Genomic DNA, 70,781 nt, shown 5'->3' with positions numbered 1-70,781 from the left:
CATAGTCATATATTTGTTTTGTTTGTTGTCCTATGATATATTATTTTCTGTTTGTATAAAACAGGACCTCGAAAAACAACACAACACATCACCTCATTTTTATTTGTTTTATTTTTCTTACCAAAACCTGGGGAGAAGAAACTACATTTTTGCACAATTGCTTGTTACAAAATGCTACAAGTGTTATCAGCTTTTTTGATACTGTAGGATAAAAAACCCAGTAAATGAGCAGCTGACGGCCCCTGTGTGTTAGACAGGTGAATATTCCCCTGGGGGGTTGGAACAGCTGAAAATTCAGAATCAGCAAGCACTGATGTAGGAAAAGCTTCCCTGCAGTCTGACTGTTAAATCACAACTTTGTCGCTAAAATCGTAGATTTTATAATCCAAGTTCTGAACTAATTTGAAACTTATTTTATTAGTCTCCCCCCCTGGAGAGTCATTATTTTGATAATGACTCTTGTAAAATGATCAAACTTTTTATTGATCCTAAATGAATTAGCTGTCAGCACCTTTCTAAGAATTTACATGATCTATTAAAAAAAGACAAGATTCAAATTTGATCTTATTAATGCGCTTAAAAAAGGGTCATTTTTAAGAAAAACCCTCTTGGCTTAAGCCAAATTTGTAGCAATCAAATTGAGCATTTATATTTTTGCAACAAATATGAATTTAGTCCTTAAAAAAAGTTAAAGAAAAGCTTTTGGCATGTATTAAGTTTGTCCTCCCTGGGTTTCTGTGAGCTAATCTGAATTCTAGCACTTTCAACCTTTAAAAAAAGAGTATTTTTTCTTTTAAAATTTCAGCTTATATGTTCATATGTTTTTAATTTTGTATTGATCCTGTATATGTATGTGCCATTAGTTTGATGTGTAGACTTTATCAACCTTTGTGTATTTCTCTTCTCCAAAAGAATAACAGTATTTTTGATAGACTTTTCACTAATATCCCTCTAAATAAGAGCCCCCTGCCCCTTCTCTTTTAAAACTTTTTTGTTTTTGGGTAACCAGCTTTGCCTTCTCTCTCTCATAAATTTATCTAATCAAACTCTGCAGCCAAGTACTTCAAGAGAACAGCAACATCATCTGTTATTCTGAGGCGGTGGGAAATGAGACCGTTGTCAGAAGAGTGTCAAAGCCACAACCTGACCACAACCTGCCATTGAAATGCTGTTGCAACAGAGACCCATCTGCATTCCACTTTTAGACCATGTAACTGGCAAAAAGTGAAGTTGAGAGTGACCCCAAAACTTAGCACTTAAAGAGAACAACATGCAGATAATGACTCATGTATGGATAGTGTCATAAGAATTGGAGTTTCTGTTTTCAAATGTTGCTTTAAATCAATGTTACTAAACATAAAGTCATCAAGTAGAAGGAGTGGAGGAACTAAAAGGAGTGTAACTGTTAGATAGTTTAAGACAGAAGTGAAAAAGTTGTGGTCAGGCCATACTTGTAGCTGTGAAATGCTGACAGCAACAGATCTCACACCTATCGCACCACCTGAGCTTACATTGGTGACTATTTTTAGAGGTGTTTATAGAGTGATTCACCCAAGACTGGGTCCCTCATTCTTCATAATGGGGTCATTCTGGAAAAATGGGCTCTGTCTCTGGACTAATACCCTGATCTGTATGGAAGCCCATTTCATCTAAGAAAGAAAGAAAGAAAAAATAACTAAATGTTAGGCAAGATAAAATAAAAATACTGGCGATGCATGATATTGGATTTTTTGCTGATATCCGATATATATTGATATATAACAACTCATTTGACTGATATCGGTATATCCACTTTTTTCCCCTACTGAATTTTAGTGATCATCAAGTCTCTTCTATAGTGGAATGAACATCATATTATACATACTCTTAATGTGATGGCCCACCAGCAGATGGTGACATGGAATACAGTACTTTTCAGTGTATGTAATATTCATTTATTGTGCAAGATAAGAAAAAGCATGTCGGCCAATTCCGACAGTTCGTTTTAAAGTTGATATAGGCCAGTGCCGATGAATATATCATCAGCACTTTGGCCGATTCCGATATTTATTTTTTCAGCTAATATCAACTGATACCAATGATGTTCCGATATTGTCATTGTCATTGTCATTGTCATACTAAATTAAAATTTGACTTACAATCTAACAATTCTTAGCCCGTACATTTGAATTAGTGTCATAATTTTGACTTAGTATGTAAATGTTTTTACTATCTTCAAGACTTGACTTCTACTTCTTTATAACTTCTAGACTAGGCATACATTCAAAATTGTGAACTATGACTATGAACATTTTCATTTACAATCATCATTTTTATCATGAGTTGGCATCTTATAATTTTAACTCATGATTCGTGTTTTTCCATAAATTTTCATCTTTTTTTTTTTTTTGGCATCAGTGGGCTTCCGTAGTGTGAGTTAATAGTTGAGACAGTTGATATAAAATGGATCCATTCCCGACCTCTGACGGTGATGTTATGTTGTTCCTTGGCTTGGCTGTAGCTCCATTACCTCGACCTGCACCTACTAGGGATGCACTTACCCTCACCTCTTCCTCTTTACTACTAGGTGCAGAACACAAACATTTTAAGGGAATTTGTTCTTCAGTTTAAGAAACTGATTTGATTTTAATAATGCTGTCTTCTTTCTCTCCCTCTCTCTCTCTCTCTTTTTTCGCTTTTAGTAAGAAACTGGGTACTGTCTGAAGCAGGCAACATCCACATGTAGTTTTATATATTTCTAGCTTAATGTAAGTCTTGCATTCCAACCTCTTTGTGTATCTCGTTTAGTGACATAGCCCATTTTATTTTTATCACTTGCTATTACAGCCACCTCTGGAATAAAAAGGGTGAAAAAAGGTGAACGAAAATAGAATATTTGCATTCACTTACACTATTTTATATAGCATGGAGTTTATCAACTACAGGGAGAATTATATAAATGATGTGCTTCGGAGAAAGAAAGAAAGAAAATGAGAAGTTTTGCTTTTTGTTACATATCTCACATGCAATCAGTTGCTGCAATGTAGAAGTGACAGATTTGTATATTGGTTGATCCAAAGAGATGATGAACACAACAACAGAACTATTGACTTATTGTACAGTACAGTGTATCTTTGAGTTGTCATGTGTTATGTTGAAATGATTAAAAGACAAACCAGCGGTTTCATACCCTCTTTGCATTCTATTTCTTATTTTGAAGAGTTTCCTTTCCATTGTCTATTGTAAAATGTGAAAATCTACTACAAAAGCACAGTATAGCAAAAGTCATATGTTAATATTATCTTAAAGGTTAGATGGCCCAAGCCCTTAAAAATGACCAGAAGTACCATACAGGACACTGGTCATGTCTATTATATTGTTTTCTTTAGAAAATATGGCTCAAATTTACTACAGTTAAAAACTTAAAAAAAAAAAAGTTGATTCTAGAATGGTCTCTAATTTTCCATCAATTTCCACTATTATGAGTTATGAAAAAGTTATTTTAGTTGAAGCTAAGTAAGTTGTGTTGAATAAAAAAGTAGCTGTTTAATTTTAGGTGATTTTTTTTCTTGAATTCCTGCCAAATTGAAACAAAATGAATCAACTTGTCATTTCTGTGTGCCAGAGACTTGCAGCACCCATTAACACATCCTTCAAAATGTCTATTTTATTACATTAGGAAAAGTACAATGTGCAGAGCCCACTTGAATCGCTCTTTTAACCTGAGACAGTCTGGATCTGATATGAGTTGAGTCCTGCAGAAATCGGATGTGAAGTCCAGCGGCCATTGACTGCTTGCTCTGCTGCTGTTCAGCAGCTAACAAGTGGAGCTAACTGCTAACAGCCACCACTGTAACAAATGAATTTGACAAATCCATTCAACAGCCCCACCATCCATAGTCAGACACACACGGCTGCCAACTTACTGCTGAATTGCAGCTCATAACTTGCACCAATGGCTGATGATGCTTCAGTCTTTTTGCCGGCCAGCGAAACATTCTGGTGTTGAATATTTACAGGAGTTTACCAGCCTGTCACTCTTGCGGCATTTGAAGATAATTGCAAGCACGGCTGTTCTCGGCTTTCAGTGTTGATTAGTCCACCGATAACATTTTTGTCTCATCAGCGAAAATGAAGCATAGATTTCTTCTTAGTTTTCATTATCAAGATCTATTTTTAGCATTCATTGTCTCATTTTTGTCATGAAAAAAAGGTTGTTGACGAAACATTTTCATCCAAGAAATTAGCACTAGTGGAAACTACATTCAGATGGAAGTAGGCCTATATGTAATTTACCTAACTTCTAGCTACTTTACAATGAAAAGGAGTTAAACTACATCTTAACTACCCTCAAAAAATTTTAGCTTGTCAGAATTAAACTAGTTTCAAAAAGTAGTTCAACAACATATACATAAAAGGAAATAATCACAATCTGAGTCTGGAATTTCGTATTGTTAGACAAGAGTACAAATGAACAGACACTAACTCTGAATGTAGGTGTGTTTGATTTAGGGACTAGAGCAGGCCATCCTCACCAAGGCACCATGAGACTGTGTTTTAAGGAGAGGACATGGAGCAAATTTTTGGGGTGGAATCAGGAAAACCTTAAAAGGAAACACAGACAACTTGGTGGATGAGGGGACTTTACACAAATAGCAGGTGATTGTCATTAAATGACAACCGTGGCCAATGAGCTGTGGCATTGTGTCATGGCAAAAAAATGTCATGAGAATACTATGAATATGTAGCTTGTAATTAATTACATAACCCAAAGTATTTGACTACTGGAAAAGCTACTGAGATTTGTTGGGGAGTGGTATCTGAGCTGGTAGGAACAGTCTGTCATTTCTTTCATCCATCACATTCAGTTTAGGAAATTTCTGTTTTTCTGGGAACTCTGATTGACTGTTTTAAACAGAGCCAGAATGGTTTGACCAGACTCCACAGCTGTAGTAGTATTCATATTCTTTCTCTATAGGCAGTCACCACATGACAGGACACATGATTAGACACATGCTCAGAATAAGACTGAGTAGTAAAATGTGTACTATACTATATGTCGGATACAGAAGGGGTAGCTTACCATGAGTAAATGACAAAAACTTTATGATTCACATAAAGTTTAGATTTGGTTTTAAAGGTCCAGTGTGTAGGATGCAGGGGGATACACTGGCAGAAATAAAATACAATACGTATGTTTTCTTTAGTGTTTGATCACCTAAAAATAAGAGTCATGTTTTCGTTACCTTAGAATAAGCTGTTTATATCTTAGCAGGGAGAGGGTCCTCCTCAACAGTGTCCGTCATGTTGCACAGTCATGTTAAGCCTAGAATGGGCAAACCAAAAACTGGCTTTTGATAGGGCAATTCAGGCTTTGGTGTCAGAAAAACAATGATGCTTTTTAAAGTAAAAGTACTACATTAAGTATTTTTACTGCTTTAAATCGTCGGATCTGTTTGTTTTGGAGACGAAGAAACCTCTGGTATATTGGCTCCTGGTAAAAAATCCCTGAACATCTGGGGCTGGTTGCACAAAATACCTTGAGTTAAGATTTTCCTACAAGTCCTAGTTAAGGTTTCCTCAACAAAAAATTGGCTGCACAAAACACCCGTACATCTTCTCCTTAAGGTTTCCTTAAATTGTTCACTTAGGCATTTATGGTTTCTCCTTGTCTTGGTCTTAAGGAATCCAGACCGTTTCATGGAAGACCTTAGCAACCAAAGCAAGGTTAAAAAAAAAACAACTTAAGGTACCTCTGACTCTTTTTTAACTGCAACATGACCGAGGTTATGGTGATAAATGAAAAAAGCTAACACACGCAGAGAAGAGTGTTCTGCAACCAGGAGAACCCAATAAAACACTTTTGATTTTACACCAAGATTTGACTGAAATAATTTTTGTTGCAATTTCTACCTACAGTCGTTTTCTGTTTTCTGGTATTCGGTGCTTTCTATAATTGCAATCCTCCACAAGTATAATCTTTTCCTCCTCTGACCAATATGTTTTGCTTGTCTTTTTTCTTCTGCCATTTTTCACTATCTAACTATAAGCTAACTTTGTGAGACAACAGGCATCACAAGAGAATCCAAGCAAACAAACTCTCCAAGGAAACCTCTTAAGGGATTCATTGCAACTGTGTAAGTCCCTCAGCTAAGGAGAAATTCTATGGTGTTCAGTGGAACTGGTCCCTGTATCAGAGGGACCAGTTATCAGAGAAAAAATTGAGCACATCTTAGTATATGGTGGGTGAGTTGGCCGTGTTTGACAAGGAAAAACAGCACTGGAGAAACACTGATTTGTTGATTGATTCAGTGTTTTTACTGGTTTTAATCACCTGGAAGAAACCTCTAGGAATAGTTGGGCCTCTGATAAAATCCTCCTAACAATGAATGGGGAAGGAATTCTAACCAGGAGAAGTTTCAGCTGGTTGCACCCTGCAATCCTCACCACTAGATGCCACTAAATCCCCGAAACATTGCTCCTTTAAATGAGGAAATATAAAAAGCAATACATTTTAAAGTGAATCACCATACTGCAAAATAGTAAAAAATACCATCCTAAAATATCTCAGGGCTATATGACTATTGGCTTGTGTCCCACAGTGTGTCTATCTCTCATATTGGACGAGGGTCTGGATTATGTCTCAGAGAGCTGCACCAGTAAGCCTGCATGCATAGCTGAGTGTGAAGACTACCCTAATTATAGTACTACGGAGCTAACCTATACTTACATCAACTGAGCTGACTCTCACACATACACTTACGGGATGCCAACTGTGCCATAATTCAAGAATAGAAACTCTTGGTTTTGTTGAATTTTCTTAGGAGCTTGTAAAAAAGGATTTGAGAGGAGCGAGACACCACAACACAGACTTTGATCATAGCCTCCTAGTCACTGAACATTTTGGAGACACAGAGGGACAAACCGGGAATTAACACCTTGACAGGCACACACACACAACAGACATCTTACTTAAGGGGATACTCGGGTGATTTAATGTTGCACATTCATACATTTTGGAGGCAAGAAATCAATAAAAGAAAGGTCAAAATGCAACTCAACAGCATCTTTCACTAAACTTAAATGGACAACTCACACCCAAAATAAAAATAGGAACTATTTTCTTTTTTAGCAAACTATACCCACCAACCTTATCACAACACAGAAAGAAGCATGCATCTGCCATAATACTTCAATTAATAACCCGGGCTATTATTTGCTTAAATCACTGAACTCAGCAGGCCTGTATTTGGAACAGGCATCTTTATGGGACGGGACAAGCCATTCATTCCCTTTAAACAAAACTGTTTATCAGCACAGATGGGAAACACAATCAAATTGTTAATTTGAATATTATGTGTATAAAAATCAGGCTTCGAATATCACATCAGTTATGAATCATTGATTTGATCTAGCTTTGACATCAGAGAGAGACAGTGTTATGGCACTCTTTTTACAGCACCTGGCAAACCGACACAACACCATGATCCTGTTAAAACAATATGCATAACTTGATACATTTTTATGAAAAACCCTTTTGATTCTTTTGATCTGCGGACCCTTACGGACTAAAGGAATATGAATAACTTACTGGGTAATCAAAGAATGGACGCATACTGACTTGATGACAGCTTCAGAGGTAGGGAGTCACAACTTTTTTGATCATGCTGGTAAATCTGAATGAATTATGGTCTTCTGTGGTGCTCATGGCTTCTGTAAAATGAACTGAATGATTGAATTGTAGAGAATCTAACTAAGCTAACAATATGTGTAGCATCTCCATATTGACCAAAGTTTAAACAAATATTTGTATGTGCGATTTAAACAGCTAACTAACATCAACAACCTGGTTTTATACATCCAAAGAACTTCTATAATAATGAACTGCTTGGTGACCAGACCAGGCATCCAATTGAGACAGGCCTTTATTTGTCAAAATGTAACCACACCAGGCTAGTAGAAGGGACTGGGCTTTTAACTTAAGTATTACGGCACTCATGAACAATAGGCTTATGCTCGTGATAGTGTGACATTAATGGCATCCTCCTTGGCTGAGCTATAACCTTGGCTAGCTTGGTGTTAGAGCTAGCAGTAGATGATCTGTTTTCTTTCTGCTACAGCCCACAACCGTATCACCACACATTCAGTTCAAATAAACACAAGAAGTTTGTGCTCTAGAAAAAGGATCAGCACTCAGTGAATGGGAGCGTACCTATGTTCCCCGGGTTCTATGTTCCCCGGGTCCTATGTTCCCCGCTTTGTATGGGACCCCAAAAGGGTCCTATGTTCCCCGCTTTGTATGGGACTGGGGAACATAGAACCCTTTTTAATAATAAGGGTTCTATGTTCCCCGCATTTCCCCAAAAGGACCCGGGGAACATAAGCCCTTTTTTTTTAAAAAAGGGTCCTAACCCCTAACCCTAACCCTGACCCCTTTTTCTCAAAAGGGTCCTATGTTCCTGGCAACAGCAACAGCAACCTTTTTCTTAAAAAGGGTTCTATGTTCCCCGGTCCCATACAAAGGGGGGAACATATTTCCTTTTGGGGAAAGCGGGGAACATAGGACCCTTTTTTTTTTAAAGGGTCCTATGTTCCCCGATCGGGGAACATAGAACCCGGGGAACATAGAACCCGGGGAACATAGGGATGACCCCCAGTGAATAACCTCCTAAGCTCTATGATAAGCTATTATGGCAAGGCTTAACTATACAGACCAGTGAGCAGTGATAAATAACATGTCTTTGGCGTCATCGGGTGGGAACCTCCTTTCATCAGTGTTTCATCTAGTTGGTCCCACGACACCTCCAGGAGGCTAGACAGTGATCTCTGGCGTCCCAGAGACACTCCCCTAATGCCAGGTCTCACTGCTCCCCGCACTGACCCAACAACCTCCTTTACCTTACTTATGCATGCCTTTCTCAGCCCAAACAGCATTGCCACCTCAACCAAACTCAGGCTCCGTTTATGCAAGCTCCAGGTAGAGACAGTGCTGATACTACCTTTCCTAGCACATTCACCATACTCTGTTTCATACGCTACATAGCGTAACTCCAATATAAGCTAAATTTAAAGGAGACAGAGAAGATACACTCACAGGATCAGCAAACACACTTACCTTGCAGCATGGTCTCAAACAAAATGGATTCAAATAGGCTACTCCCACACTTAAATAACCTTCCTCTTCCTGGATTTTGTCCTGACGCCGGAATTCCACTGGATGCGTGTCCGTTGCGGAACGGCTGCGCTGGTTATCCGCTGTGTGCTCCGCCGTCCATCAACACCCATTGGCTGTGTTTGCTGTGCGGAGCGGTGCAGCTCCGCCGGACAGCGGGAGTCACAAGGACCCACGAGATCTTGCGAATTCACGCTTAATCGCGCGATATAACAAGATGTAAGATGTATAAACAGAACCGAGTAGCAGGAAGACATCTCGGTGAACCTCCATCTCCTCGTCCATGGTGTCAACGGGGTGAAATGATGTCTGAAAACCTCTGACTTGTTGACTTCAGGCCTGCCTCCACCCATTATGACGTTTTCAAGGTGTAGTGCAGGGAAATATGATCCGCCGTGAACATTGTGTATTTTATCCAACTATTAAATGGAGAAACCTCTGTCCCTCCCTCCGTCCGTCCGTCCATCGTCATCCATTTTCCTCCTCACTGCCTTGACCTACTTCTCTGAACTTGCACATAGGCTTTCATCTTGGTCATGTGCAGACAGCCACAATGCCGTTTTTGCATTTTTCCCACATTTCTACTGTTTATATTCGTGTTTTTGTCCACTACCCATTCATATTCATATTGTGAGCACCATTAGCAGCGCGACCTGCGCATGGGCGCTGGGACCACAGTTTGGCTGGGAAGCCTTTATCTCCAACACTTGCGGATCGAAACATGTATGTGTGTACCTGTGTGCCCACGCACGGCCCGCGCACACACGTACCTCCGTGCTGTCAGCCAAAACTATGCTCCACATATTTTGCCATAAAGCATGTTTCTAAATACAGTGTGCATTGTTTGTCATACATTAATATTTATTACACAGTGCATTTACAGCGCTCTGACTTTGCATCTCCTCTAATATACTGTTTTTGATTTCTTATTCCTCTATACATAACACATCCCCGGGTATGGACTAGTTTTGAAAATTAACCAGATGTTTTATTTTGTTTCTGTGCACAACTTCCTGCCCCGCACATCTGTGCTGAATTGCTGCGTAGTGCTCCGGCATCCGGCAAAAACAGAAAACCTGCCTATCTGTTGAGGAGGGCTCCGGAGCGCCGCAGCTGTGACGGAGCCGGAACGCAGCACAGCCGCAGCCGGTGGAAGCACACACATGAACTAGAATTGAAACGTATCAGCTCCGCTGCCGTTCCGGAGCACAGACGCAACCAACACACATCTGGTGGAATTTGGGGGTGATTGGTGGATCTCTCCACCTGATCTCAAGGAGTTATGTACCCTGCCTAGTAGTTCCCCCTGCTGGCCCCCAACTGACATTATTCCTCCTCATCCAAATCCACTGACTAGCTCTAGCTGCTTCATCTGACATTTCCTTCACTGTCTTCCTCAAACTCTGTCCCCGCACTCTGAGTTCCCCCAGGAGCGAGACAGCTGATCTTGCTATGAATCCCCTACACCCCACTTCCACTGGACAAATCCTAGTCTTCCATCCTCGCTGCTCAGCTTCTGCTCCTAAGTCTGCATATCTAAGCTTTTTTCTTTCATAGGCTTCTTCCACTGAGTCTTCCCAAGGAACTGTCAGCTCAATGAAATAAACTATCCGTTGACTCACTGACCACAACACTATGTCAGGCCTCTGATTGGTACAAACTATTTCCTGGGGAACAACAAGCTTTCCCTCTAAATCTACTTGCATTTCCCAATCACAAGCACCTTCTAGGCGGCCACACCCTTGCCTCCTCACTAACTTATCCCTTCTGTATTTCTCCCCCTCACGCACAAACTGAATTGCTAAACTCCTATTCTTAAAACCTTCTGAATTCACCTGGAAAACACCTGGTTATGTCGCCATGTATATCGGCTTTGTGACAAGCTAACTTTACAGCCTGACAAAATGTGCTTTAAGGTTGCGGTACCTGAACACAATGGGCATGATGGGTCCCCATTTACCCACAGTTTTAGGTTCTGGGGGTTTGGTTAAACATCATATTTAGCCCCTACCAGAAATCTGATACGATTCTCCTCCATACTCCACAGGTCCCTCCAACTAAGCTTCCTCTTCTCTACAATTTCCCAATTCAACCACTGTCCCTGCTTAGCCTGGGCCACTACCTTTGCACCCCTTAATATCTCCTCCTGTCTACGTATCTGTTCCACAACCAGCGTTCTTTTATCTTGAGACCTGCTTTATTCCATACCGGTTTGCCTGAGCCAAGCCCCAGCCCTCCCTGGCCAAACTGAACATTACCTACAATCTCTGTATGCCTAAGAGCCGCCTCTGCCTCCTGAACTGCCGATCTTGGGTTCCACTTCCTCCCCTTGGTTGGATTTGGAACCACACTCCTAACTACCACGTCCTTACTCCCAGATAACAAGAGCTCTGTCCTGACCTTGGTACATTTTAATTCCTCTGTTAAACTAGATACTGGCTGCTGAAGTATCCCTTTTCCATACAATGCAACACTACTAAGGCATCTAGGAGCCCCCAACCACTTCCTAATATAAGAGCTAACCGACCTTTCAATTCTCTCCACGATGGATATTGGAATTTCATAAACTGACAATGGCCCCATTAATCTAGGATATAGCCCAAACTGCAAACACCACAACTTCAACTTTCCTGGAAGTTCTGATTTATCTATTCTATCCAATCCTTCAGCCATATCTTTTCTAAATTTCAACACCTGTTCCTCATCATTCAACTCCACACTGGACCACCTACCTAAGCTCTTTACTCTTTACACTGAAGGAAGCATGAATCTACTGCTAGTTCACCTAGCACTTCTAAGCTAACCAACAGCTCAGCTGATGAGGAAGCCATTCATGTGTACATCTTGCTCTATCACAAGCACAGGCCTCTTGTCCATGAGTAGATGCACACTTCTTGTTGCTCTGTGATACTGTGATGATCATCTCTACAGCTGATATCTCCAGCACTCTGCAACTCACATCAAAACAACCTATATTGATAAATAGCACTACAAGTATAAGGAAAAATGTGTATTTTTGATTTGGGGGTGAACTGTCCTTTTATCTTGCCTATTTAATGCCCATGCCTTTTAAGCCTAAAGTTTCCCATTTGTGATGCAACAAGTCTAAAGGTGCTTCAGACAGTGAGCGAACACTGTTGTGTTAAGCCCAAAACTGAACTACATGTGTAAAAACATGTCAAGGACATATTGGAAGCTGATTTTCATATTCAACTTGTCATCACTTTATTGTCTTTGTCATTGTACATTTTGTAATTGGACATTCTGTAAAAGAAACAAAGAGAAAAGTAACAGAAACAAGTTCCTTTGAGTCATCATGAGCGTCATGCTTTTGGCTAAAACGATGACAGGATCATTACAGAGAGCGCCACAAACAGCGAAACGCAACAAATACAAAGCCGTTTTCTTTTATTTACATTGTAAACCCCTCGATCATACATACGCACGCATGACCCGGGCCTTTTAAAAGTCTGTGTAAAAAATCTCCCCCAGCATGTGCACTTAAACAGCAGGAGAGTGTCTGTCTGCCTTTACGTAAGATGGCAGCCAAGTGTCAGAGCTCAGTTACTCCGTGACATAATACAGAGGGCAGAGGGTGGTGCAGTAAATAAGAGATGGTGTCTGATGGAGCGGGGGAAAAAATGAAAGAGTAATGGTCAATACATGTGTTCACTTGTTTGAACTGAGGAAACCTCTGGGGCTTTGCTGAGCACGTCCTGTAGCAGGTGGCAGGGGTAACTTAATATTGGCTCATCTTGCTCTCTCCAAGCAGCTCATTCATAGCTTAACAGTGTTGGGTTGGCTTGATTATAATGAAGGAGGAAGAGGGCACAGGAGGATGAATCACTTGTTCATTCAAATGTTTTGCCATTGGAGAATCAGGGTTGATCTCGACACCTACTTCAATTCTTCACTAAAACCAGTTTGATGGCAAATATTAAGACTGTGGTAGACTACAATAAATATTCACCCTGCATGCTGTATGAGTTTAGTTTCCTTTAATCTTTGAAGATTTACATCTCGTTTCCACACAGTTTTGTTTTGTGTCTATATTCCTGTAAAGCCTAAGGAGTAGGCCTTAGTGTTCAATGAAAAGAAATGCATTTCTTTATGGATAAATAAAAACCCCATTGAAACCCCATTGCAGAAATGGCAGAACTGTGAGTGTTTTTTTGCCGTCCAATCTTGTGGAATATGCATTTGGAGCCATACAGACACAAACGGGACCAGAATTGCATGGCGACAAATAAGTGAGGAGGTTAGTCCGTCAGGTGTGTAGACAGTTTTGTCAAATAGTTTGCTAAAAAACGTAGCAATGATAAATCAGTCTATTCATAACAAACAAACAAACAAACAAACATTTAATTTACAGTATGCAATATTATTGATAAGCGGACTGTTATTCATGAATCCTTGTGCAATCATGTTAGCTAGCTAATGCTTAATCAATGTGCAGCAGTTATCCATAATGGCAAAGTAAACTAGTTAGCCAACACTAGTTAGCTTTAGGCCTATGTATCTTAAAACATATCGGCCACTTGCTGTATTATTATTATTCCAGATATACGGACATTCCTGTGAGCCACCATTAACGTTTTGTAACTTTCTGAGCAGGAGTCTCTGACACACCAACTGCCAGAGGGTGAGGCTAATGCACCTAGCCATGCTACAACTTATGCTGACTTAAGAGCTGCAGGCAAGCACGAGAGAAGACCCAGAAAATATTTAGTTATCTCAGTACAGCTCAATTTTATACATAATATGTAGTTGGGAGTCTCTGTTCAATCTCTCTTTAAACTAAAGTTTCCTTGGCCTCCAAAAACACTGAAGACCCCTGCTATATGTTACACAGCTAGCATGCTACTTAAGCTAAAGCTAGCTTAACATGCTGTCAAACTTTTCAGTTACAAAAAATGTATAAATACAGCTGTACTACACTCAATCTGTTAGCTTTTTCAACTGTATGCTAACTTCATGTGGCACAGGACAAGCCTACCAGCCTTGCAGCCAATTTTTCCCAGTGGCCACTCATGATATTGCAGTGAAAAATACCCCTGCAGTCCGAAAGGCATTTTCCCCATAGTGCAACACAGGACACCTCAAACTGCAAACAAGTTCAATTAAAAATCTTTCTGTTCTTGGTTTTTGAGTCATGGAGGTTGAATATTTGTAAAACTTTCCTCATGCTAGAAAAGGCAATTTAAAAAGCTGTAACACCATCACAATCTAAAGTCCATGGGCCGAGCTGAAACTTGCGGGCACTACCGCACATATTTAGTGGATGGCATACTGCGGAAGCAAACCCAGTGGCTAGAATTTTTTTGGTGTATGTGACTGAAATGAATAGGCACCACCATGGGGTCTGGTATGCTGAATCTATGCACTACATACATTCTGACTGAAATCTGCCGCAATAGTTCAATTTTTTTCAACGCACTAGAGACAAATTCAGGACAAAAAAATTGGAAGGACGAGTTTCTCAAACACATCAGAGATCATGGAGATTCTCTTCAGAATGAATGGACTCCTAAACAAAACTATGTTGAAACGAGGCGTTATTTGTTCAGGAGCCTGTGAGGCCTGATGTAAATGTATCTTCTCTGCTTGTCTTTAGAATATTCTCTTTAGACCAAAATCTGGCTGCTAACATCGACCACTGACTATACTGTAATTACATACCAGTGTTCTTATGGACTCGTGTTAGGGCAGCAGAGAGCAATATCTGTTCTGTGCTTGAGATATATAGTAAAGTTTGAACAATGACGATCCGCCTATGTTATCTCCCAAGGTATACTTTGTCATTTTGGGATATACACTCAGTCTTACGTGTATTTCACAAAATGTCAAGCTGTTCCTTTAATCTCATGATTATGATGTAATGTAATTAATATATATTGTGTAATTTAGCTACAGCAACATACACTGGTTGTCTTTGGGAAGCCCTTAGCTTGAATTGCTTGCCAAACTAAATTTGTAATAAGGTTCCACCGAAGCTCTAAATGCAATTTTAAAGTTTTCTGCTAATGAAACAGAAAAAATATAACCACATTTTTGAAACCCCCAAAAACATCCTTTGAAAAAAAGGGAAAAAACATGAGCTGTAATTTAAGAATACATTATTACTATACAGATCTATTAAGAACACTGGATTACATTTCAATGCTCTGCAACCCATGAGACCCAAGCACTGTCAAAATGATACAGTATCTACCACTATAGGTAGAAACACACAGAGGTGATCCTGCTGGCTTTCAGAGTTTTTTTCATATTATACACAAAAATGTATCATACATTTGATTCAAACTTAAAGAAATGAGGCATCATTTCTCAACAAAAAAAAAAAGGTCCTTTGAAAAAACCATCAGAAACAGCAATTTTGCACTTCTTTCTTTCCATTACTGCATAGTTCAGCAGGCGTCCAGCACTGCTAAGGCTACACTGACGGCACGGTTAATGAGCGTAAACAGTTGTACTTTTTTTTTGTACGTTTCTACTGGAAAAGCTTCAAACACATATTTGTGTTGTAGACTTCCAAATACACAAGGTTGGTCCTTGTCATTTTTGGGTAGACTGTAGCCTTTCCTTTTTCTCCAACTCCAGTAGCTTCACCCCACAGTCCGCTGCTTTAGGGCATCGGGTTCATAGTCCCATTCAGAGCTGTTCTGCATCATTTAGAGTGACTGGACCAATATTTTGACATTTATAAGAGACCCATTGTTTTGGAAGGAGAAGCGAATATCTTGATTACAGTTGTGGTTAACATGGTCACACCAGGACATGGAAACTGGAGTAAAAATAACAGAACATTTAATTTATCCTTTCTTGTGTTACAATGTAGAACTTCCCAGCATAATTTCCATCTATATTAGTTCAACACAACAACACCATAACCACAGTTAGACTCCCCGATCCTTCCCTGTCGTCCAAAGTGGCATTTGAAAACAGAGACGATGTACAGACAGAATTAATGTAAAGAAATCAGATGAGACATGAAGATGATTGGAAGAAATAAGGTCAAAGACAAATCCTGTGACGACAAAAAAAACGGATAAGTTAGACTTATAACACAAATGAATAAACAAAACAAAAATGTGCAGAAACCATCATTTGACAAGCTTTGGCCCACTTTGTTGTGTGCAAGGTGAAACAGCAGGAGACATTAACTGTCCCATCAGAGAATAATTCCCTCGGAGTCTCTGTCCTGGAAAGAGGGGGGGGGGTAGAAGCGAGAGGGAGAGAGACAGGGAGAGAGACAGCCGGTTTAGCTCTGCCACCTTGCTGTTCTTCCCCATGAGGCCAGTGGGTGGGGCTGTTGCGCCATAAAAAGCACCCCTCTCATTCCCTCTACACACAAGTCAGTGCTTGTTGGACATGAAGAATAAAAAATATATACATTAAAAAAACAGAATGCGACCAAAAAACAACAACAAAGAAAATCAAAAAACCAAAAAACGAGAACAGCAGCGACAGTGACGGCTCAGTCGATCTTGACTGCAGCATAGATTTTCCTGATGAACATGTAGGCTGCGTAGAAGCCAATCGTGCCTGTTAGCAGCCAGAACGACAGGACCATCAGGGCTGTATAACCGAAGTACAAGAGGGAGGGGATGAACTCCACAATGTCCAGCTGGGGAAAAATGAAAACAAGAGGAAACTTTTTAAATATGCAGTCCATTTTCAATCTTATTTAATGTTTGCTTTTGATTCTACTAAAGAGGGACTCCCACAATTTAGTATTCTCTTCCATAATGACGACAGAATTGCAAAAAAAAGATAAAAGAAAAACAGTAAATATCAAATCAGCACAAGTTGAGATATTCTGACTTTTAGTTCCCACATGGAGCCCTTTTCAGTCATGGAATACGATATACTGCAGACTTCATCAAACTACCAAACTAATTGTTTTGTGTCTTTCAGACAATGTGGTTTCACTTAAGCCCTGTACATACTTCGCAAGAACAGAGAAATGTGTTCTTTTTCTCGAGGTGGCAAGAACAAGAACAAAGTTCTTTCTGCCCAGGACATTTCATACTTCATGAGAAACTCAAGTGAAGAACTCCTGGGAAGTCCTCATAGGCCCCTCCCACTGCCACATACCTCACACGCACTGTTCTGCATTAATCACACCCACTTCAAACTTCTGACCAATCACACAGTAGTTCTTGGACACCACAGAGAAAAAAGTTCTGCCCAGATGATGTGTCGAGAACAAGCTGCAAGAACTCCCAGACCAGGGCTGCAAGAATAAAATGACATCATTCTTTTCTTGCAGCCCTGCGAGAGAGAACAAATTTCTCTGTTCTTGCGGAGTATGTAAAGGCCTTTACTTGGATACTTGGAGAGGAAAAACAATCTCACACACTTGAAGCCATAGATGTCCTCAAGTCCTCTCCATTTCACTTGGGCAGCTCATAACTCATAAGTTTTCACAGATCTGCGTGATTCACATGGGTCACATTTTCAGGCAGGAAAATTAGGAATTCCGGATTAATCTGGAAAAATCACATCCCTAATTCTAACATGAAAACAGGAGTGTAAGCTGTTCAACGACAGAGAACAACAACAAGCAACACATTTTCTGATGCTGCCATTTCATAGGTTAGATACAGTACTGAAGGACCGTTTCCAGAGTCTGGAGCCGCTTTCCTCCTGGTCAGTTCAGCATCTGCTTGGTTACCACAAGCTAGAATAACAACAACTGATGTCCAACACTGAGCCGTTTACTGGTCCCAACAAACTCTCACTGACACGGAAATGGCTCGTCTCTGTTGTTATAGACAGTCTACTCACTGTGATATACACTATAATACATTGCAAGTGGCTCTACATCGAGATAAGATTTTACCAATTTAAATAGCCCCCAAAAAAGAAAGAAAAAGCTATAAAAGTCATGGGAGGCTGAGTGACGGGAACTCTATAAGTTAAGCAATTACTGACATCCAACAATTACTGACATTCAAATTGAGCACTCCCATCTGTTCTATGTAATGTGTTAACATCTGGACTGCACTTAAACTCAGCCTTGGCCATTTTCACACAGTAGTACTGCTAGCATCAAAGCTTGAGCACGACATTTTACAAGTTGTTTTCTTTATCTACTCTCATTTGCATATGTCACGTAGGGCAGTGTGAGTGTACGAGAATCTCACAGGACCACGTGTTTACAGTTTTACTGTTTCTTTTTACATCCTCGCTTTTGCAATTTGTAAATTGCGTTCTATTATATTTGCAATGTTGGTTCAAATGCAATCGTTCAGCCCTACCTATGGCTCAAGCTTTAAAAATAGTTTCACATTTCCCATAAAGCAACTTGATAGCACCGTGTCTGCCTATTAAATGCCCATATCATTTAAACTGATTGACCCAGTTTATAATGCAGGTTTTCTGTCAAAGATTTGAAGTCTTAGGCCTGATTCAAAATTACCCTGATGACATGGTACTAATTGTGTCATTAAGTCAGGCTCTTCACACTGCTCTTAACCCCAGGCTAAGAAAGCTGTTAGCCTTGGGCTAAGAAAGCGTTAACACTGGAACAATCCTGACACATTCCAAGTGGTTAACTCTGACTTTAGCCTGGGGCTTGCTGGCTCTGCTCTGCAGCAGTTTGCAGGGTTATCCCTTGAAAATGGACTTCACCTGGGGCTAAAAGTAAACAACAGAATTACAGAATGGTAATGTAAGGTACATATTCGAACAGACATTTAACCCAGGGCTAGTAGAAGTGCAGTGTGAATCATACAGCCCCAGGCTGATTGACAGGGGCTAAATTAACCCAGGGCTAAGAGAATGCAGTCTGAAATGCCCATTTGAGCACTATCAAGACTCATAAATGACAACATGTGACATCATTCCAATATCTGCTACCAGTGATTATAGTACATCAAATTAAAAACCTTAATTTCTTCAGCTACAGTAAAATGAAAGAGGTTATCATTATCTGAAATGTCTGAATCAGCCTCGGGGCTTTTACCTTGTTGACAAAGTAGAAAATTGCGTAAATGAGGACGTAGAACGCTGAGCCTCCTGAAACCAGGAAAGTTCTCCACCACCACCGGTAGTCCTGAAAGTGAGGTGACAGAGAGAAAACACAGCACAGGGGTGTGTGAACAGATGATGCAGATAAGGTTCAGACAGAAGCAGTGGGTATGTTAACTCTTGGATAATATGGGCAACACACACTGTTGCATCCACAACCCATCAATTTCAAAGCAAGTTGTACTGCACTTATGTACTGCATGCTTTTATGGGATTTTTTTAAACACATAGTATTAATACAAGAACTTCCATTATTTTAATGGAGTTTGTGACACTTATTGTTTTTCTTTTAACCTCTGTTTAGGATACGCATATCCTCAATTTTGGAATTACTGGTCCTAGAATACATTGGGGAATGCAAGCAAGGAAAATATAAAAGACGGAATGGTCAGGACGACAGTGACAGTGTTGCAGGAGCCAGACTTTGGTGTCAGTTCTATTGGAGTAGATGGGGCGGGCACAGCAAATCACACTATAGCCAATCATATCTTTGCTGTTCAACTTTGACTGAAAAATCCTTCCACCAGATTGAAAAACACACATTACGTGATGCTTACTGACATTTTTTTTTATCTAAATATGCATGTTTGTTTTTCCTTTTTATTGGTCTCTGAAAAAGATCATGGCTGTGTCCATTAGCTGCATCTCAGCCTCTGCTGGACAGAGCCATGATCTGTTGAAAGACCAATACAAAGGAAAACTATCATGCATATTTAGAGAAAAAATTGTCAGTCAACATCATGTAATGTGTGGTTTTTAATCTGGTGGAAAGGTTTTTCAGTCAAAGTTGAAACAACATAGATGTTGGGTTATAGTGTGATTTGCTGTGCCCACCCCATTGACTCCAATAGAACTGACATCAAAGTCTGGCTCCATGAACACTGTCACTGTCTTTGTGAACGTTCCTTCTTTTATATTTTCATTCATGTTGATTTCAACAATTTGTGTATGATGTCTGTGGGTACCAGGATCCCTCCTATGCTCAGTCCAACCACCCATCCTCTGGGGAAGAGTTGCAGAGCATTCACACCAAATTATGATGGCAGTTCTTTAAATCAAACACTTGCCATCCAATTAAAAGAAAAAATCACAGTCTACAGTACTTATGTGAATTCACACCTAGCCTAAATGAACTTACCTCTGCGCAGAGCTGGAAATAAACCATTACAATGCTGATCTGAGAGCAGGAGACCACCAAGATGATGAAGACCAGAAACAGGAAGCCAAAGAGGTAATAGAACTGATTTTCCCAGATGGCCTGTAGGTGGTGACACAAACACATTAGCCCCTTTTCAACAACATTTCCAGGAACTTTTATTACCAGGAATTTATTTACCTGGGTAAAAGAACTCCTGGTAATTTGTGTGGTTGGAATTTCCACAGCACCTCAAAGTTCCGGAAAACTTATTCAAATTAGCGTGATGACTTAGATGATTCAGTGTGTGCCCTATATTTGTCTCCTCCAGCTTGGCTGGTTACATAGTGCTGGTATCGAGAGTTGGGGCTGCTGGTCTCAGTCAGCAGCTAAGTTTAAAAGTATTTTAAGATAAGTGTCAAACTAAGTTAGTCTACATACAGACAGCTGTCATTTGAGCTTATTAGTAACAATTCACTATCAGCTGAACTAGCATGCTGTCCTTGTGTAAGACATAACATTAGTGTCGGTGGATGAGAGGGTGTGGACGGAGCATATTGAATATTGCTGTCTACATGTTTACATGTTCATGCTTGCTGAACACATGTATTGATAAAGTATTGGCTTCTTATTCACTAAGGGTTAATGCCACTCACAGTAACGAGTGTAGCTGCCGTCAACTCGAGTCATTTTCGAGTTATCTTCACTTTGTTTCGACCGCAGCCGCTCGGCTGTTCACCGGTTACCGTGTCGCGTCGGCGCGCGCGTGTGTGTATAAGGAGGAGATCAGCGCCGGCACAGAGCGCAGAGGCGAACCGATACTGTTAGCGCTAATCAATGCTACGGTCTTTGACAATTTAGCCCTGGGGGTAATTTAATACCGGGTTTCGGTACCCATCCTTAATCAAAACACAAACAAAGTGAGGCTTGTAGAAATGAAATAAAGTTTGCAGCAGCAGACACACTGACATGAAGAACGCAGAACGCGGCGTTCTTCAGCACACAGCCCCACCCCTCAAGAATTCCGGGTAATCTGAAGTCCTACCCCCCTACTAGGTACTTTTTTCAGGGAAAGTTTGGGGTTGAGGGAAAGTTTTTTACCCGGGTAATTTCAGTGGAAACGCGCCAAGGTTTTTCAAAATGGGGGTAAACAGGGGTAAATAAGAAAAGTTCTTGGGCTATTGATCTTGATATTACTGTGCGTGCCAGGACTGAGTCACTGACTTTTTCAGGAAATTTCCGTATTAAGTTACAGCTTATGCATAAACACAAACAATTGGACATACAAGACAATATATTTAGAGCAGAGCAGTTGTACTCACGCTGAAAATGAAGAAGAGCTCGATGAACATTGCACCAAATGGCAGGATCCCAGCCATCAGGATTCTGATGGAAAAAAAAATAAAAATGCTTTGATTAAAAAAGAAAGCATGCAACTTATAAAAACACAATAAAAAATCAGCCATTCCAGTAACTGGCTATAGATTAAAAACAGAAAGTCTGATTGGTAAACACTTACCCGACAAACTTGTTCATGTACCAGCGCTGCTCTGGGACCTGCCGAGGGATCTGATTGGTGCGCACTGGGTTATCATATGGCTGTTTGCGGAAGCCAAAGTAGTAGCCCAGGTAGACCAAGGGCATGGAGATGCCAAACCACATACATAGCAGGGCCAGCATTGTAGTGAAGGGAACCTGAAGTGATGAGAGAAAAGACCAGGGATAGAGGAGGAATTATCTAGAGATGACCAATCCATGTGAATGTACTGATAATACTAAATTATACATGAAGCTGCACACCTACAAAACATGTCACGATACCAGAAATCTAGTTGTCAACACCAATATTGGTGAAATTCCACAATTTTACAATTAGTAACAGCACTGAAACACTGTCTGTATAAGTAAGACAGCCGGCAAGACTGGTGTGAGGTTTTGATGACACGTTATGTGTGTGACTTCACGTGGGAGATTTAAAAAGTAGCTGTTAAAGGGCCACTGTGTAAAATGGGTTGAAAACCGTTGAAAACAGTGACATCAGTGGTCAAATTCTAGATTGCAGGGCTCACTCGCTCACCCCTCCCGTCGGGTAAATGACGGTGGCCTCGTAGGGACAAAAAGCCTTGCGCAGACACGAGTTTTTCAGGAGTAGGTCTATCTAGCGACGAGGTGAATATTTATTTAGAAATCTAAACCATGTTACGATATTGTAATGAATCCCTCACAAGCAGAAGACCAGAGTAGCATTCGGGAAAAAGGCCCGTTTATTTGAGCACTCCAGAAACTCCGGTAACACTCCACACCATCCCAAACTCTGACTCTTCTGGCGTAACACACACACTCCATACACACATTCTCGTTTACAATACCAAGCGGGTACCCCCTCCCCTCCCTGCTCCACCAATCTCCAGCCCGCACACTGACTGACAGCGTAGCATGTAAACAGAGCTCAGTTGTTTATTTAGCCTAGCAATATCTCCGGACTATAGTAGCTGCAATGGACGACTGTGAACACGATTTTGAAGAGTTTCTTGTAGCGGACACAGACCCAATGCCATACCTGTTTGAGCCGGAGCACACAGATGAGGAACTTAGATGCTGAGCGGGCGAGACGAGAGGCTGAATCCTCCGCTCCCATTTTGCTGCACAGAATGGGATTCGGTGCTACCATCGTTGGGGAGATACATCATCAGGAGGAAAAGCACCACAGAGAGTGCATCACAAGGACTGAAGTTGCGTCTTCTTTTCCTCGCAGATGACGGTTCAGGTTCATTCTCTCCTGTTGTGTGGTAAGTGTGGTCCATTCCCAAACTTTATAACTAAAAAAACTTTTCACTACTCTCCATCGACGAACTACTAACACTCTCTGCTGTTTCCTCCTCCTTCTTCCTTCCTCCCGCGTTGGTTTATTTATACACGCGAAACGCGCTCTCTGGCTGGCTGGATTGTCCACTAGGGCTGCCTTACATACATGGCGGCGCAAGATGGCAATTTCTCTAAAGCAAGGCCCTTGCTATATATATATATATAAAAGCATAATTATAAGGCTACGAAAACCAAACAAATTTTATTTTATAGCGATTATACACTTATATAAACATATTAATGGGTAGAATATTCAGATTCAGATTCAGATTTGACAATAAACCATGCCAAATATTACACACTGGCCCTTTAACAGCAACTAACTTGAAGAAGAATAGAGGCCAAAAGTGTCCACAAACTGGGAAAACAATGAGGTCCAGGAACTCCTTATCCTCCAAGCAGAGGACGAGTTCAATGCCATATAACAGGGACAGTAAATTATTGTTAGTGCCATGTTATGCTATTGTTATGGTTTATCAAGTGTTGCCATCACATATGTGTCACAGTAAAGGCCGATGCTGTGGTGTGACATGTCACACCCATCATCTCTCTTGCTGTCGACTGGTTCTGTGTAAAAATGCAAAGGCAGCATAAGAAGGGACTTTGAAGCAGCCTCATAGCGCCATCTGTGTAAAAAGGGCTAAAGACAAGCGCAGCGTTTTTCAACTCTTGGCAACCAGAAAAATAAAACAAAAACCAACCTCTGCCGAACTTGCAGCACTCAATGCAGATTAGATGCTCAGTGCCTCGTCATGCTGCTGGCGTTTGCAGCGAAGTGTTAATACGCAGCGCTCCCATTGCAAAGAATTAACAAAATACCCTAGCCTCAGAAAAAAAAAGGCTTTTCTTTTTGACAAGTTGAAGCGGAGCTGTCTCCATGTTTTGTTGTTCTAAGTCATGATACTCACTGCCCCAGAGGAGTGCTCTCCCCAGATGAAACAGTTGAGGATGAAGCAGATTCCAAAAACCACGGCAGGATACAAAGTTGCTGTCTACAGGGGAGACAAAACAAACACAACCTAAGCCTTTCTGTTCACAGCACTCAATTCAATTAACAAGAACATTTCTTTATCATTTACGCATAAAAGGCAGGTAGCCTTGCTTGCAGAACCTGCACTGCCCAGCAGTAAAAAGTTTGTGGTCTGATGTTATAAGCTTCTTAAAATCTATCTTATGTGTAAATATATCAATGTGCCCCATTATGTGTTTACTGGGAAGGAAGGTAACTGGAATAAATTCCCATATGATGCAACGCTTGATTGGACTAGCATATCTTACAGTGAAGAGAATAATACTGATCCACTGGAAAGTGAGGAAACCTAATTGTTTTAGTTTGGATAACTGGCTTTAGGACTATTTAGACTTGGTTACTATTGGAGAATTGTCTACAACCTTACAAAAGCTGGACAGTGGATTTGAAGTTCCTTGGACCTCAATTAGGTCACTTTTGAACACACCACATCCCCTGTAGTTCCACATGTGGAAATTTGCTATTGTCTATACAGATTGCATATTGTTGGTATAACTGTTTTTTTCTCTTCCTTGATAGCTCTATAACACAACAGCGAAATGATACGTTATATATGAACAGAAATTAACTGGTATGTGTGTGGCTGATGCCAGTCATGTAAATTAATATGAGTTATAACTAGGTTGCTCTGCCCTCTCCTCCCATGGTGTTTGTTATTGTTTATTTGTTTGTTTGTTTTACCTTCTCTTTTTGTTGTTGTTGTTTTTGTTTCTGTTTTTGTATGTATCTAAAAATTGTTTGTTTTTTGTACTGTTATGTGTGCGTAAATAAAAGGTTTAAAAAAACAAACAAACAAACAAAAAAAACAACATTTATGATTCAGGTTATTATTGTCTTACGCAAAATGCTCCTTTCCTCCACCGATGGCCCTTCAGTGTACGGTACAGTCTGCCAGCAAAGTAACCACCAAATACACTGGAGGACAAACAGCCACAGGAAAATTTGAAAATAGGGTATCTCTTAATTATATGGGATTTATTTTATAAATGAGGACAGACAGATGATTATGGCTCTTACCCCATGAACATGAAGAGGAAGCAAGCAGTGGTCATCAAGGCCCCTCTACTGGATGGAGACAGCATGCCCAGCATGGCAACAACTATGACAAACACACAGGGGCATGTGGTGATTAGAACATCTTATAGATAACAATGGCAATCCACAACTGTGTAACATAAATTTCAGCAATCTAAATATTTCCAGTTTTCTGCTCTAAGCCTTTTTTTAAAAGATCCCATGTAGAGAAGAAACACTGCTGGAACTGTTTTCTGTCCGGGTCAGTGAATTCTTGGAGTCTCTTCTGGTTGTTCAGGAACCTCACTATGAAGACAAGACTCCAGAAAGTCACTGTGCTGGCCAAGAAATAGTGTATTTAGCTAAATCATCGAAGTTATAAATAAACACCAACAAAGTGATTTTGGCAATCACACATTTTTTCTGAACAGTAACTCATAAAAACTAATTTCAAACAACATGAGGTAACTGGGGTAGTCTGGTTTATGTAAACCATGGAGCGCCTGAATTAAACAATTACCTTCTTTTTGGTATCAATAGCAAGCAAATATATGTGTGTGCTTGCTAAGATCAGGGCCTTTGCACTCCATCAGACAAAGCACATCAAGCTGTTGTCTGTGTGCTGCAGACACATTTCAGTTTGTATCTGTATATTCTGGCTTTGCACACACTTATTGCTCATTGCTGCTTCATATTTGTAACAACATGAATGAGAACCAACCCTAGCACCATGGGAACATTCTTGACTCAATTTTACATAATGTTTTAGCCATGTGAACAAATGACAGGAAAAGAACCTTGTGGTCTAAGGAGAGATATACACTGTCAAGATCTTCAAGGAACTGATAACAGCGAAAACAAACTCACAGATGACAATGAGGATCATGCAAAAGAGCTGAATCCCTGAACCCAGCAGAGAGCTGAGGATCATGGGATACTGAGGCGGCCTGAAGACATCACCATGGACATTCTTCCATCCTGACTCCTCCATGGTGTCCTCCTGGTTAGATAGGATAAAAATGTGGTCAAGTGCCTAGGATTTCCTGATTTAACAACCATCAAGAATCCGAAGATGATGTCAGTAACACTAGAATTAGTTACTCTAAAATCAAATCATTCTGATCTACACAGTTTCTTAGACATATGTCTTCTTCCTCCAAAGACTTGCTAGAACCAGGCAAACTGTCTTTTGTCAGGTGTGTATTTTCTTACTATGTCATCCTCTCTGTTGTAGTTAGCGATGTCCTTCCTCAAGGTCCTGATAATGATCATACTCAGAATACCTGAAAGAGAAAATGCAGGGAATGTGAAGGACAGATATCTTAACACTTTCCATGCTGTCATTAAAGGAATAATTCACCCCACAGGTGACCATTTGAATATCAGTTGCTCACCCCATGTTACATTGAATTCATGAAAAAAAAAAAAAAGTTTTTCTCACATGCCTCTGAGGTAAACAAAGAATCCAAAAATAGAGAAAATTCTTCATGAATTTAAGTCATAGGTGTCCACATCTAACAACAGCAAAACTATATCAAAACATCAGTTTACAAACTCACAGAATTTGTGCAGAGTAATCCAAGTCTCATTTATCCAGTCACGTGCTCAGTACTTCCCAAAAAGACAGACCTTTCGGATGGGGAACTAAACTAAAACTAAACATTTACGAAAAACTCAGAGCGCCGTTTTGTTGTACTGAATTACTTTTTAGTAATTGAATTAGGCCTATTCGAGTTACTCAAGGAATCGTTTCAGCCCTAGAAGGGGGTTTACCATAGTTCATTTACACATACTACCCACGCTGTTTTGATACAAAGCTGGTTGAAAATCGGCAAAGTATCCCTTTAAAAGAGGACCTTTATGACCTCAATTCATCAAAACTTCTGTTTTTGGATCCTTCGTTTGACGGAGAGGTATGTGGAAAAAAACAATGTTTTCTACACAAATTCAGTGTATCACAGGGTGAGTACAAATGGTCAATTGGGGGGACGAAGCATTAATTTAAAATACAGATTCTGTATCTATGACACATCAGTTTAATAGATTTACATCACATTCAAATGCTTTAAATGTTTCTAGAGTCCAGAGAAGAGTAAACAAAGCACAAGGTAAATGATATGTGTTACAATTTCAACTTTATAAGGCAATTTTTGACATTCCATCCAAGATGGCACTGCTCTGCGGCGACACGGAGCTAGGGGTCCAGCTACACTGTTGATTAATATGGCAGAGAAGATAATGGGTGTGTCCACACCCCTGATCACCCCTCAAGCCATTTTTGAACAATCAGTGATAAGACAAGCTCATAAAATCGTATCTGATCATGACCATGTACTGAATCCTGAATATGAGTTACTGCATTTGGGTAGAAGGTACAGAGTACCACGCTGCAGGTATAACAGGTACAAGAACTCGTTTATTCCAGTGTCAATCAAGTTGATTAATGAGGAGTGTGTCTGACGTATATATTATGTATTTAATTTGATGTACCAAGGCTAACTGGGTGACTATGTGTTGTAATGTGTTTATTTTTATTTCGGTAATTATGTGTTGATTGTATGTATGTGTATGCTGACCCCTAGCTCCAAGACAAATTTCTCTAAGGAGACTAATAAATGAACTGAACTGAACTTTATTCCATGTAGTTTCTGCCATGAGCCTAACAACTAATAGTACTTTATTGTGTGGATATAGACATTTAAGAGGTGACAGTTATGCTGGGCAGGATTGGTCAAAAATTAGACATACCAGACAGGAAGAAGACAACCACCACAGAGTTAACGATGGAGAACCAGTGAATTTGGACATCGCTCATGGTCAGGTACGTGTCCCATCGAGACGCCCACTTCACCTCACTCTCCTGCACAGGGGAGGAAGGAGAAAACTGAAACAGCTTGAAAAGAACATCTGAATTTTATCATCTGACCTTGTTGCTTTGCAATTAATTTTGCACTTAATGAGCCAGACAATTTCCCACCACAGTCTGTAAGTATCTGGCCGGTCACACATTTTCTAATATTTTGACTTTGTAGCACTCGAGCATACTGAATTTTTTTATGTACAAGGGGTCGACAGGCAATGAAAGGGGGCCAGCCCTAACATAATCAAGAAGATACAAACTAATCAACACTAATCAACTTCAAACTAATCCTTAAGAGATGTTTGAAGTCACTGAGAATCCATGTAGCAGTCACTGACCTCCCAGTGGACAGAGTAGGTGAAGAGGACCTCATTCTCCTTGGTAGGGTCAATCTCCTGTGGGGCAGAGCCACTGGCCTCAGGCAAGGTGCAAGTTTTGTCATTTTCCACAGGCTTCAGATCTGAAAATAAATGTATACAGAGTGAGTATTACAAGACGTAAGGGATAGTAATTTTTACTTTAGAGGCCACTTTGGATGCTTTGCACACTTGTGTTTCATCCTTCTGATAGAATACTTTTTAATCACCGTAGATTAGATACATTACACATCCTTAGGCTATTCAAAAAGAATGTGTTGACACCTACCATCGACTTTTACACTTTGGGGTACGACCTCAAATCGCACCACTCTGTAGTTGTGAACATCCCCTTGCTCCAGCTTCTCCCTGTGGAAGTACAGGATGAAGGACAGGTGGTTGTGCAGATAAAACTGTGAAGGAGAACAGAAGGGGCAAGAGAGAAATTAGTGTCCTTCAAATGTACAAGCAGATTTGTCATTTTAGTCTATATACAGTACACACACACACACGCACATACATACAATGTATCAGGATAGGGACAGACGTGATTTAATATCTACCTTGTTGTTGTCGACAAAGCCCAGTCTGTAGCCATGTTCAAACTGGATATCTTTCACCACATCCTTCTTCTGCTCCTCCTCCCCTCCTGCCTCTCTGTTGGGGTAAAACTCTAACCTGGTGGCCACTGGCAAATTATCTGCAATACTGAAACCAACAAGAAGATTTCTGATTAGTTTTGGGTTGTATTTTGGACATTTAAACAAATCTTAATACTATAAAACCAGAAAGAAAAAATATCGTCCAACTACATTATGCTACAAAGCACTAAAATGAAGCAGATGATCAGTATAGACATTTAGAATCTGGAGACACTGAACAAAGTTTTTACTTAATTAAAAAAATAAAGTAATGCAAGGTATTCTTCATGGAAATAGGTCAACATTAGCATTCTTGGAGATTTCCCAAGGAACAACAATGAAGAAGGGATGCTCACAGGTGAACATAATACTCCTCCTGGATTCGCTCAGCAACCAGCTTGCTTTCATCTATGCTGAGCTTTTTCTTGTTGCATACCATCTCACATTTCTTATCCCTGTTCATCTCCACATTGTAGAGGGTATTCACAATACGGTCCCCTCGCAATACCTCACCTACAAAAATAATTAGAAAAACAACAAAATTTAAATAAAACACACCAAAAAACACAACTCTCTATAAGAGCAAAATATAGGATAACATTGCTTTTCCTGAACAGGATGAAGTCAAATTAAAGGGATAGTTTGGATTTTCAGAAGAAGGGTTGTATGAGGTAGTTAAGCCCCGTTTCCATCAAACACTTTCGGTATTGTACCTTTGGAACCAAATGTAACCAACGTAACCAAACATAACCCTTCAGACATGGTACCTAGACCCTTGGTCTGTTTAACGTTTCCATCGCAAACAGTACTCTTAAATGTGGGCGGGTTTGTTGTCACTCACTGCTCTGTCCAGCATTCGCTGTATTTCCTCACTACTGATTACACAGATGGAAAACTGTACCTTGTTAACTGTCCACAGAACGACGCTGCACGCTGACATTTTCAGAACAAAATACAACAGACTGGAGTGAGAGTCTGTCTCCATGGGATATTTAAAAAAAAGCAGGTTTGTGCATTTAGTCCTTCTCAGGCAAGCGTAGGGGTTTAGTGTTGCCGGAAACCACAAGAATGACGCTCCTTGACGCTTTTTTCCCCTCCAAGTGAGGATTAGAATATATGCAGTTCACATACAGGGCTTGACGCTAACTTTTTTCCCAAGGAGCACATGTGCTCCTAAGTTGAAAAAGTAAGGAGCACACAAAGAACTTTAGGGGCAGAATGTAAATTGATCAAATAATGTGTTTTCCGTAATAAACGTGATGCAAATAGACATTTACAAGCAAAATTATTTAATGAATTTGTATACAAAATGTACAGAAAGGTAAAATCATCAAGTTTTGAAAAAGTATTGCACTTTAATTGTGTCTTTAATGTTATTATCTTATATATATTATCTTTGCAATATGATTATCTTATATAATGTTATTACTATCCTAAAACATTCTCCAGGTCCTCCGAGACCCTGTAGGACTTAAGCCTCTTTCACACAGAGCTTTCGCGGCACCCACCGCGGGGTAGGGCGCAGAGGACAGGATTTGGGGGAGTACAGGCTCGTTCAGGAGCTACAGCTCCGGGTCTACTTCAGGCTCTTCTCTGCTATTGGACGCGTGGCTCCGAGGTGTCGTCACAGTGCGTTGCGGTGAAATGAAAAAAATTTCAATTCCAGCGCAGGCTGGCGGCGCGCGCCGCTCAGCTCGGCGGCAGAGCAGTGCGCTCTTGCGCGGCGGTAGCACATACACAATGAATGGGTTCGTCGGCGGAGGTCTGCACTTTGTGCGCTCTGTGCGAAAAGGGCTTTATGGCCGAGATCCACCGGGCACGTCAGCAGCGCGTCACGTCTGCAGCGCGAGTCCCGTAGCAGCTCGCCCCCCTGTTAATCAATTACAGCGGCTCCACCGGCAACGGGAGCGGCACGACAACCCCCGTCTGCCGCGTGACAACTCTCTATTTTAGGATGGTCTTCTATTTTTGTCGCGCTACGCTCCCCTACGCGACCCTCCAGCAGATAAAAACTACATGAAATAGTGTGCTAAATGAGCACAATGTGTTTTTAAATGAATAAACCATTATCAGAGGTGATATGTGATGATTTTTTTTTCATGCATTTACCCATGTTTATCCGTGACATTGTGTAAATGTCCATGGCGGACATTTGAAAGCGAGTAGATGACAAACAGTACAGTAAACTTGTAGATAACTCAAATATATGTAATAACTTAGGTGGAAAATGCTTTAACATTTCATGCAGCCTCTCAGCTCGGCTTCTCTACGTGTCGCTTACGTACGCAGTCAGTGGAGCCCATATGAATACGCTGCAACGCTACGCTGACATGACGCTTACGTTTGCAGCCGGTGGACCCCGGCCGTTATTTCCACCCTGCCCAGCAGCGGTACCGTGGCGAACGGTCCCTAAAGGCCTCTACACATGATCAGCTGTAAAACCGCTTTGCGCTGGCTGTCCCATTGTTTGTCTATGGAGAGGGCAACAACGACTGACAAAGCGGCACCAACGCCTGACAAAGCGGCACCGCTACCCTTGGCGTCCCGCACAATATTGTGCCAACAGTGGCTTGGAAAACCGCCCATAACCGTGTCACACGGGGAAGAGGGAAGAGGGAAGGCGGCTGGAGTTACTCCAACATTTGCAGTTAGATTATCATATTTTGACTGCCATCTACTGTAGGTAATACACTGACTATGGATAAGTGACTCAAACAGCCCAACTTCAATAAAGCCAAACTACACCTTTAAGGAAGACATTTAAAAGAAATTTCCAGACCACAATTGCACATGTCAGCAGCTGTCCACTTACCCAGGTTCTCTCCCTTGTAGACAACAGAGTCTGGCTTACAGAAAGGCAGGGAGTAGTATTCATAAGGAAGCTGGGTGCGGGAGCTGGTCAGCTTTACTGCCTGAAAAACAAATGATCTGACTGACTGAATGGGTCACAGATATAGTGATATGCAGAACTTTAAGCACAACAACATGGTCTTGGCCTGTTACTCATCTTAAACAAACTAAGTAACTTCACATTTAGTGCTGACTGTTGGGCACCTGGAATGGGAATTAACTGTCTTCATGTGTGAACGTCCTTATGCAAATTTATATATTTTTTAAACTGTGCAAACAAGTGAAGAAAAAAAAAGGGTGACCAATCCATCCCAAAGTATTAAGTCCAAGGCTTGACCCATGGCTGGCATTAATTAGAAGCAGTATAAAGCCATTTTTTGGCAAATACTCAAAAGTAATAGCAAGGTGAAAGTCTCTAGAGTGCTGTCTCACCTTACCAGTAATCAAGTGGCAGCCTCCAGGACTGAATAATGGAGCCAACGCAAATGGGCCAAAACCTGCAGTTCCTCTAATGGCCACTTGAGGCTGGCTCCAATAGCAAGTCAATCACCCCCCCCCCCCCCCCCCCCCCCACCCAGACCCCCATGTTAAGCCCCATTCAGACCAAAGATTTGCACTGAGATGAGTTGAAAAAGACAACTACTTGCAATGCGCTGTTCTGTAACGTTCTAAAAACCTGCTGGTTCAGACCTATGCAACTAGATGAGATGGTGTATCATCTCTATGCAGCAACTCTCTGTACCTCTGTTACAATTTCCAGCTTATTTTGTGGTTGAATATAATTTGTAGCTTCTTAAAATATGAATAAGGATAGTGATAGTGAGATACTGGCAACAGTTGCATTTGTAGCAGTGATGAAACGGTGAAAAAAAAAAAGAGAAAAAAAAAATCAAACAAGCATCAGATGGACTGTATTTAGGGCTGCACAGTATATGCGGTAGACAGTAGAAATGATATAAATTTGGCCCACGGTAGAGATTTGCGCTCTACCATCCTATCGTCGATGACGTCATCGCACCTGCCTCAGTGTGAAAATGGATGCGAGCACAGAGACAGCGGAGCAAGAGGAGCTGGTTCACGTCCATGATTTAGCGTAGCACGTGCAACATGTGTTGAGTGAGTTAATGTCTTATGAACAGCCCCGGACTTCTCAGACTCTTTTAGCGACTTACTGCTCAGAGTGAACTCATTCAGCGTCTCCTCTGGCAGCAGCACAGCGTCTCTCCCTCTCCTCTCTTGCCGTGCGCACACGGGAGTTGGTTTTCGGCAAGAGAGTTTGTCATAAACCTTTGGTAATGTAAACCTATGTGATGCTAGGGGCTCCACAAAAAAAACTCCTTATGTGAATGTGTGATAGTTGTGGTATCATAACAGCCTGTCACAGGTTACAGCCTGATGATTAGAGGAGAAATGGCAGAGCATAAAGGTCCAGGTGGAAAAAACACAACTCAGTAATTTAGGATTTTGCTAAAAGAAGGAAATTACCTTTGATATAGATCCCAGGGGACATTTTGCACCATAGAGTACTGGGTTTTAATTTTGAGTTTTGAGATCTGCATTCTGCACAATAAATGCTCTAAAAAATACATTATATCTTTGCTTTTGTTGTTGTTGTTTTTTTTTTTATCTATTTAGCTTTGCTAAGAGACTACAAAACCCATTCAGAAACACTTCTATTATAACTTTTACACTTAAATTTATACCGCGATATATACCGTTACCGTGAAGGGATTTGATTTATACCGTGATATGAATTTTAGGTCATACCGCCCAGCCCTAACTGTATTCATAATTAATACGCAACAATAATATAAATAATCAGCCTCAATTAATCAGTCAGTGAGAATGTGTGTGCGGGCGGGCCATAAGCACATACGGTGAGCAGCAAGCGAACACGCCATCTGCCATCATTTTGACTTGACCAGCAGACTTCACTACAAGCTGATTGGATGTTGAAACAGGTGACATGCTTTACACTCTAAAACCAGCTGCCAGTGATTTGACCTGCTGAGTTGCAGGTGACACCATCAGCCGGCTTGAGTCGAGCTGAGACCAGCCAGTTCAAACTGCTGCAAGTTTTCTCTGCAATGTTCTTTAACGGTTTTGTCTCGTCGTGATTCTTTGGTCTGAACTGGGCTTTAAAATACAGTTTACAGCCTTGTACAAAAACTCCTCCTTATACCTTATACCTAATTAGGAATGTGGCTGCTTTGAGTGACAAGCTATGTGCAAGGCGTCACTACAGTCCATGAGTCAGATTCACCCTTCGCTTCTCCAAAGCTCCTCCCCCTTGTCTAAATATGGTCACTTCCAGCTAAAAAAACAACCAAAAAAAAAAAAAAAAACAACCAAAACAACAACAAAACAAAACAAAAAAAACAGGATGGTGGTGGCCAAAATGCAAAACTCAAGGCTTAAAAATGCAAGCCCACAAACCAATGGGTGACAGCACCGTGGCTACATGCATTATCTTTATACAATCTATGGGCCACACGAACTTCGGTGCACTTAGACAATTAGTTTGGTTTGTTTAGGTGTGACAGCTATCAATCGAACTTAGATGTAAACTAAGCCCGATTAATAACACAAAATCATTTGGTAGTCATGGTAACACACTTTGCAGGTAAGCACGGGAGTGGAAGGAGGAAGTTAACAAAGCCATGTCACATTGTTTTGGCTAATTCGTGAAACGTTCAAATGAAATCTAGTCTTACCTTAAGATCTACTACGTCACCCTCATGGAAGTCCCGGGGAGCGACTCCGGGTACATAGAAAGGCCGAACAACAGGCAACGAGGACAAAAGCAGCAAGGCCCACCACGTCTCCTGCAACAGACACCACCAAATATTTCACCACACAGAAACGACCACTTTATTATGTGATTTGACAGAAATTATTGTGAGTGTATGCAAGACAAAAACATTCAAAACATGAACTTTTTTGTGTGGAAGACAATATCACATCAAAATGCATTACTAAGTCTGGCAGTTAAGGATGACTGGCTGTCCCGTTACATTAAACCAAAAATAAAATTTCAGCGATTCTTCAGGGGTTTCATAATCAGGGGTTTTATGGGATGTTTTTTGCCTGGCAAAATGAATGAATATATAGCACAATATTAACACTAGGGTTGTAACAGTGTGAGGTTTTCCATGGTATGATTACATCTCAGAAATTATCACAGTTTCACAGCATACATGTTATACAATTATTATTATCAATTACAGGGACTCTTAAAGGACTGAAAACAGTAGGGTTTAATTGGCTGAACAAATACTTTGTTATAAATTAAACTTAAAACATTTTTTTAAATTAATGTATGTGTAAAATGTCTGACAGGCAATGTAGAAGGAGAGGAGATGTGTGAGGTAAGATTCTCCATCTGGTTTCCTTTTATTTCCTCAATACAGTAGATAAGCAAATGTACACTTATCCACTTAAGGATAGCCAATTTTCATACCATGGTATACGGTTTCACGGTACCATTACAACCCTTAAGTTCAGTTATTGAGGGGGATCCCTCCAAGTCAATAAACATCAGCTATCTTATATCAAAAATGCTAAAAAAAAAAAAAAAAGTAACTACATCATCGAGTCAAAGCAAGATTTCAAACAAATCCCAGACTTGAAAAGTAACAACCCAGGAAAAGATCTGAATATTCAGAATCACTTTAAATTGCCCAGAACAGAGTATGGTAGATTTCTTTTATGGAAAAACTATGGCACAGCTGTAAATCTGATGGGAGGAGAAATCTGTTTAGATTCTCAGTCATACAGGCCATAAAGGCCTAAGGACACAGTTGGAAATACAGGATTCCAAAGCTGAGATGAGACTGGGACACTGTGCATACATCTGTTGCCTACTGTAGGTGATTCAGCAGTGGCAACTTTATGGCACAGAACCAAAGAGAAAAACCTCATATGACATCTAAGCTGGCGTTTCTCAAAAGGTGTGCAGGAAATGGTAAATGGGCCTACACTTGTATAATGCCTTTCTAGCCTTCTGATTGCTCAAAGTGCTTTAACACTATATTCACCCATTCACACACTTTAGGCCAAGGTTATGGTACAAGGTGCTATCTGCTACACAGCATAAATGCACTCAAGCACCGATGGAACAACCATTGGGAGCAACTCAGGGTCCAGTATCTTGCTCAAGGATACTTTGACATGCAGAATGAAGGAGCTGGGGATCAAACTGCTGATCAGAGTTCTCCCCATGTCTTCTGAACTGGCTGTATGAAGCATAAAAACTGATACTAGGGACAATATTTACTTTTCAACAAGACATCGATCCTAAACACAAAGCCATAGCAACCCAAAAATTGCTTAACAAAAAGACTGTTAATGAGGGTGAATCCACACTTAAATCCAATCTAAATGTTAACTGGATCTATATATCGCTTTGATAAAAATTGCTTTAGAATTTACTTCTGATTGACTCTTTCAGACATGCCAATGGCAGCAAGCTACCATGTTATGCACTGGCCTAGCCAGAGGTAGAAATGTGGGGTTCTGAGATTTACTCAATGATACTTTGACATGTGGACTGGAGGAGTCTGGTAACAAAATGAGTGGAGGAACCCTTGCTGAGCCACAGTCGCCCAAATTTATGGCAGGACTCACGCAACTTAATGGAGGTTTAACAGTCGTGCGAAGATGAATGATGGGGAGATAACGGCAGTGCCCTAATATGCAAAGCGGATCTAAATAGACATAAGGCTGTGGTTGTTGCAAGGAGTGTTTTTACCCCAGTTAGTTTGTCGTTACTATACATGGTTTAATTAGCCCATACAGGAACAATTGCTAAGTCCAGTGCTCCACTCATAAGACACCATGAAATCAAGACTAAAAGCAATACAATAGCATAGCACACACAGTAGTACAACATAGTCATTACAGACACATTTGATCACACTGAGACATTATAAACAATAAAGCCAAATAAAAACAGTCAGTTCAAATCAGTAAAATCAAATTAGGATTCATGACACTACTACACAATATTTTGACACTACAGAATCATTTTTTGATTTTTCAGTGTAAAAAAGCCGAATTATGATTGTGTGATTCAATACTGAAAAGCATCAAAGTACGTTTACGAGCAAGTCCATTGGAAGCACATGCATTTTATGGGGATTGTGAGTTACGATATGACAGCGAAAGGAAGTTAGCAAGCGTGGCTTCTTCTAAACGACATTTATGTTATCAGACCAGTACCAGCACAGTTAAATAACATAGACGGTCTTAGCGGACGTTGTCTTTGTCTTCTGTAACTGATCTCTTGCTGTCATCTTGACAGTTTTCAGTACTGTTTTAACTACACCGACAACAACCTCAAACTGACGCTGGCTGACAGAGCTGCTAACAGAGCTGCTAACAGCTAACGTTAAGCCAAAGTTCGGCTAGCTGATTTCTCTTGGCTGCAAAGCAAATGACAGTCTAACAACCGAGTATGTGGCCGTTTATACTCTGTCAGCACCGTTTAACATACCAGACAAATGATACAAATCAGTTTTAAGAGCCACCGCTCACTGACAGTCAAGCTAGGTAATTACAGCTAGCTAACTCCACCAAGCAGTTAGCAGAATGTCCAACATTCAAACAGCAGCGAACTCCAATAAATCCGCACCCCGTTAACGTTGAAATGTAATTTATCGACCATGGCCGAATTCTACTCCGTCACATTTACAACACTGTGCCCAATTTCATTTGAGAAGACAGTATAAACGACGTGTAGCTTGAAGAAAAAGAGTTCGCTTTTCCACTTACCATAGCCGCGGCCGCCATTTTGAATACGTGTCATTAGTGACGTTGCGGAAGTAGTCAGGTTTTTGATTAATTAATTTCTTTTTTATTTGACACACCCAAAAAGCAGTTTTACTTGATAGAAGTTTAATGTATTTTTTCATCTTCATTTGAAATAATGTGAAAAACATTTTTGTTAGCTATCATAGCCTATTTCAAATATTTTCGTCCTTTATTAATACAATACACACAAAACAAGCACATTAACTGTGTATGTAAGTGTGTAAACAATATATGAAATTTTGCTTGCTGTTATATAACTGAACATTTGGGCAGATAGTTATTTCTAAACCAATTTATTTGAAAAATTTCACTACAGTTGCATTGAACTAAGCATCCAACAAAATATGCAGAGCTTTATATGGATAAAGAAAAACACAAAAACATTTGTAACCCTATGCATAGGCTACATATACAGTGCTAGGTATTGATTCAGTATAATCACATATCATCTCTCTATACAAATTTTCTTTAGAAAACTTCCCCCAGATATTCTTTATCACAGTTGTCTCTAAATGAATAACAAACACAACAAATGACAAACTCTTACCTGAAAATATTCCCTTTGAAGATTTCAGATTTTAGTCCAGAAAAAATATTGCTATTGTCAACAATACAAGAATCACATTATCTAAAACAGAGTTGAAAAACAGCAGAGTAATGAGTCTTTCACTAAAAAATGATAGACAAGGCATTCAGGTTTAGAAAGATCATTGATACAGTAATGTTCAGAGCAGTGATATTTGCACAAATAAATTATTTCGTTTTTTTTCACACAGTAACAAAAGAGAAGGCTGAGAACGAAAGACAAAAGATGTGAACATCTGTATGCACTGCTTTTTCATCTAGTTCCCAAATACAGAACAAACGTTCAGTGGGTCCAAAGGATAAACAAGCATTATCAGCTAATATGTCTTTACATTAAAGACCATATTCCTAAATAATTGTATTTATTTGTGTACACCTGTTTATATGTACAGAGGGTATGGAATATATTATAAATGTTACGACTGACAGAAAAAAAACACTTAAAAAGGCACAATGAAGGAGTAATGCTAAAACAAGCCACAGCATACTGGGAAAATATCTATAGAATATAAATATTAGATTTAAGCATATATCAGCTGTACAGTATATCTTGAATTTTGTAAAATCCACAGTCTCCTTTCACAATGCCAAACAATTTTAACAGGAAGGCAGTGGACACCGACAGCGTTGCTTGCTGAATCACTGACATCAACATGGTAGGCTATCATCAGAGCTGAACACTGCACATATTTCCCTCTTAACATCTGTGTTGTGGTTATACCTTTCTTTGATGGATGCACAATGTGTGCTGGAGCATACCAACTAAATCTAGTATGTTCCATATGACTGCTTTCAGGTGGCCTCGTTTGTTTGTGAGTATGTATCTTTGTACTTTACTGTACTGTACAAAAACATTTGTAACCCTATACGGCCTCCTACTTGCAGGCTGTACAGTACATGTTATTATAAAAAAGAAAACTTTGAAGCTGTTCAAATGTTAGGGACTGTACAAACATTATAGGAGTATTGAGGGCAGAAAAGTAGGACGGCTATTTATCTTTTCTTTTTGTTTAGGAAAAAGTAGTCAGAATTTTTTACAGCCCAGTATAGGGTCTGTTTCTTTTCTCAGATTTTATTCATTCAAGCCTTACCTTGCAAATTTAAAAGAAGTACCCAGTCTTTCTGTCCTTGCCTGTGCACCAGCAGGGCTTATCCAACACACTTGCTATGTTCAGCTTTTTATGTAAAGTCCTGCATGGGTCCAGTTTTGCAACCTTCCCCTCACCTGCAAATCTGAGTAATGAAACTGACCCATTATGTACAAGTATCTCTTTAAAGATATATGTATCAAATATAAAGTCACGTGTTTGTGTCATGTATACTGCCAGATATTAATACATACTTTCAACATATTGTACCACAGTAGCCAGAACTATAACTATAATATTATTACTTTAAATAATGTTGTTGTAAGCTACTGTCATTACCTGCATCTCTCTCTCTGTCTCTCTCTCTCTCTGTCTCTCTCTCTCTCTGTCTCTCTCTCTCTCTCTCTCTCTCTCTCTGTCTCATTGTGTCATGCGGATTACTGTTAATTTATTATGCTGATCTGTTCTGTACGACATCTATTGCACGTCTGTCCGTCCTGGAAGAGGGATCCCTCCGCAGTTGCTCTTCCTGAGGTTTCTACCGTTTTTTTTTTCCCCTGTTAAAGCGCTTTTTTTGGGGAGTTTTTCCTTATCCGCTGTGAGGGTCATAAGGACAGAGGGATGTCGTATGCTGTAAAGCCCTGTGAGGCAAATTGTGATTTGTGATATTGGGCTTTATAAATAAAATTGATTGATTGATTGATTGATGTCCGTGCATGTCTGCTGGTGTGCATCCAGATAATTTATGGCTGATTTTGTGGAGATACATATTCAGGACAGCTGATGTGGCTTTGGTCATGTAAGCCTACAACTAACTAAGCTCTCAGAATATCATCAGACAGCGTCTGTTGCGCTGTGCCCCTGACCCAAGTATGAGGTAGGATTGTGTTGTCCTAATATTGTAATAGTAATAATAATAGTCTAATAATAATAACTGTATATAGTTTGTCAGTGGTGGTTGTATTACTTTAAAAATGTTCTCATTCAAATTTCCAAGTAATTTATTTAAAATGTTAGAAACAGTGATGCCTAGCTTCCTAAAGAATATATTTAATAAAGTTTCAAACTTCGCTCCCTAGTAATTTTTGTACAGTCCCTTCTTAAATTTACAATGTGTGAATGAGAAAGACAAAGACAGACGGAAAGATAACTGTAAAGTGAGAATGTGTGTGTGAGCGCTCTGAATTGCACTGCTGCATGTAGAAACTGGACTTGCTGGAAAGTATGAATGGAACAGTACTATTAGAGAAAACATGTTTGTGGATGTCAAGTCTCATGGCTGCTGCTGATACTGGCTCTCTGTGGCTGTGTAGAAATCCTCCAGGACACTCTGCAGGTAATCGAAGGTGGGGCGGTCCTCAGGCTTGTTCTTCCAGCACTCCAGCATGATTTCATATAGTTCGGTGGGACAACTGTCCAGGCGCTGCATTCGGTAGCCCTTCTCCAGTGAACGGATCACTTCTGGGTTGGTCATCCCTGAAAACAAGAGCATGTGATTGGGTTAAGAGAGGTTGCAGAGCCACAGCCACATAAAAAAAAATAAAAAAATAGCTCAGGGGCTGACATTTGATTACTCCAGCTGGAACGCTAGTTTCGTGGCTCAGTGGATGACAATGTTGGTCAGCTGGTCAGTTACTGTAATATCTTTACAACTATTGGATGGATTGCCATGAAACTGTGTGCTGATAGTCATAGTCCCCTGAGGATGAATCCCTCTGACTTTAGTGATCGGTCGACTTTACCTCTAGTGCTACAATATAATTGACATTTGTGGTTTTCAGTTAAAATATTTAAACAACTATTGGATGCCCTGCCATGCAATTTGGTTCATGTCGCCCTTGAGATAAGTTAGGTGATACAGTCAGGTCCATAATTATTTGGACAATGATACAGTTGTCGTCATTTTGGCTCTGTACACCACCACTATGGGTTTTAAATGAAACAATGAATACCTGCTTAAAGTGCAGACTCTCAGCTTTCATTTAAGGCTTTTTTCAAAAATGTAGTATGAACCGTGTAGGAATTACAACCATTTCTTCACACAGTCCCCCGACTTTAAGGGCTCATAAGTATTTGGACAAATTAACATAATCATCAATTAAACAGTCAGTTTTAATACTTGGTTGCAAATCCTTTGCAGTCAATGACTGCCTGAAGTGTTGGACACATAGGCATCACCAGATGCTGGGCTTCTTCCCTGGTGATGCTCTGCCAGCCCTTTACTGCAGCCGTCTGCACTTCCTGCTTGTGTTTTGGGTGTTTTGCCCTCAGTTTTGGCTTCAGCAAGAGAAACGCATGCTCAGTTGGATTCAGATCAGATGATATGACTTGACCATCACAGAACATTCCTTTTCTTTGTCTTAAAAATGTCTTTGGTTGCTTTTGCAATATGCTTCAGGTCAATGTCCATCTGCACTGTGAAGCATCGTCTAATGAGCTTTGAAGCATTTGGTTGAATCTGAGCAGATAATGTAGCCCCAAACACTTCAGCTTTCATCCTGCTGCTCTTGTCAGCAAGAGAAGACTTCACTAGAATAAATACAGAGGGTTTATCACAAGATGTAAACCATTGGTTAGCCTTGAAAATGGAAGGCCAGATTAGAGTTTGTCAAAAACCATCTAAAAGCCTGTACAGTTGTGGAACAACATACTATGGACAGATAAAACAAAGATCAACTACCAGAATGATGGGAAGAGAAGAGAAGGAAGAAGGGAAGGAACTGCTCATGATCCAAAGCACACCACCTCATCAGTGAAGCATGGTGGAGGTACTGTTATGTCATGGCCATGTATGGCTGCCAGTGGAACTGGTTCTCTTGTATTTATTGATGATGTGACTGCTGACATGAGCAGCAGGATGAAAGCTGAAGTGTTTGGGGCTACATTATCGGCTCAGATTCAACCAAATGCTTCAAAACTCATTGGACGATGCTTCACAGTGCAGATGGACATTGACCTGAAGCATACTGCAAAAGCCACCAAAGACATTTTTAAGACAAAGAAAAGGAATGTTCTGTAATGGTCAAGTCATATCATCTGACCTGAATCCAAATGAGCATGCGTTTCTCTTGCTGAAGCCAAAACTGAGGGCAAAACACCCAAAACACAAGCAGGAAGTGCAGACGGCTGCAGTAAAGGGCTGGCAGAGCTTCACCAGGGAAGAAACCCAGCATCTGGTGATGTCTATGTGTCCAACACTTCAGGCAGTCATTGACTGTAAAGGATTTGCAACCAAGTATTAAAACTGACTGTTTAATTGATGATTATGTTAATTTGTCCAAATACTTATGAGCCCTTAAAGTTGGGGGACTGTGTGAAGAAATGGTTGTAATTCCTACACGGTTCATACTACATTTTTGAAAAAAGTCTTAAATGAAAGCTGAGAGTCTGCACTTTAAGCACGTATTCATTGTTTCATTTAAAACCCATAGTGGTGGTGTACAGAGCCAAAATGACGACAACTGTATCATTGTCCAAATAATTATGGACCTGACTGTAGGTGATCCACTGACATCCCCATCAGCTTCAGCTGTACTACGTGTTTACTGCGTGAGTTTGGACCACATTAATATTATATATACACATGTATGTCAAAAAGTATAAGAAAACATATATATGCGTACAGACTTTTTTATATGTTGTTTTCATAAATTAAACATCTATTGTTAACATATATAGTAGTGACATATAATATCATAAAAAATGCATCATATAGATATTTTTAATTTATGTACATATATCATATATACTTAAATTGTAAGCGCATATTCTATGCACATATATATCCATCTGAAAGCACATCAATATATGTTGATATTACATATGTAAATATAAAAGATAGATGTATCTCAAAAATGAATAAGAAAACATATGAGCATACAGAATTTTTGTATATTTGTTGTTTCGATAAAAATATATAAATTAAATATATATCATCAACATATATGGTAGCAATATTTAATACCATATAAAAATTGGTCATATAGATGTTTTAAATACATGTACATATACACATTTTACTATGGGGTTTCCCTATATGTTATACTTATATTTTCATATATCCAGAGAATGCATGTATATGATAATAATATATTGGTAACATATATGGAAAAATAAGTCTTGATATAGGGAGATATATGTCATATAGTATATTTCCACATGGAAAATCTTTGGGCTGATTGGGAACTTGCTACTGCGCATATTCGGTGGTCCGCATACCCCAAAGTAAACGCAGAAGCTAGAATTTTTTTTGGCATATGTACCAGGCAAGAAATTATGGTTGGCCTGATTTTTGGTGTCAGGTATCCAGATCTAATAATAAATCCACGGTGGAAATAGGACAAAAACTTTGTGAACTAACTGCAAGTGCCCTGCTCTTTGAGGCGTTCTGGCAAATACTACATCAAAGGTGAAATCAGTGATCCACTTACCTGGGTATGGTGTGCGTCCATAGCTGATAATCTCAGTCAGCAAGATGCCAAAGGACCAGACATCAGATTTGATGGTGAAAGAGCCGTAGTTGATGGCCTCAGGGGCTGTCCATTTGATGGGGAATTTGGCTCCTGATTAAGAGGGAAATTGCAAACAGGTCTTATATTGATACCGCACATTAGCTTGCTCCTAATGACATTGCTGAGAAGTTTCATGCTGGTCACACATCCTGTCAAACTCTAACATCCTCTGCTTCTTCCGTAAGCCACACAGCAAGTCACTCTCATCTTGGCTCCCTACTATTTTTGTCACTAATGTTGTAATCCGACATCTCGCTGACAGAAAGTAATTTCCCCTGAACTGATGAAACCGTGACTGCTCCCATTTCATCAGTTCTGGGGAATCAGTTCCCCACTTTCTTAATCACTTCTGCTGACCAAACGTAGCTACACAACACATGACAGTGAATATTGTGTCATACCTTCCCTGGCCGTGTACTCGTTGTCTTCAATGATACGAGCCAGGCCGAAGTCAGCAATTTTGCACACTAAAGCCTTGTTGACCAGGATGTTGGCAGCTCTCAGGTCTCTGTGGATGTAGTTCCTCTGCTCAATGTAGGCCATGCCCTCTGCGGTCTACAGATGAATAAGTCAGTTTAAAAGAATCAAAACATAGTTCCCAGTGGTAACTGTCTCTGGCAATCAAATTGAACAAATCAGCCTGGAACAGGATATGTCCACACACTTCCATGCTCTCAGACATACTGTACATATCATAGACTTTGTATAAGCTGCTTTTTTCTTTCAGTATTGCTAATAATAACAGCAAGAGGCATTTAGCGTGTGAGGATGTACAGCTCCTTTGTGTTAGCCATAGATAAAACCAATCTGACTATCTGATGCATAATTCAACATGACAAAACCAGTCATGGTGGAATTCAATCAAAACAGGCAGCTCTAACCTTCTTTTTATTTGAGCCTTTGCATCCTGGGTTTTATCTTACTTTGAATAAATAAAATGTGGTTAGGACCCCCTCCTTCCCTCTCCAACATGAGAACAGTTATTGGAGAACACACTCTGAGGTGTTTTAACTCTTACTTTTCAAGGGTTTAAAATTCTCTCACCAGGACTGTTACAGTGTCCAGGTGTGAAACATAAACAAACAGTAGGTACACATGGGTGTGTTACTCTCTAAGAGGAAGTACAGGTCAGACTGGAACTGCAGGTCTGAAAGCATAGGCACTACAGCTCCGCAGCTGAGTTATATTGGCTGGGTGTAGATTAATGTGCTTCACACAAATGACACTGTATTTTCTTTCTTAGTGATGGACCTATGTTTCAGCGTTATTCACCCTGGATGAAGTGTCAGTTTTTTCCTTGCAATCACTACTGTTTATTACCCTCTGAGGCATCATACAAACAAAGAATTCAACTCTGCTTTACTTACTTGTGTAGACTGTCAGGTATGCAAGAATAAAATTATTGTCTCACCAATTGCCCATTGTTAAAAAACTGTATACTATGTTGCAGGATTACACAAATCTTGTTTTTAAATGTCCCAGATACTGAATAATATAATTCACTTTCAACCCAATCCCTATGATCAGAGCAATAGACTACTGACCTCAACAAATTATGCAAACATTCTTATGCCAACTGCGTCCTGCGTATTGCAGACAAACAAAGGATGCACTGATATGAAACAACCAAACAAACAGAGGAACTGGTCTGGCAAGCTGTCATGTGAGTGATTGAGACTGACCTGGGCAGAGAAGTCGATGAGCTTGGGGAGCTGAACACGGTTGCCCTCGTCACTCTTTAAGAAGTCTAATAAACTGCCTGTAGGCACACACACACACACATGAATAAACATATGCCACATGTGTCTACATCTAGACACATCTTCAACATAGGCAAAATATCTGCGAACTGGAAATGCAAATACAAACAAACAACTATATGCTTTACAAACATATTGACAAAGGTTTAACCTTTATTTTTTTAAGGTTAAATAAAGTTAATGTCCACTGCTAACATAAAGGAGCTTTAACTATTGTACGTGTTCTTTGCAAATGTCTACACTGACTACTCTGCCTACTCCTCTTCTAGGGCAGCAGTAGCTCAGCCCATAGGGACGACTTGGCTTGGGAGCCACAGGGTCACCAGTTCAAGTCGCCATCTGGACCAAGTATGGAGTGTGGACTGGTAGCCAGAGAGGTGCTAGTTCGCTTCCTGGGCACTGCCGAGGTGCCCTTGAGCAACGCACTGATCCCCCAACTGCTCAGGGCGCCTGTCAAAGGCAGCCCCCTTGCTCTGACATCTCTCCATTCAATGCATGTGTAGGTCCTGTTCGTGCATGTGTGTGTATTTCGGGCCTGTGTGTGTATGACAACAGAGTGGAATTCCCTTGGGAATTAATTAAGTTTATCTTCTCCTTAAAAAATGTTTATTCATAGCATTTATCTATTTTAACCTTTTTGCAATTTCTTTTAGCTAAGTATTTATTATTTACTATTTCAACCCTTCAGCCATAAATTTTAGCTAACTGTTTAGACAGACTGCTTCCCACTGACTTTTAATGCACTGACTTGTGGATCCAGAAAAAAAAAGAAAAAAAAAAAGTGATTTCAGTCATTTCAGTCAATTAGTTGAGCTACTCCAGAGTCTTTCAACATACCTTCTGGCAACTACAAAAGTACCCTCCAGGGTATTTCTACCCCTGGTTGGAAATAACTGATCTGTGATTTGCCTGAGTTTCCCATTATGTTAAACTGGGCCTTGATGTAATATCATGTAGATGTTTATAGGCTGTCTGGACTGACACTTTAGATGCACTTCACCCTACAGGCCTCAATAAGGATTTTGACATGAGTGTTATGCTGTAATCCAGATTGCTCTACTTCTGTATTGAGATGTGTGTTTTATAGATTTGGGGATCTCTGATTAATGATGGCTTTAGCCTGATTCCTCCCAAAGCCCCATTTACTGTGTGATATAATTGTTTGATACTGTTATAAGGTGCTTTGTGATTTTATATGTTTTTACTGTTTTCACTGTGTTCCACTCCCTTTTTTGTATTTTGGTATTGTATGACAAGACAGTGGCTTCCATTTGTATGCCTCACAGTATGCCATTCAGTACTTACAAATGACAACTTCCAGGAAGTAAAGCTTCTACCACCAGGGTTGTGCACAGGTGTTTCACATACTGCCAGTGATGAGACTGAGATTGGTTACTTTTACCTGCCTGTCCACTGTTGCCTCATTTATGCTCTGATAGATCAGAAGTGTGTGTCCAGGTTCCCTCACCTCAGTGGAGTTTTGAATGAAATGAAATTTCACATTTTGTTTTATGACATAATATGTTTCAGTAAATACCCCACCTGTAAATTTTGAAGCCTTTATTTGTTTTTAAAAAGGCAGCTGCTAGCTAGTGGCTAAAAAAGACCACAGATTGTTATCACACCTCGTTGTGGTGATGTTGAAGTCATGCAACTGTGGTGTTGTTTGTTTATAGCCTAGTGTTAGCATTTTACTTCTGGCGACTGCATTTACACACACACTCATACGCACCTTTCTCCATGAACTCAGTAATGATATAGATAGGCTCCTCCTTAGTGACCACAGCATTGAGTCGAACCAGTTTGTCATGCTGTAGAGTCTTCATCAGGTTGGCCTCGGCCATGAAGGCTTCAACTGACATACTGCCAGGCTTCATGGTCTTCACTGCTACTTTGGTGTGTTTATTGTATGTAGCTTAAAGAAAAACAATTATCACAATTAGAAAATGAATTGCTATTTTCCCATCTCCATCAATAACTGGACTGTATAATGATTCAGGTCTATCTTACCCATCCAGACTTCTCCAAACTGCCCTGCACCAAGCCTCTTTTCCAGTTTGAGGGATGATCTTGGGATTTCCCAGGCGTCTTTCTCCCATGGTTTCTCAGGTTTGGGGCTCAAGCACGGGTTGGTCAGGGTTTGGCAGAGGCCATCTCCTTGCTCTGGAATAAACAGAAAATTCAAGATTTAAATTTGTTATATATTTATGTCTAATGGTCAGAGTATAGTTTTTTTCATTTTATGCAAAATTAAACCATGAAAATCAGTACTATGTTTTTCTTATTGAACTGATGTATTTTATTAAATTGACAGTTTCACAAAGCATTCAAACATTCCAGTAAGTTCGGCAAAAATAAAAACATTCCCATGCTGATGCTTCTACTAATTGAATTAAAGCAATACAATCTATCACTTTGGTAATGACTCTGATAATGTTTCACATCAACAGTTTTAAAGTCGGCCAGTAGAGCGTGCTGTACATCACTGTAGGCGCCACTTTAAATAGGACACAGACTGAAGTGGAGTTGCTCCTGTCTGAGACCATTAAATGAGAAACATTTTGAAAAAAACTCACCCCTTAGGATTACTAAGGATTCCTCATTCGCTTCTTACATCATCATTTTAATGACAGGCAATTACTCAACTAGACTATTAAAACAAAACTGTGAGGAGGTAAAAATCACTCAGTGACAAACTGTCTAAATTCTGACAGTAGTGAACTCACTCTTGTAATGGGTGACCAGCTCCTGCAGCGTGCCGAAGGTGTTGCGGGGAGAGATGTAGAATCCTCCATTGTCCAGTGTACGGATCTTATAATGTTTAACTGTGTCACCGTTTTGACCATCACTGTCTCTGACAGACAGGGAGTAGCTGCCTGTGGTGAAACAGAAAGAAAACAGTAGTTACCATGTGACCCATAGGGGATTTTTTAAATGCTGATGCCAGTATTTTTTTCCACTGATACAAGCTTATATTTTTAGATGATTCAACATGTTAAGTTCTATTTTTGTATGTATTGTGTATTTGTGTTTGTATTCCAGAGATGTTTAATTTTTAGAGGGACTGACTGCAGACCAACATGGGACACTTAAAGAGAGACTAAAGTGATTTAGTATTGCTCTTCCATGCAGTTGTATGCCTTCAAGAACCAGTCAGGTTGCAGTTACACTTTACATCAATGTCTGTCCAAAGTCATAAGTAGCCATAAGAGTTATTAATGCTTCACGTGCTGCTGCAAAGAAGTGGCATATTCCGAAATGTGGACGCCTCACACTCATCTTCAACCAGGCAGCACAGAAGATCTATACAATTGCCAATTCAGTATCTGACCAAATGTCTCCCCTTCTGTTCCTGAGTTATGGTGTTGAGTAATGGCCAGAAAAGTCATCTCAAGGCAATCGAATCGAACGCAACCGGACTTAGTTTTGTCTTAGAAGACGTTTCACCTCTTATCCAAGAGGCTTCATCAGTTCATGCTTGTCTGACTAGGCTGGAACTAGTCACACAAACTGGTGTGGAAAAACCCAGGTATTTAACCTCTGAGGAGGCCTTCATAAGGCCAATGATGTCATTGGTTAGCCATTGGCCAGAAAAGTGTTTTTGCAGAACATTATGATGTCACAGTGAGATTGAGCTTTGACTTTTTAATTATAAAATGTCATCACCCTTTTTGTGACAGCTGTGTAAAATTTTATATATATTATATTATATACTATAAATTCTTGAGTTATGGCCAAAAGCAGTGACCTTTTGACCTTTGAGCACCAAATTCTACTCAGTTCATCCTTACATACAAGTGGATGTTTGTGCCAAATTTGAGGAAATTCCCTTAAAGCCTTCTTGAGATGTTGCATTCATAAAAATGAGACAGACACAAGGTCATAGTGACCTTGACCTTTGTCCTCTGACCACCCAAATCTAATCAGTTTATTGCTGAGTCCAAGTGGATGTTTGTGCCAACTTTGAAAAACTTTCTTCAAGGCGTTTTTGAGATATCGCATTATTGAGAACGGGATGTCCATACGTAAGTCTGTACATACATACAGATGTATGTATGGAGGAGCGTAAAACCCCAAGACGTAATTCCTTATGTTTTTGGTGGCTATTGATGGATATTGGTGGCTATTGCCGGTGTGGAGGCATAAAGAGAGTGATCAAAATTGAAGTAACAGAGGCCATGATAACCTGACTTTTTGTCTCTCTTGTGCGTCAAATTCTAAAAACACTGGATCCTACATTTTCCATGATGAAATTCAGTAGTATCTTTTATTCCTTCTAAATGTTCACTTATTTTGAACTTCACACCTCTAATCCATAATGCGAGCTTTTCGTTAGAAAATGAAGTTGCAAGTCCAAAACTAGTATAACCCCGATGACATAATCATCATTATGTTTTCAGACTTAAAAGTCTCCCTCCAAAAGAAATTTATCACTTTATCTGTTTTAAAACATCATGTCAAAGGACTGCAGTTGAAAATTAGCCAGTAGGCCAACACTGGCACATTTACAAAGATGTTGATGAATGTGTTGTTCTTATAAATAAAATAAATTACATGAAATGAAGTCTGTTAAAATCAAATTGCTTGATGTGTTAGTTGGGATCTTTTCTGTTAATAATGTCTCATGATTACTTTGACTGCTCCATTAAGGCAGTGGTTTCCAACTGGTCCAGCCAGCTACATTTCTCCTTGGTCTTTAGTTCAAGGTCCACACATTTTAATATATTCAGCATCATACTTGTATTTGGCCATGTCATCGAGCTAATTTGCTGTCTCTATTAAGTAGTTGTCCGTTTGTCACTTACTCTACAGCAACGGCGGCACTTCAAAATGAAAGCTCTGGACCGGAAATTCACTGTACTTAAAAATAAAATGTGTTTTTCACAAACTTGACACATGTGCAGGTCATTTGCGGTCCATTCAGAACGGACCCACAACCCACTTTTGGAACATGACCCACCAGTTGGAAACCACTGCATTAAGGGACAAATAATCTGTTTTAGAATGTCTTTTACTCACCCTGTGTGGTCTCGCTGTCTCGGATCATGAAGGATCCCACTCTGTTCCCAGGGGCCAACAACTGCCTCTCAGCATCTTTCCTGCTAACGCCCTTAAAGAACCACCTTAACAACAGGAAACAGATCAGTTAGCACAGAAACCTCCTAACGGCTCTTCCTGTGCAAGCCTTCATTTTCCATTCCTGTGTGTGCTTTGTTTCCTTGTTCATTTCCACTTTGTGAAAAACAGCAAAAACTGCCATTTAAATAGGCCCACGACACTAGCACATTTATTTGGAAGGCTAATTATATTTTCATCATTACATTATCATCACTACTTCTACTGAAAATAATAATAAAGAATAAGGATGAAAAAAATCATAGTAATATTGACAAAAAAAAACAAACAGTTTTACCAGTGAGATACTGATAAGGCTGATAAATGTGTTGTCAGTTTGAGTACACTTACTCCTCTGCCTCCAGAGTATCTTTGGCCACATAATTACTGGGGATGAAGCCTTCCTGACCCGTACTGAGTAACATTGCTCTCCACCACTCCCCTGATCTACAGAGAGAAAGACAGTGTGAAAACTTCTCATCAACAAAGACATGACAGTGTACTTTACAAGTCCAAAATCATTTGAACACAATTAACTTATTATGATTATTTTATATAGTTATTCTTCTAAATGCAGCAAGAAAGAATAAATGAGCTTTCTCACTGTTGATACTTACTCCTCTAAGATTCTGAGCTTATCTCCCTTCTTGAAGCCAAGGTCACCATCATGAATGGCCTCATAGTCGTACAGAGCCATGGCAATACTCTCTCCTACAGCAGCAGGGCCAGGAAAAGAAGAAAAGCAGATGGTTTCATTTTGGTACATTGTGGTCTTGCAATGCAGTGTAAAATATGTCCCTTTTGCGTTGTCATGTGGAAGCTGCACGCATGTTTACTCTCTGAAGAATTTAAATTATGGCCAGAGAAAACATCTTTGGGCTTGTAAAACAAAACAAAAAAACACTCAAGGAATATAAAGATGACTGGAGCTGAAACCAAGCCTGGTTTTCTTGTGAAAAGTTGTCATTTTTAAGGAAGTTTTTCATGAGGTTTTCACCCAGCATCGCTGACATGCAGCTGACGCTGTAGTGTGTATGTGAAAGTGAGGGGAGTGCAGTATCTGTGCATGTTGTTTTTTCACTGGACACACTGCATTTAAGCCTGAACCACAGCTATCTTTGTTACTAACACTGGACTCCCTGTACTTTCGTACTTTGACTATGTAACTGACTTCCGTGTACACTTGATAATAATAGCTGTCAGGCTGTTCTTCAGTGTATTGGAGGCCTGTGTGGTGAGGCGGTGAGAGGGGCTATCGCTCTGCGCCAACACACTCACTCTCCTTCCTCTCTCTCACATGTTGTTTTGAGCTTCATCAGTTACTTTTTCTTTGCACCAAACCAGCCCTGAACTAGATGTTAGAGGTTAGAAATAAAACTGTCATTGACTGACCTTATTGGTTCATTAGTGGTTGGCTTAAAAAAAAGATTTAGCATCAAGAGCAAGGTTGCAATTGCGTAAGTGGGGCTACAGCAGTATGTAAATAGGAATTGTGACTCACCGTCTGAAGCGTTAGCATTGGATGGCATTTTGCTCTGTTGAGAGAAAGAGAGACTTATGTTGATGTGAAGGCTTAAGGAAGAGTTCAAGTTTGTCAAATATTAATTCTCCCCTTTTTGTTGATTCAAAGTGAGAAGAAAACTTTCTTGAAGCTGCAGTATTTTTTTGTTTTGTTTTTGTTTTTGCCATTTAGGGGCAGTGCAATACTATCACCATACTAAGTTGTCATGGCAAATGTGTTTGCAAACGGACTTTCTACATTAGTTAGTGGTTAACTTGGTGTGTCTAACGTACAGTGGATTTTTAGAGCGTTCTCACTTAAGACGTGTGACTCCTGCTGTTGGTAATGACACTGATGACAGGTGTGAGTCAACCAAAACATTAAAGTTACAGGCCACAAAAACAAAATAATGAGCTAAGAGATGCTGAAAAGCTTGTAAGGCCCTGATCAGACAGAGTGCATTTAAGCAGCCATAGGCATCTTTTTGGAATGGGTTTGAATAAAAGTGAAGGGTTTCACTTGCTGCCTTTGCATTGCGGAAGTGCCTCACGTTTTTCCGCTCTATGCACCTCATGTTTTTGTGCAAGTACATGAATGCTTCATGTTAAAGAAACTTCATCTCAGAGCAGAAAAAGCACCTGACTTCATTGGCCATTGTCCAATCTGATGAGTTGAGAGGCAGGTCTTTTGTGGTAGCAATGACAGCAAGTAACAGTTAGTAGCATACATGGTTTGTGTGAAGCTAATGCTAGCTGAATTGCATCGTCGCCCTTGGCAAGCTGCGGGACATATCTAAACAAACTGTAGCTGCAACTTCTCTCTAACGTCTAACTGTCCCTGACTCATCCTAAAATAAGCCTTAAAGTGATCATCCTCCTCGCGCAGCTCTGGACCAACTGGTTGTTCTCCGTGATTTCTCCTCTTTCTGAGGGTCTCATACATCCACACTGATCTCCATTTTCCTGTGTCCTACGTACTGTCTATGAACAGCCTCTCACCTGCAACCTGTCCATTGTTCTATTTTTTTAATATTTATTTTTTTATTTTAAGGTACAGATCTGTGAGTTTACTTCACAACAACATAGCAGTTAAGCTAACGACATGTGTTTCAGTGGTTGCTTAGCAAAAATTTAAATAAAGATGCAGCAATATTATATTTAAATTTTTAAAGATTACATCTCAAGTATAGACCAAACTATAGCATAAAACCATTGCACAGAAAAAAAAATGTTTGAAAGGAAGAGAGGAAGGAAGCACTTTATCTTATCAGCTTTAAAAATCAAGATGTTGCTGGCAGTAATATTTGCTTTAGGTTTTTCTTTTGTTTTCAACACAGTGCAATGTTAGCACAAATATGAGCTGAGCCGAGTGGAGACCAGACAGCCAGACAGACTGTCTGTAAATTTAGACATCTGAGATAATACAATACAGTATGTGTGAGGCGAGGGAAGTCTTAGGTGTTGCTTAATGCTCAAATTTTGATCATACGTCTCCTGCCTCAGTGCTCTGGTTCTGCTTCTGTCACTTCCTCTTTCTTCATTGAGGGAGAACGAGATGTTACAGACAGCACACAGGAAGCAGTGGCCAGAGGAACCACGCTTACATGCAACACCACTGCTGTTTTACCAATGGCATGGATCAAAGTCTGGCCAGTATGCAAACAAGCCTGGGAACATGTTCGGACTACATCTATCTTCTCTGAAAAGAACACAGTCTCTTGTCACTTGTGGGAGTAACCTGTGAAAGTGTGGTGTTTTCTTTTCATATTTCATCTCATACTTTCACTGCTTCTGCAACTGACACCATTAACCTTCCTCATTCTTTATTTATAGCAGAGGCACTTCCGCAGGTGTGGCTTCTCATTTTTATAAGCAAAATGTTCATCAACACTTTTTGGTCACATATAATGTGGCTAAAGACCTAAATTCATGTTCAATGGGGGAAGTAACTAAATACATGTACTCAAGTACTGTACCTAAGTATAATGTTTCCATTTGATGCTATTTTATACTTGTCCTTCTCTTCTCTTGTAACTTGGTGCATTTTGGATCAACCGTTTTGGCTTGTGACCTCCCCAAAAAAGCAGCATGTAGCTGAGGCCCTTGGGTCACATTTGAGATTGATAAAGGTCAAATTATTCAAAATTCCCCCCAAAATGAAAAAAAAGAGAGTCCACACTAACAGAACTTTATTTCTTTCTTCTTTCCTACCCCATTAATCATCTCTCAGATTTATCTTGTGACCTTTCGGAGGGGATCCGACCACAAGGTTGTTTACCACCGGTTTAAAGGACCAACAGTATAAAAGGTAGCTCTCATTGTCACAGGGGCCATTTTTCAGTATAACAAGTATTTTTACGTTTGATATTTTACAGCAACTACAAGGAACCTGGTCTCACTCCATCAAACTCGTCCTCAGTGTCAGTGTCAGATACTGATGCTAGTGCTTGTATGTGAAGCACACTACGCTAGTGACATATGTCACATGGCATTACATTACGCTAGTTACGAACATAATTATTTTGAGCCAGACCATGCTGGGGTTTTTTTTTTTTACCCTAACGTCGTGCTCTGTTTATGTGTTATGTTGTATCTTGCCATGAGATGAACACCAAGTAGATACTTTTCTCAGATTTTGATCTGTCACAACATTACTGCTTACAGCTTTGTTTCCAAAGTTTCCTGCTGTGGGGTCTTTGACATAATGGGCGGTCTGTGTACGGTTCTGCAGGTCGTCGTTACCCGTCCCTTTGCTGAAAGGCTCCTGCTCCTTCTTTGAGCCCACACAGCCCATGGTGCCTTCTGCAGGAAGACAAGAGAGGAAAAACAGCGAGACACGAGAAATGTTATATGCAGTAGTCAGGCCTAGTTCTCTCAGCCACAGAGTGACTTCATACGTATTGACACTATTAGGAGAACAGTGGAATTTTATTGGGTTGCACCACTTAGTAGTGAACATGTACTGATCATTAAGTATAAGAATAAGGGATTTTATGTAAAACAACTAGCTTCCATGATTTTTTTCTCACGATACTATTTATCATTTTCAAGCTTTTGTTCCACAAACAATTTTCAGCACACATCCTGAGCTGGGATGGTAAGATGCACAGCACCACAAAAAAACAAACAGGTTAATAAAAGAACAATTAATGTATTAAATAATCTTTCAATTCTACATGGTGCACTATGCTAGTCAAATATGTGACAAACACTAATAGGAGTAAATATAAACCTTTCTTACTTCAGATATAAATAATCATTAATACAACATATAACAATCGTGAATGAAGTTCAGGTTAACCTTAGACTCAAGGATGTTGATTTACAGGACTGGCATGAGAACGTTTATGATAACAGTGTAATAACCAAAGATCAAAGTCTTTTTGCTAAGCCCTGTGTACAGACCTAATCTGTGTACATTAAGTTGTAGTTATATATGAAAGAAGAGATATTTATGTGATTATAAAATAAAAACATTCAGCACTAAGAATACTGCAGGATGATGAAGCCCTTACAGTCCCAAAAGTTAATATGTTTTATTTTGTGCACACAAGTTAATCTATTGTCTGTCCCACAAGATAATAACTTGTGCACACATGATAAAAACAATATCACCTTTCGGGACTCTCGGGGCTCCGTATCACAGATTTAAACTGTCTGACCAAGTTTTAATAAGGGGTATCTTTAAGTAACTATTACACATTTAACATGGTGTGCCTTATTTACATTTTTAATTATTTATCTTTTTTTTTGTATTTTATTGTATTTACAAATGATTTGGCAACATATTTTTATGTCTTATTTTTTCTTTCTTTTTTTTTCTAAATATACATGTATGTCCATGTAACTCCTTGAGGTCATTGTGAAATATAGAAAAGCAGTCAAAATTGATAAATCATATGAAATACTATATGTATGTATACACACACACACACACACACACACACATATATGTAGACAGAGAGATAGATAGACAGTACTTCATACAGTATATATATATATATATATATATATATATGTATATATTATTAATCATTAATGATAGGCAAACTGTTCGCCATGAATCCTTGTGCAATCATCTGAACAAGCTAATGCTAAATTACTTTGTAGCACCTTTTTTTCCCCCAAATATGTCCAATTAGCTGTATTTAGATGTGAAGAGTACAGACATTCTTGTGAGCCACAATGGAATATTTTTGTAAGTATTTTCAAGCAAGACAGTCTGATACACCGTCCACCTCAGACACCTCCAGCTAAAGTGCAGAGGTATTGCCAACGTACCTAGTAGCCATGCTACAGCTGCTGCTGACCAAACAGCTACAGGCAAGTGCAAAGAAGGGAGAACTCAAAAATATTCAGAGAATTATTCCAAATGCAACTCAGTTTTATACGATAGGGGGTCCCTGCTCCGTCTGTCTTTCAGCTACAAGGTCCTTGGCCTGAAAACATTGAAGAACCCTGGTTTATTGCAGTACAACAGTTAGCGTGGTCAAATGTAAGCAGAAATGCCCTCCTTTATTATTTCATAGATAATAACATTTGGTATTTTACTGATATACTGATATTGACCAGCAAACTGGAAATCCCCCTGGTTTTTATCTCTGAAATCTGCACATCCGCTAATGCTAATTTCCTCTAGCAAAAAACCCCATAAAAAACAAAGTGGCCTTACCAGAAAAGTGAAATATCCAACTCCTTAGAGTCTTTCAGTACAACCAAACACATATCATGTTGCACCCTGTTGACTTAGGCATCGTCTTGAGAAAACTCCTGTGCTTATTTACAACATGAATAATATGAGGAGTTGAAAACCTGCAGTCTGTACTGAGAAACAATTTGCAAACTGTGACACATGATAAGAAAGCTTAGACATTATCTCTCTCAACTGGCTGTTACTGTAAACATATTTCAAAGTGTCTATGAGTGTGAAGATGGATTCACATGATGTTGTTAGATATTCTTCGCTACAGTAGGAAGACTGAGAAGACAAGGCTGCCTTGTAACTGACATAGTCAGTCATCTCACTGGATGACCATGACTGTATGATTTTGGCAATGCTGTGTGCTCCTGCAGTCTCTACATTATTGGTGTTTATTCTGACTTAATAGTTTTTACAGCTGTTGGCCACCTGAAATACTGTTTTGGTTCTTATAGATCTGTGAAGAGCATCCGGGAATGATCACTACAATGTCTTTCTATCTACTGTGGCAATAAACATGTATCCATACAAACACCCTCATTCATCTGTAACATCTAGGAAATACTTTGTTTTCCTTTCGCATCATACTGTATCTGCATGTGTGTATCTACATGCAAATGTGAATGCAGTTATCTGGAACACGGTTTAACAAAGAGGGAGTGTGTGCTGGGAGACAGAAGCTGTATTTTACAGCACATGTTAGCTCACAAACACAGATGGGGAGGACAGAGTAGATGGGAGTTATTCTCTGTAACCCATCTTCAGCTCAGAGAAGCAGATTATTGCGCTGAGTGAAGGAAGTGTATCAAGAGCACTAAACAGCGGAGCCCTGTTACTATGCAAACAGATCTTCAATGATTGTGGAGGTCACATGACGTGAATAATAGAAGCGTGCACAGCTCCAAATCATGAACACTATATGGTGTGCACGGCTGTGGCAAGGATCAAAGCAAACAGAACATTGGCACTCACAGATAAATAGTCTTCTTATTAACTGTGGGCAAAAACGTTTGTTTCAGCTGGGAGCTGTCATCAGCATTTGTTCAGAGGTCAAATGTCACCATGGAGTGACCAAAACTACCACAAAGGAAGACAGTGCTATCTTCTGTAGACATACTTCCAAATCACAAGTGACAAAAAACACCAACACTGACAAAACTTGAAATGTTTCTGTAAGCATATTGATCTGTTCTTCAATAAATATCTACAGTCTAAATTATCAGCGTACTGCCCTGCTGTCACTCACCGCCTCACTGTACACTAATAAACAATGGAAAATGTTTCATCTCAGACACAGGAAGCTCTGGTGATCTTGATGTCAAAATTAGTGACGTTAACATATTTGCTTCCTTTTTTCTGTTTTAAACCTGGTTCCTCTTTAGATATGTAATTGCAGAAAGGTCAGATTAACAAGTATTGAACTGTCGTGCCTCCCTGTCATATTTGTACTGGTATAAAATGGAGGTCAGTATTAGGCTGGTGGTAACACATTGCCCTAGTTTGGCTTTGTAGAAATTCAGCTGGCATTGATTCTTCTCAGTCCGTCAGCAAAGCACCTACGTCAAAGGAAATCCACACTTCCACATAGCCTGAATAAAAATAATAAAACTGGCAGCTCTTAGTGAACTGGACCGAAATGTTATATCAAACTTTCAGTGTCCGTGAGATCCACTGAGACTCAATCATAGCGACTAGCAAGCCAAACAAAAAAATATGAAGGGAGATGGAAATGTCATAAAGCTGTAGACTGGGATGGTTAGCATTGCTGTGTCTTTTTAGAAGCTTCCACTGGTGCCCCCTTTCCGACAAATTAGTACTGGTTCTTGAACTGGTTCCCTAAAGCATTCTTGAAACCTTGGTGCTATTAAGCAAACCGGCCTGCATTTCCACCAGTTTTAAGGGGAACCATTGTAATCAAGGATGCGTCATCAGCAGAGGGCGTTGCACAATGTACAGTGGAAGTATTTAGTAGTAGCAAGAAGGTAGATTGCATCAGTTGCCTGTGGGCATTTGTTCGTAATGGTTCAAAATTACAAGCAGAAACCAGAGCAGAATCCTTCCATGTTGGTGGAAAAATGTGTATAGGGGAGCTTACTTTTAAATTCTACTTGAAGTAATTTTAATTGCAAATTCAAATTTGTTTTCAAAGATTTATGCATAAAATATTATGTACATGAAAATCAGCAATTCCTGTTTTTCAAATATCTCCATAAATGGCAAGATACATAAAACACCATATAGTTACTATTTCTATCAAACCACCATATATTAATATTTACATCATATACACTTATTCTATGATCAGAGGCAAACTGCCCTGGCTGGGCAATATGGAGAAAATAAAATATCATAATATTTTTAAACAATACCTCGATATTGATAAGGCAACAATATGGTAGGGTAAATTATTAGTGCTTTCTCAAAATATTTACATAATGACATTTTTGATAAATAATCATCACTAATGTGGATAGAATGACTAAGTGGGTAAAGGCAAATAATAAAACAACTAGAACAGTCTGGTAAGTTCAGAAAATTACAACACTTTACTGTAATGGATGATATTACAATATCCAAAATCTTAGACAACATCTCATCAGTCTCATGTCATTATGTCAATATCAATATCATATCAATATATTGCCCAAACCTACCTTATCACACTCCATGTTTATCTACACACCTTTGCATGTATGTGCTCGAGCAAAGGTCCAGACCACATCAATATATCAGCTGATATTGGCTTATTGCAGATATTTTGGTATCAGTGTATATGTCCAACAACAATTTGCAATGGCGAAAAGCTAAACTAGTTCACAGTTTTTTGAAAAATCAAATAGAATATTGTTATATACTATTTAAAATTTAGATTTATATGAGTACTTACCTCAAACTTCTAATATCAGTCAGGCTGTAATCTGATAATATGTGCTTAGACACAACTGCAGAACTTGACTTTATATATTAACTCTACTCCTAAGCCATCATAATGAATTGCAGGGGATGATTCACTAGATTTCAGGCCTCACATGCTAACCGGACTCTACAGGTTTAAGGGGGACAATCCCAGTAACTCAACACCTGCTGTGTCACTGGTTAGAAAACATAATGTTAAAGGAAGTGGTGAAGCAGGGGGAAACAGCTAGCCTGGCTCTGTCCAAAGGTTAAAACAATCAAACTGCCAGCTTTCCTAAAGCTCACTAATTAACATATCTCATTTTGTCAATACTCCAGGAAATCACTGCTCCCAGAGAGAAACAGTTTGAGCATGTAGCTCCCAGTAACTAATCATCTTTTACACTTGTGTTTGTATGGTTTAAACAAATGACATACAACGAGTCAATTAGTGAGTTTTAGAGGTGCTGGTGGACTGATTTTTTTTAACCTTTGAACAGAGCCTGGCTAGCTTTCTTCCTGTGCTGCACCACTTCATGCTAAACTAATCACCACCTGACTCTGGCTTTTTATCAACCTGGTCTCATGGAAAGATGTGGAATGACTAAGACCTCTAAACACTGCACTTATGGGATGTGGCATCAAGTAGCAACCTCCTAAGCTGAAAAATGAAGCCGACGTGGGAGTCCCAGAACTTGCCTCTAATGGCCACTTGAAGCTGGCTCCAAAAATGAATCAATCCCTGTACACCCCCATGCTGAAAAATGTTTAGCTTTACTACAGAAATAAATATGTTTACAGCCTGGTACGAAAAACAGTTTTGGTCTTTATGGCTAATTTCAACATTCATGACAACTGTACAGGGGGTAAATGTTTATATAACTCACCCGTTTACATATTATTGAGGATTAGGTTACACATACTTAAGGGCAGGTCTGTCTGCAAGGCATATGAGTCAGATCCACCCTTGCACTTCCACAGCTTCACCCTCTTATCCAAATATGGTCACTCCAGAAATCCAAGATGGCAAATGTCGAACTCAAAGCTTCAAAACAGGAGTCCACAAACCAATGGATGATGACATGGAAGCTAAGTCCATTATGTCTATGAGGGGCACGTATTGTGTGTGCCCACAGAAAAAGTGCCTATGGAAAGCCAGTTGGTATATTTTCTCGTAGTGGACATTTAAAATCCCTTGTTCAAAACATCAAGCAATGGGAGACGGTTAATGTTATGCCCTCATGTGGGGCTGATCTAAATGCTTCCAAGCTTAAATCTTTGCCATGGAATTCAATATCTTAATCTGTACTTGCATACCTTGTTTTTTTTATGTTTTTCACCAATAAACTGGTGGAGGAAACCAAAAAGAGGGAGCAGGTGTAAGATGAGGATGAGGCCAGTGTCCTCAGTGTAGTCATTGACCCTCCCTTCAAGCAATTAAATCGGCTGTCTGAGGAGAAAAAGGAACAGGTGAGATTAATTGCGGATGGTTATTCACTGGCAACTGTAGAAGTCTGCTTTGCATCTAGCGATGTGGCTGGACCTGCAGCATTCTGATTTATTGATAACTTACTGAAAGCATTAAGTCCTCCCCCAGCACCCCCCCCCCCCCCCCAGGTCCTGTCACGTCCTATCAAAGCTTCCAATACTCGTGAGTAAATATGCGTGAAGCCTTGAAGCTCCAAAAATTCTTATTCAGGACAGAGACTTCATCAGTTTAGCAGTCCAGTAAACCTTTAACTGGACAATTCTCACACATTTAGCTCTCTAAGCATAAAGCCCAGACCAAAATGGAAACATAAGCATATCATCAGGCAGTCATGAATGATACACAGCTTGTCATGCATTTGCTAAACAGTGGGTGGAAACTCCAAATAGAGCACAAAGCCTTTGTGAAATTAAAAGCTTAATCATCTACAGCTGTTTCACAGCTATTTTCTATCATCAAAACTACACAATCAAAAAAAATGGATGCCAACTTTGCAAAGAATGTTTTTATGCTAACTTTAGCCCCTTGTTGGGGATATGAAACATAAATCTATGAGAAACTGCTTATGCTTTGACCATGATGACAGTTTCAGTTCTGTGCTTCTGTTCCTTCTCATAGTTACTCGTGTGCAACTGTCCAAAACTAGACCTTTCATCTTGACTAAAGATGAACTGAGTAAACATTTAAAACGAATTACTTTCAACTGCTTTCCACAGGATTTGTTGCTTCTTGCTCCATACCACAGGTCTGTGGAAATCAGATCTGTGTTAGTTTGACAAGAATGTTGAAAGGAAGATCAGTGTAATGGTGGAAATCCCAAATCTATATAATCACTGACTCAGTTGCTCTTCAGTTAAAAGAAAATCTGAAAATCTGGATTCTATCAACAGATGAACTATCCATCAAACTCTCTGAGCAGTCAGAAGGAATCCGTTGCAAGCAGTAATGTGTATTTAGTAACTTTTTTCAGAAAGCATGAATGATGACATGATTTCCCATCACCTCCCAGGTCACATGGCAGCATGAGCTTCAACATGACCAAAGAAGTCTAAAGTAGAAATCTAACATTAAAAACAATAACATTTAATCACTGTTCTTGCAGAGAGTTAAATGATATTGGTAGCACCGTCATGTCTGTCCGCTAAACATAAGGCTACGGCCAGGAGTCATGACATACCCAAAACTCGGAAGCCCTGTTAGTCCAGAAAATGCCCCATTGGACAGAAAGCCCATTTCCCTGACAGCCTGTTATCCTAAAACTAAGTCCTGTTTCTCTGAAAATACATTCTCCTTGCAATTAGTTTCATTTTTCCAGCAGCGTTTCAGCCACTGATCACAAACTGTCCCTGCCTTTGCAGCGACATTGTGACAAACATGATCCTAACCCTACATTTACCACATCATTTTTGACAAACGTAGCATACTGTAACCATGTTTTACAGAAACATACAATGCGAACATTTTTTCAGTTTCCTCTAACTGCAGGGATCGTGTATTTTTTTAATATGCAATGTTAGAATGTTATATAATTGGAGCAGAACAGCAGCATGTATTACTCCCTCTTTCAAAATTTACATATATTTAAAATAATCTCTGTACTATTCAAGAGCACTGTTAACATCTAAAAGAGGACAGCATGCAGTTCTAACTAACCACATCATGCAGAACGCGGCAAGAGAGCAGTATTACCTTTCAGCCTCGGTCTCTATATTGGATCAAAGTGACAGTTACCTTTAGACCTATATTTAAGTAACTTATTTTTATAATACAGAACTGTGAGAACAGGAAGAAGAGTAGTGGAAAGTTCCCTGATACCTTTACTGATCACAAGCTCAAATTGCAACCAATCACATTATAAAATATGCTGAGTTTAGTTTCAATTGAAGAACAGAATTTAAATGATATCAGCTCAAAAATGTACATCCTGACTGCTCAGAAACACCAACCAAAATATAACACTACTGTCCCTTCTATCATACTGTAACTGTAAGGTTAGACTTTGTATAAAGGCCCACTTCATAATTATCAAATTATGTCCTACCATGCAAATAACCACTGCAAGCATCATGCTGTGTAGCCATAAATCTACAAGACAAGCAACCACATTCAGCACAAGCTTTCAGGATGTGTGGATCACAAGTGGGCACTGATGCTTTCTTAATGTGAAGGCACAAAAAAACATGCACTTCACCCTTGTAGATTTGCATGTGTTATCTTTATCCAAGTTATACAAGTTGCACACATCTTAACTGTGTACCTGTCTAAGCAGTGAGCAGCCAGTTCACTTCTTGACTGGCACTTCAGATGACTGCCACAATTACACCCATGAAGGATCCCAGGTATTATACTAGTGTGCCACAGTAACACATAAGAGCCAAGACTCCCGACAGACTGAACACAGCAATAATTCATGTACATTCTGTTATGAGGAGCTAATTTGTACGCAGATGTAAATGTTGTGGGCTGTGAAACGCTGCCAGACTGTGTGTACCTGTTTGGGACTGCCTCAGGCCATAACAACATCATTTGCCAGCCTGGCACGCAACCAAGAGGACATTAGACACAAAGAAATAAATAAAGAAAGAAAGGATAGAAGGAAGGAAGGAAGAATATCTTCTCATAGCGCCGATGCTCAACTGTTACTTGCATTGTTATTAAGTTACTTATCAACAAGGAAACTGTTGACAAAAGACTCAGGACTGCAGGACGTCTCCATCTCAGCATGCTCAGGTGTCTCACTTTTTACCACTGCATGACATGATTACATTAAACTTCATGGACAGTTCTGTTGGACTGAATCTGAGCCTTCAACCTTCCATTTGTGCATCTATAGCCTATACTTCTGTATGCTGGCTGTTGCCACCATCAACAAGATCCAGTTTACTTGACTATATGGACCAAATGACTTAGTAGGTTTTACATGCACAGTTGAGTTGGGCTACTATTATAGCTCAACTAGGCCATTTAATTGGACTACTGTCCTTGTCCCAGTATACAAGCATGGGAGGGGAATCGATTTATTGACCAAGGTATAATATTTATAATAATAATATTTAATATTTATATAGCACCTTTTAAAAACAGCGTTTACAAAGTGCTTTGACAAACAAAGCAAAACCAGAATGATCAACAACAATAATTAAACAAAGAAAAGAAGACAAAAATAGCAGCAGCATTCAAAGAAAACATAGCAGCCAGTACAGCAACGACAGAAAATATAGCAAAGGCAGACAGAGTAGCAACAGCAGGGAAAACAACAACAGTAAATACCAATGAAACCATAAAAACAACAAAATAAATAAAGCAAATAAAAACAAGAATAAAAATAAATAATAAAAGAAGAGAGACGACATCACATAAAAGCAAGTCTATAAAAATGCGTTTTAAGAAGTGATTTAAAAGAACATACTGATTCTGCTAGCCTTATCTCCTTAGGCAGGTCATTCCAAAGCCGAGGGGCCCTGATGGCAAAAGCTCGGTTGCCTTTGGTTTTAAGCCTCGACTTTGGAACGATCAGAAGGGCCCCACCTGAGGATCTAAGCCTGCGCACTGGTTCATAGGGGTTCAGCATATCAGTAATGTACCTTGGGGCCAGACCCAGACGTGCTTTAAAGTTATCAGTAAAATCTTAAAATCAATTCTAAAATGTACAGGGAGCCAATGGAGGGAAGCATTGTGTATGTCCGACTCTGATAGGTTGCGATATGCCCCCTTTCAGCTTGTTAGTATTGGGCCTTTTTACTAAAACGTTACAAACCAAGCAATCAACAAACAAAAAGTTAGCTACAGTTAGCTAGCTGCAAACTGGTGGACAACCATGGTGGACAACTTTACAGCTCTGTACATTTCATACGTCCAAAAATGCACAGCTCTGGATGTAGATTTCACCATGTTGTTTCCAGCTACTTCTTCTATTACGCATTTAATGCTATTCAACTTCTGGGTCAAAGCCCGGGGTGGAAACTGTGGAGGATGTGCAGAGCACCTAGTCCAGTTTGGGTCTGATTGACTGTATAGATTCAGGAGTAATTCAACTCCCAATCGCATTTTCTGGGTGTGTTAGTCTGACTTTGAGAAGTTCGATTTTGTACAATTTCAGTCGGACTAACATGTTTACATGTATTTTAAAAGTCCGGTTTTAGTCAGACTAACACAATGAATCGATTTTCATGTCATGTAAATGTACTGTGTGTGACGTCACACTAACAACAACAGTCACTTCCAGGTAGACAACTGGTACTTGATTTCAATCGCGGTGATATATGAATTTGGCTGACTTGTTTACTTCTGTTGTAATTTTCAGCTGTAACTGTAATGTCTAAAGGTATAATTAAACATGGTGGACCGACCTATCTGAAATTTCTGCTGTGCTTTCCAGCTGACACTGGATGTCAATATGAAGTCAGAAAGACATGGGACTCTAATGTTGGACAGACATTACATTTTGTTTGAAATAAAAATTGGGTTGATGATATGATGTTCATAGGAATGTCACACGTGCACAGTCATCTGCTGGTGCCACAAGAAGGCTGGTTAGTACGTTAGTTAGTCAGCAAGACAGTGATTACTGTTACAGAAAATGAATGAAAATGAATGTGCACATACATTTTTATTGTACATATTGGACCATATATACTGCTATCTTTATGGTTTTGTTTTTCATCAAGGAAGTTAGTTTTGCTTTCTGTCAAAGCAAGACATAGTCAAGCAACCCTCCATGGATGTTGTGACATTTGCAACAACCCTTTACTTTTCTTTTTGCATCATTTGGGGAAAAAGCAGATGAATATGGCTGCTACAGGCTAATGCAAGATACGCCGGATGGGGGATTTGACTATGGCCATCAGTATGATGTAATACTAGCATTTCTGGAATGTACACAACACACTAATGTTTCATACACAAAGAGCATCCCTGTAAGGTTCACTAGAATTAAAGCATTTTCCTTTAAGGGGTGCACAGGGGTGTCACACCGGGGGGAAAAGTGGGACTGATTACCCAGGGCCCTAATGGAGGGGGGGCCCTTGAAAAGCCTGGCACGAAAGGTTTTGTTTGCAGTTTCTTATTTCTATTAGTGTCATGATTAAATTAAAATTGGCTGAATGTATCAGTATAAAAAAGGAACCTTTTATTCTCTAAACATAGCCACCCCCCCCCCCCCCCCCCCCCCCAAAAAAAAGGGAAATCAGGGTTCCAAAAAAAGAAAATAAAGAAAGGAAAGAGAAACAAAGTAAACTGACTTTGAGTGCTTTATCTCCGTCTCTCTTTTCTCTTTTTCTGTTTTTCTCTATTGTGTTATTTGTTTTTATAAATTCTAAAAGAGAACAGTGTCTGTGTCAGTTTTGTAAACGCACTAATTAACTTCATATTGCAGTTGTATATTTACCAGTAATTTCTTTATTTGTATATATTTACTTATGATCTGTGCAAAGTGACACCACTCTCAATAAAATGCTTTAACTAGAAAATAACCTGTGTAAAAAACAAATAATAATAATAAAAAAAAAAATTGATAAAAAATCAAAAGGTGCATGAGGGGGCCCACAAAGACTTTGGTGCTATGCCCCTGGGGATGCAGCACTAATAGCAAATACACATGCTTTCATACATAATACTGAATATTTGTTACTTGTGGTGGGCTTTCTATAATTTTGAGCCCACTAACATCTGACATTAAAGTTAATGTGCAGACACTAAACGCAGCACAGAGCAGAACAGAAACTAGTCTAGTTTCTGGTTTCTGGTTTAGTCTAGATGGACAGTCTAAAAATAACTCTCTCTCTTGCTCACAAACACACACACACACACACACACACACACACACACAACTGAACAGAGGTGAACCACTAAGACTCGTCACTTCATAGAATGCTAAAGAAAGTGGTGGGCAGCAGCACTGAAATAAACGTTATCAATTTATCAATTTGTTAACATACTTTTAACCACTTTCACGTTCCTCTACATAACTTGTGTAGCCTACAGGCGGTGGTTGTTTTAACTCAGAGAGACTTTAAGTTCCTCTTTTTAGAACTGAGCATCCTTGTTGTAAAACTACATTTACCTTAAATTTGTGGATCATCAAAACATAACTTTCATATTCCCCCCCCCCCCCATATTTTTGAAGACATTTACTCCATTTTTCACTTTGTCATCTTTCTGACAGTTCGGCTACTCCCTGTCCACACAAGCAAACACAGATCAAGGAGACACTTACCGCGCTTCAACCAATCACTTCGACTGTTACTTCTGCGGTCGTGTGTGCTCTTCTAGATTCGGATGACAGTGTGGAGAATATTCCTCATTTCTTTTTCGTAGGTTCCATCCCGTTACAGTACTTTTTTCTTTGGGTTAGGTGGAAGATGCGGACGGGGCGGCAGAGCGCAGAGCACTGGGCTTGTACAAGGAAGTTTGAGCCGTGCGCATCTGACTGAGTTGGTGAAAGAGGAACAAGCACACACCGAGTGTGCTCTTGGTTTCACTGACTTTTTTTCAGCTGCTTCTGTGGTGGTACTTTGATGGACTTGTGAGAAAGAGGCTACCTTGTAATATCTTTTAAACTTATTAATTTGTTATTTGTTATTTAATAGATAAAGTTGTCCGGAGGTCATAGTTCAGCCACTTTTTGGCAGTATGTCTCCTGTTGTATTAAATCATTAGACATTATAATAACATGTATGCCAAAAAATGTAATTTGTTGTAATTAATATCAATGCTACTATCATGTTATGTAGAGGAGTGAATGGACAGAGGGAAGAATGGATAAATGGATGGATGCCATGGATGGGTGGATAGATGCGAGGACATTTGCATGATGTGCAGCAGCAGCAGGACAGCTCTAACATGTATTCAAATGAGTTTGACAGCTATCATGCTCAGTGCATCCTCTGGGTGGAGGCAGGCAGGCAGCAGGGGGGGAGGCGTGGACAGTTCAGCCCCCAGGGCCACAACAGCAGCTCAGCAATAACAAACCAGAGACAGCTCCCGGCTCTTCAGCTATAATCCTTAATCAACAGTCAGGATTAGAAACCGAGTTCTCTCTGAAACTGCAGTGATGGAGAGAGGGGAGGGAGGGAGGGCCATGAGAAGATAAAGATGAGAATGAAATGAATGAGATCAGAAAAAACAGAGAGAGGTAGGAGTTTAAAAATTGGTAAAGGATAATAGAAGATAAAACAAATCTCAGCATGAGGGATAAAGAGTAAGAATTGGTGTTTAGCAGCTGCTCACAGCTGCAGATGACCTGACGTTGCCTGTGTGGGTGAAGGCACAATGAGCCCTCTGACATGCAGGCCTCACATATTCAAACTTTATGGGAAATGAGTTCCTCATTTACCAGGTTGAAGATCCACAGATAGTTTAATTATTACACAAGAAATTACTGTACGTGTGGCTGATGGACTACATACAAATCCATTGACAGCTGTGTTTTATCCAACCCAATAGCCGGAATTTGGGGGCAAATTCCACCCTGGAAAGGCAGTCATATCTGTAAAAAAAACAACTGCATTTCATGGCAATATCCCAGCAGGAAAAGCAACAATGTCTCGGTGAAAACAGCATTTCATGCCACTATCCTGGCAAGAAACGCAGCCACATCTCAATAAAAAGGAGCACTTTTTTGCATCTATCCCAGCAGGAAACACAACAATGTCAACTGCTTTTTGTGGCACTATCTCAGCAGGAATTGCAGGTTAAAACACACTTTCCTCTCTGAAAAACAGCAACAGGTCGCTACAAAACATCCATGTTTGGTGCCTAAAAAGCTGATGGAAACACAGCCATAACTTGATTAAAACACACTGTTTTTGTAGTTTGTTGGTCTCAAGTGGTCTGCAGCTTGGCAGGTGTCTCGCCTAGGACAAAGTCAGCTCAAATATTATGTCACTTTAGAAACACTGATATAATATGTATGTACTGTATTTGTGGTTTGCATAAATTTTCAATGCTAATATTTTCCTCTGGCGACTGGGTTGGTTTTTTCCCCTACGTGATTTGCACATATTCTCCGACCTGCTCAGTCTGTCACGCTTTATGAAAACAACAACAGACAAGACTTGAGAGACAACTGATCAAACACTGGTTAGACCAGGTCTCTCTGGATGGAGCACTGCTCACTCCTGTCTGACACTCAGTGTTATATTCCACTCTTTAAACGCAGTTCAAGCGTGACTTTTTCCCCCTCATTACCTGCATCCTGGTACTGTTTTATATAATTGTAAATCATTACCTAGGGCTTTGGTCTTGTTATAGTTCCTTCTTGTATGAGTGATTTTTCATGTGTTTAAAAAAAACAACACAAAAGTAAAAACCTCGTGACTAAGTGATCACTGTTTACATTAAAGCTCCAGTAGGCAACATTGTTTTGGTATAATTGAGTAAAAATGTTATAATATCCTCTAAGCATAATGTAAATCAAGTGGTCTGAGACAAACAATAGGTTTCTGCACCTCACCATGGCTCTGTGTTCATCCTCTAAAGAATCAGTATTGTGCCGATGTGCATCAACCAATCAAAGGTCAGCTCAGACCACTGTGTTCCTATTGGCTGTTCTACTGCATATGCACGTTCCCGTGCCACTGGCAGAAGGGGAGAGCAAGCGGCAATGGCGAACAGTGCACCAGGTAAAATAGCTATTCCAGCATTGGCTACAACTGCCTACACGGCTAAACAACCCAAAAAAAGGAAGACAGAACTCGGTTCCCCAGAGCCCCGGAGGGAGGGGAAGGGTGAGGTGGGGCCGGGCCCGGCCGGAGGGCGCGAGGGTCGGCTGTGGGAGCATAGCCAAGGGCTCTCCGCTGAGAGGGAGAGGCAAGCCTCGGGAGTATGTGCGGGGCCGTGAGGGAGGGATGGGGCGGGCTGCTGTGCGGTGAGGGAGAGCGAGGCTCGGGAGTATGTGCAGGGCCGCGAGGGAGGGATGAGGAGGGCTGCTGTGCAGTGAGGGAGAGCCGAGGCTCCCAGAGAGGGAGAAATAGAACCAAATAGGATAAAATATTCACGTGCTCATCTGGTAGGAGGGGCTCAGGGCAGAGACGAACGAAACCTAACTCAGATGAGACTCAAAAATCAACCATTTTCAGGCATTTTCAGCTTTAAGTCAAGATTTTACCGAAATTTTCCCATTTCTGTTTTCTTTATCCAATCCTATGGAAAATACGTTAGCTGCCAGCGGAGGGGTGGGCTCATGTAACTTAGACTTGAGTCAGACTCAGGTCAGAAATTTGATGACTTAAGACTTGACTTGGTCAAAACAGACTTAACTTACATTTGCTACTTAACTTGGAATGACTTGATATCTTCCCCAAACCCAAAGTTAAAAAGGACTGAAAGTCTTTAGGTATGTGTGCAGCTCTGTGAGGTGGTACTTACAAGCACACCAGTGCTTTTTGCTAAA

The 70,781-nt window shown here is 39.9% G+C and overlaps 2 protein-coding genes across 2 annotated transcripts; both read right to left on the bottom strand.

The window, feature by feature from the left end:
• Positions 1 to 12,357: 12,357 nt before the first annotated feature.
• tm9sf4 (transmembrane 9 superfamily protein member 4) lies at positions 12,358 to 37,761 on the bottom strand. Its single transcript, XM_033628788.2, has 18 exons — positions 37,710 to 37,761; positions 34,652 to 34,762; positions 31,900 to 31,999; positions 29,444 to 29,600; positions 29,010 to 29,154; positions 28,736 to 28,859; positions 28,429 to 28,550; positions 27,979 to 28,090; positions 26,443 to 26,513; positions 26,098 to 26,230; positions 25,234 to 25,315; positions 25,056 to 25,131; positions 24,095 to 24,178; positions 21,841 to 22,016; positions 21,644 to 21,707; positions 20,325 to 20,444; positions 19,122 to 19,211; positions 12,358 to 16,778 (listed from the first exon to the last, which is right to left on the bottom strand). Exons 1-18 carry the CDS (start codon positions 37,725 to 37,727, stop codon positions 16,629 to 16,631), a joined length of 1,935 nt encoding a protein of 644 aa, XP_033484679.1. The 5' UTR covers positions 37,728 to 37,761; the 3' UTR covers positions 12,358 to 16,628.
• A 60-nt stretch (positions 37,762 to 37,821) lies between these two features.
• On the bottom strand, positions 37,822 to 67,822 carry hck (HCK proto-oncogene, Src family tyrosine kinase). The gene is made up of 13 exons (XM_033627872.2): positions 67,605 to 67,822; positions 54,970 to 55,109; positions 52,309 to 52,342; positions 51,425 to 51,518; positions 51,159 to 51,254; positions 50,712 to 50,815; positions 48,419 to 48,568; positions 47,703 to 47,855; positions 47,425 to 47,607; positions 45,615 to 45,691; positions 44,334 to 44,487; positions 43,852 to 43,983; positions 37,822 to 40,897 (listed from the first exon to the last, which is right to left on the bottom strand). The coding sequence occupies exons 2-13, from the start codon at positions 55,099 to 55,101 to the stop codon at positions 40,695 to 40,697; spliced, it is 1,512 nt and encodes a 503-aa protein (XP_033483763.1). The 5' UTR covers positions 55,102 to 55,109; positions 67,605 to 67,822; the 3' UTR covers positions 37,822 to 40,694.
• Between the last annotated feature and the right edge of the window lie 2,959 nt (positions 67,823 to 70,781).

Source organism: Epinephelus lanceolatus, chromosome 8 (genome assembly GCF_041903045.1).
Source record: "Epinephelus lanceolatus isolate andai-2023 chromosome 8, ASM4190304v1, whole genome shotgun sequence".
Lineage (NCBI taxonomy): Eukaryota > Metazoa > Chordata > Actinopteri > Perciformes > Serranidae > Epinephelus > Epinephelus lanceolatus.
This window is presented reverse-complemented; position numbering and strand designations above follow the sequence as displayed.

Excerpts from the sequence above, each read along its gene's own strand:
- tm9sf4 (XM_033628788.2), bottom strand. Across the intron at positions 28,091-28,428 it reads CCTACTCTGTCCACTGGGAG|GAGAGTGAGGTGAAGTGGGC; the intron begins GTCAGTGACTGC and ends TCCCCTGTGCAG. Across the intron at positions 22,017-24,094 it reads GAGAGCACTCCTCTGGGGCA|GTTCCCTTCACTACAATGCT; the intron begins GTGAGTATCATG and ends TCATCACTTCAG.
- hck (XM_033627872.2), bottom strand. The coding sequence starts at position 55,101 with ATGGGCTGTGTGGGCTCAAAGAAGGAGCAGGAGCCTTTCAGCAAAGGG. Across the intron at positions 52,343-54,969 it reads GAAACTTTGGAAACAAAGCT|AGCAAAATGCCATCCAATGC; the intron begins GTAAGCAGTAAT and ends TTCTCTCAACAG. Across the intron at positions 44,488-45,614 it reads TCATCGACTTCTCTGCCCAG|ACCGCAGAGGGCATGGCCTA; the intron begins GTCAGTCTCAAT and ends ATTCATCTGTAG.